The sequence below is a fragment of the Thalassophryne amazonica genome, chromosome 10 (genome assembly GCF_902500255.1).
Source record: "Thalassophryne amazonica chromosome 10, fThaAma1.1, whole genome shotgun sequence".
Lineage (NCBI taxonomy): Eukaryota > Metazoa > Chordata > Actinopteri > Batrachoidiformes > Batrachoididae > Thalassophryne > Thalassophryne amazonica.
In genome coordinates this window covers 9,858,043-9,929,710 of record NC_047112.1, presented here as the reverse complement: position 1 = coordinate 9,929,710, position 71,668 = coordinate 9,858,043, and the positions used below count along the sequence as shown (strand labels likewise).

The following is a 71,668-nucleotide window of genomic DNA, read 5'->3' as shown; positions in this document are numbered from 1 at the left end:
AATGGACATAGAGAGGACTTGTGACCTTGCCAGAAAGATGTGTCGGCATCGATTAATAGTCTCTGGTCCCCTCCCCTCCCGGGGTACCGATGAGGCGTTTAGTAGGCTGACATCATTAAATAGGTGGCTGGCGCAGTTTTGTAGACAGCAAGGCTTTAGCTTTATTGATAACTGGCCTTCATTCTGGGGCCGCCGTGGCCTGCTGATGCCGGACGGCCTCCACCCTACTGGGGAAGGCGCCGCCATCTTGTCTGCAAACATAGATAGAGCTCTACAGGGAGGGTAACATTAGGAATCTACAGCAGGCCACGGAGCAGGTGATTAGAGACCCTGCAAGGCTTATGACAAATGTGGGTGTGGAATCCATTAGCTTAGCGGGAAATTAGTGCAGAAAATCCACTATGGTGATAGTGCAGTTTATCTGCCAGGGAGGGAATTTCAACAAGTTGAGACTGTGGCCTGCTCCCGTACGTGTCCCATACCCATTACTATATTGGATCATGTTGAAATTGAGGATGGCCCAATGGTTGTTCCAGCAATATCAAAGATTTCATGTCTGCTACCTACAACGTGTGTGGAATGTCTCAAACCTAAACCTACTTCTAGGCATCTTATATATGCCACTCTGGAACCACCCCTAAACCCAAACAGCTCAACTGTCAACCCCACTGAGGTCCTTAGACTGTGTCTCATTAACATAAGATCACTGTACTCAAAATCATTGTTGATTAATGATTTAATTATTGATCATCACTTAGATATGATTGGGTTATGTGAAACCTGGCTTAAATCTACAGCTGTCCTCCCCTTAAATGACGCCTGCCCACCAGCATATACATTTAGTCACGTCCCTCGTGATGCGAAGCAAGGCGGGGGTGTAGCTCTTATTTATAAATCTAGGTTTAGCTTATTAGTGGTTGGGGGTCACAAATATAACTCGTTTGAGCATCTGATTCTCCACTCCGCTCAGGATATTACGCATTGCCAAGGTCAGAAGAATAAAAATCAGCCGTATTACTTTGTCACTGTATATAGGCCTTCTGGCCCATATTCTGAATTCTTAGATGAATTTGGTACATTCATTTCTAACTTGTCAACGAGAGCAGATAATATTCTGATCATTGGTGACTTTAACGTTCATATAAATAAGCCTTCTGATCCCCTCTGCAAATCATTTATGGAAATTGTGGATGCATTAGGATTTCAGCAATGCATTCGGGATTCAATGCACATTAGTGGAAATACCCTGGATCTGGTTCTTGCACGTGGTATTGCTGTCACGAATATTGACATCATGCCGCTTACATCAGTGGTCTCTGATCACTCACTTATTAAGTTTAGTTAGTTTCACTGCCGTGTTTAGTGAAACAACAACCTTATTTATCATTACGGCGATGCATCAACTCCTCAACTAAAACTGAACTAGAAGCTAGATTGCCTGATGTTTTAGCCTCACTTTTGACAAATACCCAGTCAGTAGACAGACTTGTGGATAGTTTAAACTCAGTGCTCAAAACTACACTCAACATGATTGCACCACCTGTGTTGAAACCGCGCTCCCCCAAATCACAGTCACCTTGGTTCAATGATTACCTGCATGACCTCAAGCATAAAGCAAGAGGTCTAGAACAGAAATGGCGTTGTTCAAAATTAGAAGTATTCCACCTTGCATGGCGTGATGCTATCTTAGACTATAAGCATGCACTATTGGCTACAAAGCGGACCTATTACTCTGATTTGATCAACAAAAACAAGCATAACTCAAAGTTCTTGTTCAACACGGTGGCAGCACTTATTCATGGACAACCACCTGTAGTTCTCTCTCCTTTTACAGCACAAGATTTCCTGGATTAATTTGAGAAGAAAATAGATAACATTAGGTTGAACATATCCCAGCATGCCTTAACCCAGCCACTACACCCTGCTGTTGAGGTGGGCGCCACTACTGAGGTATTACCTAGATTTACAGAATTTGATGGTATCTCTCTAGACATGCTGACGAAACTCATAACGTCGATTCTGTTTTTTCTCTGTTTAAGGTGCAGCTCCATCCAGAATGGGAGTTGTGTTTGTGTTGGCGATCCTCCTGTCCTGTGCACCAACAGCAATTCTTGTATATTCGTCCATGAATTGTTCTGTGAATTATTTCACCCCTTTGAGTCTGGTCTGCTTGAGGTTTCTTCCTCAGAGGGAGTTTTTCCTTACCACTGTTGCTGTGGGGGTTGGTAAGGTTAGACCTTACCTGTGTGAAGCGCCTTGAGGCAACTCTGTTGTGATTTGGCGCTATATAAAGGAAATAAATTGAAATTGATGAAAATAAATCCCATGATCCGAAAAAGCAACAATAATATAAAATAATGCTGAATTACTCTGTTTTACCTCCGTGCGGAGAAGGGAGGCCACGTGACAGCGTTTGTGGTGGAAATGCAAACCAAGCCAGACTTAACTGTTCCGACCCGTATCACAGTCTGCAATACTGACCCAAACCACTCGGTGGAAACGGGGCTGTCAGCATACGCTAGCAAAATCATCAAGGTGTGACAGCGCCTTAAAAGTGCACCTTGTGGCAACCTGAAAATATGCGAATGCTGTTTGACAGCATAAAACCATTATTAGATTACTGATTATGTTTGGAGCTTCATTTGTAAATTCCTTCTTGTATGATTGAAATAAACATAGAGGGTGTTAAACGGCTGCATGGATTAGTGTTCAGAAAAAAGCATAAAACCATTATTTGATTACACTGATGTTTGGGACTCTATCAGAAATTCAATTAATTTACACATTGAGTAAATATTGTTGTTGATGGCACTTTGTATGATTATGTGTGTACCTTAAAACAGTTGGACTGTTTCTGTAGGGGGCGACATGGATGCATTATTGGACTACAGCGACTGTCAAACCTCACATTGCACACTTGGAAACTATATGCTGTTTTATGACACACAGGCTACATCGCCCCCTATAGGTGTGTTATTCTCATGTTTTTCAGTGAAATGTGTCCAGTGAGAGCAAAAAGAAATCTTGAGGTTAAAAAAAAAATAGACATTTAAAAACATCTTTGCAATGTTTGGAAACATTGCAAAGATGTTTCCAAAGATGTTTGCAAAGATGAATCAGCCTTTAAAAAGTGAGTTTTTCTGTCTTTATCTGTAACGAACCAAACTGGAACCTCGTGGTGACGATAATGAGTTTAATTTCCCGAACAGTGTGAATCCACTGATCACAGTAATTAGAGAAATGATGTCACAGCAGGAGGAGTTATGAATGAGCCTCAGGCCCACAGTGATGTCATAAACGTGAGCTGCCGATTGGCTGACAGCCTCCTGATGAGGAGGAAGAGGATCATTCCTCACCACCAGCTGGCTGCAGATTTTCTGATTGGCTTCATTGATCAAAGTGGCGACAGACTGCAGATCAAAGCAGAAACATCACAAAAAATGTCCCCAGGTTTAAATGATAGATGTAAAACTAGAAGGGCACATGAAGCTAAACCCCGCCCCTAAATTAATTAATATACAGATTGTTTTTCCATCTACATTTAATCAACTCTTGCTACAAATGTTCACGTGAATTCTTCTCTTTCATTTTGAGATACTTTGTCCAGGTGAATGAGGCCAATCACCTGATCTCCGCCCTCCTCTGCTGATTGGTCTGTGCCCTGGCCCCGCCCCATATTCAGATCCAACCCAACATTCAAAGATGTCCCTTACAGCAAAGAAACTGTCTCATAAATTTTGTGAAAATCTGATTTTAGTAGCATCTCACATTTTTTAAGTAACATCTGCCACTTCACCTTTAAAAGAAAATGTCAGATACTGAATTATCCCAAGAGATAGCAAAGAGGAACAAACAGTACTTATAATCCGGCCTCAGTGTACCATAAACTACACAAAAAGTATGGTGGCCATCCAGGGTGCTACCTATGGCCAGGTAGGAGTAAAAATTTTAAAAATGCTCTAATGAAATTGAAAAGTATACTGCATTATTAGTCGGATCATAAAGATTCCAAAAAGGTATGTTTGGAGTATCTATGGTAAAATAAATAAAATGGTAAATGGATATAGCGCTTTTCCATCTGCATCAGATGCCTAAAGCGCTTTACAATTCTGCCTCACATTCACCCCAACATGAGGGTGCTGCCATACAAGGCGCTCACGACACACCGGGAGCAATAGTGGATTAAAGACCTTGCCCAAGGGCCATTAGTGATTTTCCAGTAAGGCTGGGGTTTGAACCGAGGATCTTCTGGTCTGAAGCCCAATACCTTAACCACTAGACCATCACATCCCTTCTGGTTTGTACAGAGGTCCAAAGGTTGCTCCAGTTTGGGTAAAAACCGACACAAATTACTGGTTGAGCAAATAGGATGAATAAATGGAATAGTTTTGACTGAATGCTTGACCTCCAAAGTAAAAGTCAAACAAGTTTGATGCCCATTGGATTTTATGACATGTTACCCCATAACATGAAATCTAAGCATGACAGATGATGCAAACTATTCCTTTTTAAAAACCTAATCAATTTTTTTTTTTAAGTAAAATCAGAGCAACTTTACCCTTGGACCTCTGTACAAACTAAAATGGTCACAAGTTATTGTGGTCGTGGCGTGATGCTATCTTAGACTATAAGCATGCGTTACTGGCTACAAAGCAGATCTGTTACTCTTGATTTGATCAACAAACAAGCATAATTCAAAGTTCTTGTTTGACTGCTATTGAGGTGGGCACCATTACTGAGGTATTACCTAGATTTACAGAATATTTTTTTTTTTTAATATTTATTTCATTCATTTAAAAGAAAAACAGAAAAGCAAAAAACAAAAGCACCACAATACCAGAATGAAAAGGAGCAGAAAGAAGAACAAGTCTTATGATTTCTGCCCCTTTTAACAATACAATCTTTCAATATACAGCATCATAGTCAACATTATTTAACAGATTGCATTTCTTTAACTTGTCACATACCACTGACCCATTTCATAATTATGACCATTAATTAATAGATTACATCACTGATAGGTTACATTTAAACTTAAGACACTCCAAACATTATTAAGTTTACTTTTTTTTTTTTTTTGTCAGCATGCCGAGTGAGATAGTATCTCACTCGGCATTCTGACAAAACTCATAATGTTAACAAAAAGCACAACCTGTTTATCTGATCCTATACCAACAAAACTGTTTAAGGACCTGTGGTCCACTCTTGGGCCGACTGTGCTGGAAATGATTAATCTCTCTTTAACTTCTGGATCTGTTCCTACATGTTTCAAATCTGCAGTGATTAAACCATTACTTAAGAAACCTAATCTAGACCCTAGTGTATTGAAAAACTATCGGCTGATATCAAATCTATCATTTTGCTCTAAAATTGTGGAAAAAGTGGTGTCACGGCAGCTCGTAGACTATCTTACTGAGAATAATCTCTTTGAGCCACTGCAGTCTGCTTTTAGAAAATATCATTCCACAGAGACGGCTCTCACTAAAGTGGTGAATGATCTTCTGCTTGCAATGAATTCAGACACCACTACGATTCTGGTGCTGTTAGATCTCAGTGCTGCATTTGATACAGTGGATCATCATATTCTACTTGATAGGCTGGAAAATCATTTTGGGATTACTGGGAGTGCCCTTGCATGGTTGACGTCATACTTGACCAGTCGTTCTCACTATGTTCTGTACAGTAACACTACCTCTAACCTTAGTGACATGAAATTTGGGGTTCCACAGGGGTCTGTCTTAGGCCCCTTGCTTTTCTCCCTTTATATAGCACCCCTTGGGCGCATATTGTGGCGCTTTGCGATTACCTTTCACTGCTATGCTGATGATACTCAGTCAATCAGCTTGGGACTCCGGCAAGGACGGTCTCATTTCCTCTCCTCTCCTCCTTTCTGTTCTCTATCTCTGCTCTGACCTTCAAAGTCTCAGCTTCACCAGACTGTGAATTCTTCAGATTAAGATTTGGATTAACCATGGAATTGATCAGATGGTCTCTCAATGCTATTGACACCATTTTTTTGACAAGGAAATCAGGGCGGGGGGACCCTGCGTGCCCTGATGGAACCTACCCAGCGGGATATGCTCTCGACACCTAAGAGAGACAGAGTGTGACATGCTTGACATGCTCCACTCTCTGTGGAAGACGTTTAGGATTTATTTCTATTCGCTTTTATGGTGGGAGGTTTGGCGCTGACTGGTTTGTGCGCTGCCCTGACCCACAGGAATATTAGCAAGACGGCTGCTTCCAGAATCTCGTCTCCTCATCTGTCCATCATGATTGAGTTGGACAATGCTGTGCAATCTCAGACTGCGTGAACTCTTGAACTCAAATGCAAAATGGATACCATCTTGAAGCATATACACTGCATTGCAAAGGAATGTGCTGCTGAGGACTGGAGAATATTCTTCATAAATTCGGACTCTCGGCGGTCAGAGGTGTAGTAAATGGAATTCTGTATCTCTCCGCCTAACATCAACATGGCAGCCTTATCGGCTCCTGAAGGTCAAATGCCCTGCTCCTCCCCCAGAAGGAGCTACGGCCTTGGTGAAGGAATTTGACCCCCCCCCCCCGGACTGCAACGTCAGACTTTATACACACACACAGACAGAAACTGCCAGAAACTTAACTCATCTGCACACAATGCATGTCTCCATCCCTATTACCCCCCCCCCCCCGTGTTTCTCCACTCCCCTCACCCTGACTTCCTCCCTGCCACCTCGAAGGCAGCTCGGTTTTTACTGCTGCAGCCTTCAACTCCCCAAGCTGGGCAGTGCGGGCCCCTCCTGCTGCAGCCTTCACCCACTTTTCCTCAATTTAGATGATGGACTGTTTCAAGTTTAGTGCACATAAACAATGTCAAATGTATGCGTTGTCTTTAATTCTGATGTGTGCCATTATTACAGTAAACAATAATTGTGGATTAATTGCTGTATTTTGTCTGAGGTAATTGGAGTGTAAATGTAATTTTGTTGTTGTTGCACTCGTGTAATGACAATGACAATAAATCTCATCTCATACATGCTGATAACTGCTGGTAATCTCGTTCACATAAAATCCTTAGAAGACTGCCTTACAGCAGTGAGAAGTTGGATGTCTAGAAAATTCCTACTTTTAAACTCTGGTAAAACTGAAATGATGGTTCTTGGTCCAGTGAGGCATCGGCATCAATTTGACCAGTTAATGCTCAGCCTAGACTCGTGTGTCATACATCACACTGACAAAGTGAGGAACCTTAGGGTAATTTTTGATCCTACATTGTCCTTTGACCTCCACATTAGAAATATTACTAGGACTGCTTTCTTCCACTTGCAAAATATAGTGAGGATTTGTTCCATCCTGTCTATGGCTGATGATGAGACCCTGATCCATGTGTTTATCTCTTCTAGATTGGACTACTGCAATGTTCTATTTTATGGTTTACCGCAGTCTAGCATTAGGGGTCTCCAATTGGTTCAAAATGATGCAACCAAACTTTTGACATGAAGCAGAAAGTTCGACCACATTACACCCATTTTGGCATCCCTTCACTGACTTCTTGTCCCAGTGAGATCAGATTTTAAGGTTCTGCTACTAGTCTATAAAATTGTTAGTGGACTGGCACCTCCCTACCTAGCTGACCTAATTAAACCTTACATACCGGCCCGGGCTTTACGTTCTCAGGGTGCAGGACTATTTAGGGTAAATAAGAAGGCTGCAGGTCATAGAGCTTTCTCTTATCGTGCCCCTGTTCTGTGGAATGATCTCCCTGTGTCAATAAAACAGATTCTGTGGAAACTTTCAAGTCCAGACTTAAGACGCACTTATTTTCCCTTTTGTAAGGCTAGCATACTGGCATAGTATAGTTCTATGCTTTCACTCTTTTAATGAATTTTATTAGTAAACAGAGATTGCTGCGGCCTCAACATTATCTAAATTCTGGGTCTTTTAGTGAAGCTTAGGGCTCCTGGCTGGCAATCACCTTAGTATTTCCTGTTTTTCTTGTTTAATACTGACAAATTGTACTATATTTTGTGTCTTTCTCATTCCCAATTCTATTTTTTCTCTCTGTTTAAGGTGCAGCTCCATTCAGAGATGGGTGTGGTATTTGTGCTGGAGACCCTCCTGTGTACCAACTGCATTTCCTGTATATTCACTTTGTGAATTGTTCTGTAATTTATGTCTGTAGCATGGCCCAAGCAGAGGGCCACTCCTTTGAGTCTGGTCTGCTTGAGGTTTCTTCCTCAGAGGGAGGTACCACTGTTGCTCTGGGGGTTGGTAAGGTTAGACCTTACTTGTGTGAAGTGCCTTGAGGCAACTCTGTTGTGATTTGGCGCTACATAAAAAAAAAAAAAAAAAAAAAGAAAGTTATTGCTGTTTGTAACCCATAATTTAAGATTTAGTCAGAGATAGGCCATAGGTATTAAAGGCACTGTGGTGGTTTGAATCATATTTATCTAATAGATTACAATTTGTTCATGTAAATGGGGAATCTTCTTCACGGACTAAGGTTAATTATGGAGTTCCACAAGGTTCTGTGCTAGGACCGATTTTATTCACTTTATACATGCTTCCCTTAGGCAGTATTATTAAATCAAATCAAATCAATTTTATTTATATAGCGCCAAATCACAATAAACAGTTGCCCCAAGGCGCTTTATATTGTAAGGCAAGGCCATACAATAATTACGGAAAAACCCCAACGGTCAAAACGACCCCCTGTGAGCAAGCACTTGGCAACAGTGGGAAGGAAAAACTCCCTTTTAACAGGAAGAAACCTCCAGCAGAACCAGGCTCAGGGAGGGGCAGTCTTCTGCTGGGACTGGTTGGGGCTGAGGGAGAGAACCAGGAAAAAGACATGCTGTGGAGGGGAGCAGAGATCAATCACTAATGCAGAGTGGTGCACACAGAGCAAAAAGAGAAAGAAACACTCAGTGCATCATGGGAACCCCCTAGCAGTCTAAGTCTATAGCAGCATAACTAAGGGATGGTTCAGGGTCACCTGATCCAGCCCTAACTATAAGCTTTAGCAAAAAGGAAAGTTTTAAGCCTAATCTTAAAAGTAGAGAGGGTGTCTGTCTCCCTGATCTGAATTGGGAGCTGGTTCCACAGGAGAGGAGCCTGAAAGCTGAAGGCTCTGCCTCCCATTCTACTCTTACAAACCCTAGGAACTACAAGTAAGCCTGCAGTCTGAGCGCGAAGCGCTCTATTGGGGTGATATGGTAATACGAGGTCCCTAAGATAAGATGGGACCTGATTATTCAAAACCTTATAAGTAAGAAGAAGAATTTTAAATTCTATTCTGGAATTAACAGGAAGCCAATATGGGTGAAATATGATAGTATGATGATGATATATGATGGTGATGGTGATAATGGTGATGATGATGATTATGAGGATGGCGATGATGACAGTGATAGTGATGATGAAGTTGACGGTGATAATGGTGATGGTGATGATGATAGTGATGGTGATGACGGTGATAATGGTGATGGTGATGATGATAGTGATGGTGATGACGGTGATAATGGTGATGATGATAGTGATGGTGATGACGTGATGATGAAGATGACAGCGATAATGGTGATGATGCTGATAATGGTGATGATAATGGTGATGACGTGACGATTATGATGATAGTGATGGTGATGATGAAGATGACAGCGATAATTGTGATGATGATGAGGAGGATGACGTGATAATGGTGATGATGTGACGACTATGATGATAATGATGGTGATGATATGAATTAGTTTTTCAGCATCACTCTGAGACAAGACCTTTCTAATTTTAGAGATATTGCGCAAATGCAAAAAAGCAGTCCTACATATTTATTTAATATGCACATTGAATGACATATCCTGATCAAAAATGACTCCCACATTTCTCACAGTATTACTAGAGGTCAGGGTAATGCCATCCAGAGTAAGGATCTGGTTAGACACCATGTTTCTAAGATTTGTGGGGCCAAGTACAATAACTTCAGTTTTATCTGAGTTTAAAAGCAGGAAATTAGAGGTCATCCATGTCTTTATGTCTGTAAGACAATCCTGCAGTTTAGCTAATTGGTATGTGTCCTCTGGCTTCATGGATAGATAAAGCTGGGTATCATCTGCGTAACAATGAAAATTTAAGCAATGCCGTCTAATAATACTGCCTAAGGGAAACATGTATAAAGTGAATAAATTGGTCCTAGCACAGAACCTTGTGGAACTCCATAATTAACCTTAGTCTGTGAAGAAGATTCCCCATTTACATGAACAAATTGTAATCTATTAGATAAATATGATTCAAACCACCGCAGCGCGGTGCCTTTAATACCTATGGCATGCTCTAATCTGTAATAAAATTTTATGGTCAACAGTATCACAAGCAGCACTGAGGTCTAACAGAACAAGCACAGAGATGAGTCCACTGTCTGAGGCCATAAGATCATTTGTAATCTTCACTAATGCTGTTTCTGTACTATGATGAATTCTAAAACCTGACTGAAACTCTTCAAATAGACCATTCCTCTGCAGATGATCAGTTAACTGTTTTACAACTACCCTTTCAAGAATTTTTGAGAGAAAAGGAAGGTTGGAGATTGGCCTATAAGCTAAGATAGCTGGGTCAAGTGATGGCTTTTTAAGTAATGGTTTAATTACTGCCACCTTAAAAGCCTGTGGTACATAGCCAACTAATAAAGACAGACTGATCATATTTAAGATCGAAGCATTAATTAATGGTAGGGCTTCCTTGAGCAGCCTCGGTAGGAATGGGGTCTAATAGACATGTTGATAGTTTGGAGGAAGTAACTAATGAAAATAACTCAGAACAATCGGAGAGAAAGAGTCTAACCAAATACCGGCATCACTGAAAGCAGCCAAAGAGAATGATATGTCTTTGGGATGGTTATGAGTAATTTTTTCTCTAATAGTTAAAATTTTATTAGCAAAGAAAGTCATGAAGTCATTACTAGTTAAAGTTGAAGGAATACTCGGCTCAATAGAGCTCTGACTCTGTCAGCCTGGCTACAGTGCTGAAAAGAAACCTGGGGTTGTTCTTATTTTCTTCAATTAGTGATGAGTAGTAAGATGTCCTAGCTTTACGGAGGGCTTTTTTATAGAGCAACAGACTCTTTTTCCAGGCTAAGTGAAGATCTTCTAAATTAGTGAGACGCCATTTCCTCTCCAACTGACCGGTTATCTGCTTTAAGCTGCAAGTTTGTGAGTTATACCATGGAGTCAGGCACTCCTGATATAAAGCGCTCTTTCAGAGGAGCTACAGCATCCAAAGTTGTCTTCAATGAGGATGTAAAACTATTGACGAGATACTCTGTCTCACTTACAGAGTTTAGGTAGCTACTCTGCACTGTGTTGGTATATGGCATTAGAGAACATAAAGAAAGAATCATATCCTTAAACCTAGTTACAGCGCTTTCTGAAAGACTTCTAGTGTAATGAAACTTATTCCCCACTGCTGGGTAGTCCATCAGAGTAAATGTAAATGTTATTAAGAAATGATCAGACAGAAGGGAGTTTTCAGGGAATACTGTTAAGTCTTCAATTTCCATACCATAAGTCAGAACAAGATCTAAGATATGATTAAAGTGGTGGGTGGACTCATTTACATTTTGAGCAAAGCCAATTGAGTCTAATAATAGATTAAATGCAGTGTTGAGGCTGTCATTCTCAGCATCTGTGTGGATGTTAAAAATTGCCCACTATAATTATCTTATCTGAGCTAAACACTAAGTCAGACAAAAGGTCTGAAAATTCACAGAGAAACTCACAGTAACGACCAGGTGGACGATAGATAATAAATAAAATTGGTTTTTGGGACTTCCAATTTGGATGGACAAGACTAAGAGTCAAGCTTTCAAATGAATTAAAGCTCTGTCTGGGTTTTTGATTCATTAATAAGCTGGAGTGGAAGATTGCTGCTAATCCTCCGCCTCGGCCCGTGCTACGGGCGTTCTGGCAGTTAGTGTGACTCGGGGGTGTTGACTCATTTAAACTAACATATTCATCCTGCTGTAACCAGGTTTCTGTAAGGCAGAATAAATCAATATGCTGATCAATTATTATATCATTTACTAACAGGGACTTAGAAGAGAGAGACCTAATGTTTAATAGACCATATTTAACTGTTTTAGTCTGTGGTGCAGTTGAAGGTGCTATATTATTTTTTCTTTTGGAATTTTTATACTTAGATTTTTGCTGGTTATTGGTGGTTTGAGAGCAGGCACCGTCTCTACGGGGATGGGGTAATGAGGGGATGGCAGGGGGAGAGAAGCTGCAGAGAGGTGTGTAAGACTATTAGAACACATTGCTTAAATTTTCATTGTTACGCAGATGATACCCAGCTTTATCTATCCATGAAGCCAGAGGACACACACCAATTAGTTAAACTGCAGGAATGTCTTTCAGACATAAAGACATGAATGACCTCTAAATTCCTGCTTTTAAATTCAGATAAAACTGAAGTTATTGTACTTGGCCCCACAAATCTTAGAAACATGGTGTCTGGTTAGACACCATGATCTCTGGATGGCATTACCCTGACCTCCAGTAATACTGTGAGAAATCTTGGAGTCATTTTTGATCAGGATATGTCCTTCAATGCACATATTAAGCAAATATGTAGGACTGCTTTTTTGCATTTGCGCAATATCTCTAAAATTAGAAAGGTCTTGTCTCAGAGTGATGCTGAAAAGCTAATTCATGCATTTATTTCCTCTAGGCTGGACTATTGTAATTCATTATTATCAGGTTGTCCTAAAAGTTCCCTGAAAAGCCTTCAGTTAATTCAAAATGCCTCAGTTAGAGTACTGACAGGGACTAGAAGGAGAGAGCATATCTCACCCATATTGGCCTCTCTTCATTGGCTCCCTGTTAATTCTAGAATAGAATTTAAAATTCTTCTTCTTACTTATAAGGTTTTGAATAATCAGGTCCCATCTTATCTTAGGGACCTCATAGTACCATATCACCCCAGTAGAGCGCTTCGCTGTCAGACTGCAGGCTTACTTGTAGTTCCTAGGGTTTGTAAGAGTAGAATGGGAGGCAGAGCCTTCAGCTTTCAGGCTCCTCTCCTCTGGAACCAGCTCCCAATTCAGATCAGGGAGACAGACACCCTCTCTACTTTTAAGATTAAGCTTAAAACTTTCCTTTTTGAAAAAGCTTATAGTTAGGGCTGGATCAGGTGACCCTGAACCATCCCTTAGTTATGCTGCTATAGACTGCTGGGGGGTTTCCCATGATGCACCCAGTGTTTCTTTTTATTCACCTCTTTTTGCTCTGTATGCACCACTCTGCTTTTAATCATTGGTGATTGATCTCTGCTCTCTTCCACAGCATGTCTTTTTCCTGATTCTCTCCCCTCAGCCCCAACCAGTCCCAGCAGAAGACTGCCCCTCCCTGAGTCTGGTTCTGCTGGAGGTTTCTTCCTGTTAAAAGGGAGTTTTTCCTTCCCACTGTCGCCAAGTGCTTGCTCACAGGGGGTCGTTTCGACCGTTGGAGTTTTTCTGTAATTATTGTATGGCTTTTGCCTTACAATATAAAGCGCCTTGGGGCGACTGTTTGTTGTGATTTGGCGATATATAAATAAAACTGATTTGATTTGAGACAGTCCAACCTGTACCCTTTTGGAATCTTAATGACCAGATAAATAATATGGTATACGTTTCAACCTCATTAGAGCATTTTTTGTTTAATTTTGACCCCTGGCCATGAGTCCCTGGATGGCCACCATAGATTGTGTTGATCATGGTACATGGAGGCTGGATTGTGTTTAGTCCCCTTCAGTGATATTGAAAACCTGCTTGGTCCATGGACTAAATATTGTTACAGATGTCCTCAGGATTTTCCCAAATGACTAACGACCATCTCAACACAAATCTAATCTGAAATCCAGTTTACCTTAAGATGATATTTGTCCACAAAAAGATACTTAATCTCTCCCCTGGTGAGTATACAAGCTCCACCTTTTTCTCCACCTCATATCTTGTATAATCTCTTAAAAGATAATCCCAACATTTAAAATGATGAAAATCTCTTGCATTTACACGTCTCACTGGTTCAAGTGTTATATTTCTGCACTTTGCATTCACTAAACCAGATTAATTAGAAAACTAAAGTCAAAGTTTCAAGTGCAAACATTTTGAACTTCCCAATTAAAGGGTAAAAACAGCATTGGGTTTTTTTTGTGCATTCTCGGTGTCTTCTTCGTTCGCTCACTTTAAGCAGACGTCTCTTGGGTTTTTTTGTCTCGGCTGATTTCTCTTCCTCTCAGGACTGAAGACATCTCACATGGTAAAGTGCTCCCGTCTCTCACATCTCTTCGTCTTCCACTTTTATCTTTCAGTTAAGATTTATGTTCACTCATGAGTGACGAAAAAAAAAAAAGAAATTCCATCTTGACATCCTCTTTTATCCTTCTTCAGGGGGGTATTGTAGCCTCTCGAGGCCCAGACCGAGTCTCCCTGTGTGTGTGGGGGGGGGGATCGGATCTTTCAGTGCAGCGTTGTGCCTTTAAATCTGACTTTTCTGTCAGGAAATAAAAGAATAATGTAATTTTTTTCTTTTCTTAATGAAATCACTCCCTTTGAGAAAAAAAAGTGTCTGAGCTCTGTCACCTTTTTTTGTTTAACCTTTTGAAAAGAATATAATGATTGAATTAGAATGAATGACTTTTCATTCTTCCTTTCCCCCGGGTTCCCTTGGGATCAGTAAAAATAATCAACGTTGGGGAAACGGGGGGGGGGGGGGGGATTGCATCCATCGGGTTTAATTCTATACTCTATTTAAATACATAGAGCAGGTAGCTGAGTGGATGAAGAGCCGCCCTGTCGCTATAGACATGGGTTCGAATCCTGCTCATGGAGCCCGTCTGTTTCCTTGGACAAGACTTAATCTACATCGTCTCAGTCCACCCAGCTGCAAATAGATTTCGGTTGGAGACGTAATCTGCTTCCAGGGACAATCGTAGACTCTTGTCTGCTTGACACTATGGAATCGGGAGATAAACACGCCCACCAACAGGCCTCTGGGCCTTTTTGCACTGATCTGGAGTACGTTATATAAACAAAACCCTCTTTTCTGATGTATCTGTTGGCATAACTTTCTTCCATCTGTAACACTGATAAGATCTTCTGTTGATGGTCTTCAGCCTACCACTGCATTCACAGTGATAAACGATTGAAGTCGTACCAGCAGCTCACACCCCCGTGGCATTGTTGATACTATGAATGTCATACACATGGCGAGATTTTAAGATCATTGCAATTACAGCTTTACAAAGAAAATAGTTTTTCTGCTAAATTAATGTTGAAATTTGCAATAAATTCAACTTTTTCCTGTACAAAAATTTTTTCTAAGGATTAAACAATACTCCGTCTTTGTGTGTTATCTGAGCTTTTCTGCCACGTGTGGGGAGGTCATGTGGGTGCACATTTACTGCAAGACCTGTTTAGTGCATGAATCCCTTCCTGAGAACCCAGTAGACTTTCACGATCTTTATAGAGACGGCAGTACTCACAACACAGCCGTTTTGCATTCAAGATGACTAGCGACTTTCCAGAAATGCCTCCATAAAACTCATTCAGAGGCTTAAAATGACCAAACAATGACCCTTGCTCGCAGTAAGCAGGTACAGAACATGATGAAATGGTAGAAATCCATTTGGGGCCTTATAACCTTATTTTCAGAGAGCTGGTTTCTCATTTAGGTGTAAAAACCCCGAAACAGAAACTGAAAGCTTCGAGGTCGTGTTTACTTCAATTAATGATTTTTTGTGTGTGTGTGTGTGTGTGTTTGTTTTCTCAGCATGACATGAATCTGTTATTTGTTTCCGAAGTGAAATGTTTGAGGAAACATTCCATAAAAGCAGCCAAGTTGTTGAAACCAGCTTAACAGCTCCAGCTAGTGTTAAGATAAGATCATTACACCCCCCAAAAATAAAATGGCAAGGAAATGACTGTCCAAAATAATAATTTATAATGCAATTTAAGCACAAATCAAATTAATTATTTGATAACCAAACCAGCATTTTACCTGCTTTGAGTACAATCTGAAACCATACTGACTTCAGGTCATTCATATTCTTGACAAACGCTTCAGTGCAAGAGTCTTTTTTATTGTGATTAACCGTTGACAACCAGCTGAAGAAAACAAACAAACAAAAATGTCCTCGAATCAGATCTTGTTGAAAGCTGCTACATCGACACTCTGGACCTGAAACACACAAAAAAAAGAGAAATCACTTCAGTTTTTAAGCTGCTGGCGCTTCAGGACCTGGAGGATCGCTCACGTTAAATGTTTAAAGACCTAATTTCTGATTAAATTAAGTTTTTCAGAATTCATATTTATTAATGACAGCCAAGAAATCAAACAGGGCTGTGAAATGAAAATTGTGAAATCCGAGGAAAATTTGCAGGGGGTCTGGGGGGGTGTAGCTCCCAGGGTCTAGGGCCCTGTGGGGCCCCAGAATTAAATTTTTATCTAATGATACTTTTTCAGCATCTCCTGGAAGGAAAAATCTCAAAATTAGTGGATATTTAAATGATCCTATATTCAACCTTTTATTTGACCTGTCAATGATGATGTTGAAATAACAAGTGTAAACCAAATTATGCATTAAATCAGAACAATTAAACGACATGAAATTTATGGAGACTGAAAAGACTGTTACAGCATTTCAAAAACCACAGCTAAAGCTTGGAGAATATTTGGAAAATCATGGTAAAATATCAATAACATACCTTATAGTAAAAAGTCATATATTCTTGTGTAAATTCATGCAGCCTAAATCAATTAAAAGCCACAATATCTTTTTTACAATGAAAGAAAATCTAGCTTAGTGAAAAAGTCATGATCTTGTCTAAAATCCTGTTTGAACAGCACAATATTTATTTTCCAGGGAAAAATTCTTACCGTGTTTCCTGAGAGAACACAGTTCACTTTTACAGTTTCTTTTATCTTTCAGGTGTGTTGATGAAGCCAGTGACAATTCCACGGATTCTAGTCCTTATAAGACTTTTGCAAACCATCTTTCTCGCCATCTTCTCTCTGTGCGACGTCGGTCTGTGAGACAGACATGCTGCACAAATCTTTTAAAAACTTGAAAGCTCTCAAAGTTTGTGATGTCCACATGCTAAGTTTAGCTTAAGCATCGCCCAGCAGCCACACAGCATCACCGCAGCAACCAACCAGTCCTGCTTTACGAAAACTTTCGTAACAGCTACGCTTTGAGTGGCATTTTTCCTCCATGAAACTCCGCGGATCCGAGGAAACTGATTTGTATCTGTAACACACAGATTAGTGTCCACCGACTTATAAAACTTACACGATGTCGTAAAAAAGAGAACGCTTTGCGATAAGCATTTTAAAAACTCAGTGATGTTCACGATTAAAGAGTACATCACTAACACTCCACCCCCATGATGAAATCTGTGGAATCCCATGGCGTTTTCACAGCCCTGATAAAAATCAGAAAATAACTGGCGTATACTGCTGTCTGAACTCTCTGCCGCCCCCTACAAGACAGTCTTGGGCAGCTCAAATGTCATGAGGTCAGGCGTACGCGTGACGTCTACATGACCATGACAGTAACATCGGCTTCGTGTTCAATTAAATTTATTTTCATTAATATAGTGTCAAATCACAACAAAGTTGCCTCGAGGTGTTTCACACAAGTCAGGTCTAACCTTCAGCTTCTTTTGGGTTTTTGTTTTTTTTTGTACTCACGTAATCTTCGAACTTGACGATCTCCTCCTCCAGCAGATCCGTTCCCACCTTGTCGTCTTCTACCACGCATGCGATTTGGAGCTTTCTGATACCATAGCCGACGGGAACCAGCTTGGACGTGCCCCATAAGAGGCCATCCGCCTGCACCGAGCGCACGCACTCCTCCAGCTTCACCATGTCCGTTTCATCGTCCCACTGACGGCGACAAAGAGAAGTTAGTTTCAGACTTACCGAGCCGTCGCCGCACAGACTGAATCACACCACTTACAGGTTTCACGTCCAGTAAGATGGAGGACTTGGCGATGAGGGCGGGTTTCTTGGATTTCCTCTCGGCGTACTCTTTTAACCTCTGCTCTTTCAGCTGTTCTGCCTCGGAGTCTTCATCGCTGCCAAATAAGTCGAAGTCGTCGTCCTCCTCCTCGTCCTCTTTAACAGCAGAGCTGGACGTTTGCTCGACCGTCGTGCCCTAAACAGAGCATTAAAGCATTCCTTTATGATGTCATTTACAACACGAAAACTGGGATTCTGCAGGCATGTGAAGAAGCTCACGTTTGTGCAGGGCGTTAACGGAGCCGCTGGAGTCGTCACCGCAGGACATTTCTCCAGAACTGCAACCCGACACTCCAGTTTGGAAAGTGCTGCCCTCAGATCGTCAACCACTGACGGCAAGAGACCAGAATCAGAGGACATTAAATATCCTGTCCAATAACACACAGTGCTTCGTGCTGATGTCACAAAGCTTCTGTCATGTGACACGCTTCCTCTCTGCACTTGACTTGGTGTCAGTCTGAGGGGACAGTTTGAAAGTGGGTGGGTCTTAACTAGCATTGAGATGTTACATTCTCACTTCCAAGCAGAACTGGTGTATTATGGGAAATGAGGCCTTTTGAAGTATGGTGGGAGGGGTCACCTGATCTCTAACATGATGTGTGATTGATTGAAATGAAAACACTCACTGTGATTGATTAAATATTTTACTTTCATTTCTGCTTTCATATCCAAAAGAAAATGGTTCAATTTGAACACTCATTTGTAGTTTAGAATTAAGATTCATTAACATCTTTTATATGAACAGTGTTGAGGTTTTTTTTTTCCTAGAATGTGGTCTGATTATATCAAGCGTTCACAGCAACAAGAACATTATTTTAGCACAGCCATGACAGAACTGTAAATGTTAGCAGTTTGTGAGCAGCTAGCACAGAGAAATCACAGTGGAAAGAAAGCAAGAAAAAAAAAAAAAACTAATTGTCGTCATAGTTTCCCAACAGCAGGTCAACATACATAATCAACAATTGTAGGAAAAAAGAAGAAGGAAGAAAAAAAAAATAAAATCCATGAGTTGGTCACCTCTGGTTTGTTTAAAAATACATACATCCATATATTCTCATGTGTTGCCTGTGGGGATCCATGGGTTCTAGAGTGGGCAGTGTTTCTAAAATAGGTAGACATTTTTCAAGGGTGGTAATAAATTAAGCAAAGCTTGTATAATGAGTTGGGATGGCATGTGAGTCTAGAATGTTTTAGAAACTTACACCTCAATTTTTAGAAGATCTCAACTGCTGCCTTTCACATGCATGATGGAAATTAGGAGCAGGTGTGGTTGAAATGAGCTTGTAAGTTTCTCATTTTCAGAGCTGAGGTCTGGTGGCCACCGGGGTCACTGCTGCTGCTTTGACTAACGCAGCTGATTAAGAAGGCACCAATTATTAGTTTTTATATAAAATGTATTAATTTGTTTGATTAACTGCTAAAATGAATATTTGTAATACAGTGGCTTATTTTATCCAAAGCGTTACAAAGATTAGAATCTGTAAGAAATGTTGCAAATAAAGAAATGTTCAAGTTTTTAACTACCTAAAAATAAACTACGATTTCCTGTATTTCAAGTGATCTTGACAGCGTTTTAGCTCATTAAAACAAACTGCCGGTTCCAGCTAGAAAGTAACGACACAGAAATCAAACATACATCCTTGATCATTTCTCACCTTTGTGCAGGTTCTGGTTCTCCAGTTCCAGACTCTTAATGCGAGAGACGAGTTCTCCGGGATCAGTCGCACAGCTGTTGGCACTCTGCACAGCAAAGACGCACAAACCGAGACCATTTACAGGCAAAATCCAGGATTACACTCAAAGAACATATAATTTAATAAACATCATCACTTCCGGGACCAGAGGAAGTGATAAAGTCAAAATCAGTTCAAACATGCATCAAACTCAAGCCAACAGAGCTCCCAACAGGTGGTGCAGTGTTGGGCAGCAGGGTCACACTTAAAATCATGTTCAACCCTCACTGTTAAAAATCACTTCAGATTAATTGCAGTTTTTAGTCAACAAAGTGATACGAAAGAGGCTTTGGGGGGAAAAAAAAAAAAAAAACCACACTAATCTCGTTAATTGAAGCAGTGGTCACTCACAGAACGTACTGAATTACATTTTTAATGATGTTTCACGCTTTATCTAACACCCCTAATATATCAATTTAATAAGGACTTTATTTTCTTTAAATAAATCAAATGGTCTACAACCCATCTGCATTCTGATGCTGCGTTCACATGCACAGTATAAAAACTGTGATACGGGTTCTTACAATGATGAACATGAACACACACCTATGCAAGAGATTTAGTAGATCTGTAAATTATTTATGTAACAGTCTTATTCCAAAAATGGAGTAAACTCATTTTTCACACCCCATAATGACAACATGAAAAATGTTTTTGAAAAATTTATTAAAAAACTAAGAAATCACAAGTGCATAAGTATTCACACCCTTTGCTCAGTAGTTTGTTGATGCACCTTTGGCAGCATTTACAGCCTCAAGTCTTCTTGAATATGATGCCACAAGCTTGGTGCACCTATCTTTGGACAGTTTGGTCCATTCCTCTTTGCAGCACCTCTCAAGCTCCATCAGGTTGGATGGGGAGCATCGGTGCACAGACATTTTCAGATCTCTAGAGAGATGTTCAATCAGATTCAGGTCTGGGCACTGGCTGGGCCGCTCAAGGACATTCACAGAGTTGTCATGAAGCCACTCCTTTGATATTTTGGCTGTGTGTTTAGGGTCATTGTCCTGCTGAAAGATGAACCGTCGCACCAGTCTGAGGTCAAGAGCACTCTGGAGCAGGTTTTCATCCAGGATGCCTCTGTACATTGCTGCATTCATCTTTCCCTCAATTCTGACTAGTCTCCCAGTTCCTGCTGCTGAAAAACATCCCCACAGCATGATGCTGCCACCACCATGCTTCACTGTACGGATGGTGCCTGGTTTCCTCCAAACATGATGCCTGACATTCACACCAAAGAGTTCAATCTTTGTCTCATCAGACCAGAGAATTTTGTATCTCATGGACTGAGAGTCCTTCAGGTGCCTTCTGACAAACTCCAGGTGGGCCGCCATGTGCCTTGTACTGAGTGGCTTCTGTCTGGCCACTCTACCATACAGGCCTGATTGGTGGATTGCTGCAGGGATGGTTGTCCTTCTGGAAGGTTCTATCTCCACAGAGGAATGCTGGATCACTGACAGAGTAACCATTCGGTTCTTGATCACATCCCTGACTAAGGTCCTTGTTCCCCGATCACTCAGTTTAGACAAGCAGCCAGCTCTAGGAAGAGTCCTGGTGGATCTGAACTTCTTCCATTTACAGATAATTGAGGCCACTGTACTCATTGGGACCTTCAAAGCAGCAGACATGTTTCTGTACCCTTCCCCAGATTTGTCTCGAGACAATCCTGTCTCTGAAGTCTACAGCCAATTCCTCTGACTGTCAACTGTGGGACCTTATATGTAGACAGGCGTGTGTCTTTCCAAATCATGTCCAATCAACTGAATTTACCCCAGGTGGACTTCAATTAAGCTGCAGAAACATCTGAAGGATGATGAGAGGAAACAGGAGGCACCTGAGCTCAATTTTGAGCTTCATGGCAGAGGCTGTGAATACTTAGGTACAAGTGATTTTTTTTTTTTTTAATATATATATATACGAGGGCTGTCCGTAAAGTATAGGTCCTTTTTATTTTTTTCAAAAACTATATGGATTTCATTCATATGTTTTTACGTCAGACATGCTTGAACCCTCGTGCGCATGCGTGAGTTTTTCCACGCCTGTCGGTGACGTCATTCGCCTGTGAGCACTCCTTGTGGGAGGAGTCGTCCAGCCCCTCGTCGGAATTCCTTTGTCTGAGAAGTTGCTGAGAGACTGGCGCTTTGTTTGATCAAAATTTTTTCTAAACCTGTGAGACACAGCGAAGTGGACATGGTTCGAAAAATTAAGCTGGTTTTCAGTGAAAATTTTAATAGCTGATTCTGCCGCTTTAAGGACTTTTCACGGTGCGAGACGTCGCGCAGCGCTCTCAGGCGGCGTCATCATCCTGTTTCAAGCTTAAAACCTCCACATTTCAGGCTCTATTGATCCAGGACGTCGTGAGAGAACAGAGACGTTTCAGAAGAAGTCGGTTTCAGCATTTTATCCGGATATTCCACTGTTAAAGGAGATTTTTTTAATGAAAGACATGCGGACGGGTCCACGCGTCGGGACACAGCCGACGCGGCGCGGCGGCACAGGAAAAACACCTCCGTGTTGATAACCATTTGTTAAAATCCAGTTGGCTTTTGATGGCTTTCAGTGGAGTGAGTATATGAGAAATTGTTTATCAGCTGGAGATGCTCCAACTTGTCCTTAAGGCTTCCAGCAGAGGTGTTTTTCCTGTGACGGAGCGTCGCGGCGGCTGCGAGCCGACGCTGCAATCCGCCCGCACGTCTTTCATTAAAAAAATCTCCTTTAACAGTGGAATATCCGGATAAAACGCTGAAACCGACTTCTTCTGAAACTTCTCTGTTCTCTCACGACGTCCTGGATCAATAGAGCCTGAAATGTGGAGGTTTTAAGCTTGAAACAGGCTGATGACGCTGCCTGAGAGCGCTGCACGACGTCTCGCACCGTGAAAAGTCCTTAAAGCGACAGTATCACCTCAAAATCTCTCATCAGCCATTAAAAGTTTCACTGAAAACCAGCTTAACTTTTCGAACCATGTCCACTTCGATGTGTCTCACAGGTTTAGAAAAAATTTTGATCAAACAAAGCGCCAGTCTCTCAGCAACTTCTCAGACAAAGGAATTCCGACGAGGGGCTGGACGACTCCTCCCACAAGGAGTGCTCACAGGCGAATGACGTCACCGACAGGCGTGGAAAAACTCACGCATGCGCACGAGAGTTCAAGCATGTCTGATGTAAAAACATATGAATGAAATCCATATAGTTTTTGAAAAAAATAAAAAGGACCTATACTTTACGGACAGCCCTCGTACATTTGCAAAAATCTAAAAAAAAAAAAAAAAAAAAAACAGTCATTATGGGGTGTGGTGTGTAGAATTTAGAGGGGAAAAAAAATAAATAATTCTTCCATTTTGGAATAAGGCTGTAATATAATATGTGGAAAAAAGCAAAGCACTGTGAATACTTTCTGGATGCACTATCTGGTTAATGTGGAACATATACTGTACTTTCTGGAGTATACAATGTGATTTTTGTTCTGTTTATTTATTTTACTAGTTTGGAAGGTCCTGTGACATACTCCAGTGCAAATTACACACACACACACACACAAAAAAAAAAAAAAAAAAAAATCACATGATTATTCTTCATAACAGTTATAATGATACTAAACAAAATAAATGCCAATAATAAAAGTACACCACAACAATGCACAAACCAAGAGGCTGATAATACAGAAAAAGGTGCAACTTAATACGCTGGTAGAGCTTATATTTGGGTTTGTCCTGTTCAAGGTTTTTTTTTTTTTCCTTTATATAAACAGATGCAAGTTACACTCCAGACAATATCAACTTTCCTCGCAATAAAAACGTGCCAATGTGGCGCCTGACCACATATATTATAACCAACACGAAAGTGTGCTCGCTATTTAAACAACACACTGGTGCTAGGTGTGGAAATGAAAACAGCAGCATCAGTTGCAAACTCGCTGCAGTAAAAGATCAGGCCAACTCAGGATCTTCTACAGGCAGACGACAGATGCAGAAACACACAAGCTGGTAGAAACGTGAATGGTGATTAGACACCGTTTGGGCTCTGCAGCACAGCACACTGAATCACAAAAAAATATCCAAAAGGAAAGGCGGAGTCTTTTTTTTTTTTTTTTTTTTTTTTTTTTTTTACAATTTGTTATTCTAAAAGTTATTTTCTTCAGCACCACTATAACTGTTCCTCAGTTTCCAAATAAAAGGATTTTCTGTTTTATATCACCGATACTATCAAAATTCTTGTCTGGAAAGAAAATTGTGAATTAATGTAACATCTACTCTTATAAGCAACAGGTTGGTCATCGTCATCATGCCCCAAGGTTCTTGAAATGGAGCAATATTGCCACCTGGTGGACATTTACCCTTAATACGGGTACAATAGAACTTCAACAAGAGCTCCAGTTAATAATTAGTGCAGTCGTGGAATTCTCTGTCCAACATACGAGGGGAGACTGAGAAATCTTGAGCCTGAGCCAGAAAATGTAGAGTGTGGTCCTCCAGCTTTTGCTTTCCAAAAATTCTCTAAAAAGGTTCTCTAACATTTCTGAACTTTGCAGCCATGGAGTCAAAATTTCACAGTCTTGAGAACCACACCCTTCTTTTTTTGAGCCAGGCTCAAGACTTCTCAATCTCCTCTGGTACCTGTAGAGTTGCCAGTGATAATATGCAACTTTGGGGTTCTTATTTAAATTCCTTGGAGGAGAGGAGGAGGACAAAAAATTGGAAGCTACTCCTTTACCGTGTTGCCAATTTAGTGACTTTTGACCTTCCCTTTTGCAATATACAAAAGGTAATTTACAGTGGTGGGCACAGCTAACCAAACAGTTAGCTTCAATAGCCACTAATCCACTAGGTTTTATAATGTTAAACTGATACACGGCATTAAAATTTAACTAACCCCTTTTAGTACTAACTCTGTACACTGTCGGCTACCGATAAGCCAGTTCCGGGTTTAACCCCTTAACGCCTGAATTTATATAGCTGTATATAAAAAAACAATTTTGTGTGTGTTTTTGCCATTAAGTAGATGGTAAATAATGTTGAGATTATTAATTTCACTTTTGCATAAAAAATAGTAAATAGTAATTTTGGTATTTTGGTAATGGCTTTATGTTATAATAATAATAATAATAATGGTATGTTGCAAATTTGCGACACAGGCATACTGGTCAATTTGGTATGTTGCATATTTGAGTCAAATGTTGTAGCATATATGCGAAGATAGGCGTTAAGGTGTTAAGCACTGCTGAGGCTTCTGAGTAAAAACAAAAGTGAGCACAAACCCCAAAACAACGAGCCAGAGCTCATCTTTATGCACTCTGCCCGCTGCTAACAGACACACATGCCAAAGGCATTATGGGAAAAATGAGTGTCCTTCACTGGTTGGTTGGTTGATTTATTTATTTGTAAAAGCCAACACACAAGTTACTGTAATGTGTGTGTTGGTTTTTAAATATAAATGTGTATGTGTAAATGTCTTTTTTCCATTTGTTAAAAAAAGGCTTTTGCAAAACTGAAAATTGTTTGTGAAGTGTATTCACAACACATGGTGATGAATGTTGGTTGATATTCACACTCCCATCCAGTAGATGGCAGTGTTCTACCCATTTTTTTTTGGGGGGGGGGGGTGATTGAAAGAGCCATTTGAATTTCCCATAATGCCTTTTGGCACGTGTGTCTGTTAAAGCTCAAACATTCAGAATTTAGCGTGTTACTTTAAAAGATGTGTGTGATATTTTCTTTGTAAAAATGTCAGAGTTGCCGTTAATGTCGATAAACTGTCCGGAATTGGTTGTTTATAAGTAAAACCATGAGTAAAAAGTGCTTTGCGTTTCATGTCTCCTGCCCACTGTCAGTCTTTTTGTATATGGAAAGTAAATGACTGTTTAACAGCAGCTGGCCCGCTCCGCTCTCTTCTGCTGGAGGAGACCTGAGCTCACAGCTGTCTGAGTATTGAGTAGTCCGCTGGTGGTTTTCAAAATTAACTGAAAAGCTAATACACTAGCAAAAAAGTTAGCTTCGCTAATTACCGGCTAGCAAAACTCTGCCCACCACTGGTAATTTAGAACAAGATTTCAACACAAAATAAATTTTAGAATTTTTTTTGAAAAAAATTAAAAAAATATCAAACGGGACAATAGTTAACTATATTGGAGAAAAACAAATGACAAAAAACTAGTGCCCGTACTCACCCCTGCGAGAGACTTCTGGATGTTCTCCCGGGCCCGAGCGATGTCCTGCAGAATGGTATTTGCCCCGACCTCCTAAACCAACGAGATAACCAACAAAGCCTGGTTCAACCTTTATTTTGTCAGAACATATTTTCTGTCCTTCAAATGATTTCATCAAGTCAAGAAATGGGGTACAGTCCAGCTTAGAACTGTGTCTGTTAAAGACGGGGAATTCCAGTGATTGATCATTCTCAAGTACAAATCAAAGCAATGTCCAAAAACAAGTTAATTAAAGGAGGGTCAGTTTGAAGCTAACAACAGAGTGAAGCTCTGAAGCGTGTGTCGATACCTGTGTTTGTTCTTGCGACGGTTTATTATTCATGTTCTCATAGAAACGTCTCTCTGCCTCATCATAACGGTGTTTGTCAAACCAGATCTTCTCGTGTGCCAGGACGTCCATTGTGCTGTGGAGAACATGGAGGAAGAACAAATGAACACGTGAAGCGGAAAACAACCACAGCCGTTCAGACTTAATGTGGCCTAATGTCTCATCTCCAGACAAATGGTTATTGTAATAATTGTAGAGAAAGTGACTATTATCTAATTAAGAACCCATAAACAGATTCCCATATGTATGAAAACAGCCATTAGTTACTAATTACTAACATTTATTACAACAGTTGTCGAGCTAGCTGTGTATTCACATGCAACTGCAATAATTATTGCAATAATAGCAGCAACCCTGCACTAGTTTAACGCCGTGTTAATGTTGACGCAATGCAAAATCGCCGACATTAGCGTGGTAGTTAAGATATAGCTGCATCTGATTGACACTTCTACAAGCACATATTGAAACAATCATGCTATACGTCAATGTAATGATATAGTAGATAAATTAGCAATTGTTCCGTAAAAATGTTCTTTTCATGGCGTTGTAGGAATACCACATAAGGAATGAGCCCACCTACAACTTCTCCTAGTTTCCAGTTAGCTACAAATATACCAAATGTCTGAATGCTGATGTGACCGCTGAGTAAGAGGTCATGGGTACGGTAACATCACGTTTGGATTACAATCCATTTTTGCCACTGCACTCGTGGTAGCTCCTAGGGACCGAACACCTTCAGCTGGTTTTTCTTTTAACATGTCACTTATCTGCAAAAACACTTTATTCACTAATCTTGAAGACCAAAACTAGGAAATTATACCATTTATCCCCAATGGACTCTAGGTTTTCATTCCACCCAATCATCTCAGAGGGTGATGTCACTGAAGATGGTTACTGCAGACTGGTTGATAAACCCACAAACAGAAGAGTCTATTGTGCCCCTTTGACCCCACCTACTCGCAAAAATTGGATTATTAAGATGTAACAGAAGACATTTTTCCTCTTTGACTCAAAGTTGTGATCACCACTGAAACCATCTGTCAATCATCAATGATTTTCGCTTCAGATAATTACGTTCAAACTGTATTGGAACACGTATACCAAATACCACAGCACCCAAGACCTGTTTGAAATTTACTTCAACGAGTCATGAAATCTGGAAAGATATTCTGTGCTAAAGATATTCAACTTCCGAACAAATCGTGATGTTATTTATGCCAGTTTTAGGAATTCAATTTCAATTCAATTTATTGAATTTATATAGCGCCAAATCACAACAAAGTTGCTTCACACAAGTACGGTCTAACCTTACCAACCAGAAAGGTGTGTTTTCACAGTACTGGCTACCTTGAATTTACAGAACTGCACAGTCACAGTAATATCATCTGCAGCTTCAAATGTCTTATCAGTAGCACCTTCACTCAATTTGTTTCTTTGTTTTGGGTGTGTGTTCATTGTGGCTCCATCAAATCACCGTTCATTTTGTTACTATACACGTGTGTGTACTGGTCACATTTGATGGTGCCGAGATAACAACGCACCGTACCAAAAATTGACCAAAACACCCAGACTGTCGCCCTCAGTGACAGCTTCCTGTCCCTCTCTTGTTAATTAATAAGAGATAATAACATATATTCATTTTCTCTCTCTAAACAACAACAACAACAAAACCCTCAATGACACCATAAGAAAAGATGCATGAAAAATAATGTGATAAAAGAAGTCTGGAAAAACCACATAAAGAGTTCATACAAACACATCAGTCACCAAGTAAAACTAAAGAAATAATAAGTAATAATAAATAATGAAACATGGGAAAAATACATTGGAACTGAAATGTTATCAAAACAGAAAATGACAAAAAAAAAAAAAAAATATATATATATATATATATATATATATATATATATATATATATATATATATATTTATTTATGAAAGAGTAACAGCTCCATCCTCCAGATGAGGTCATACTTGTCCCTGTGCAGGGCAGCAGAAGAAACAGATGAACCCTCCACGCTGGGGAGCTGAACATCCTGCACCACCACAGCTTCACCACAACTGTAACCATGGAAACGGCTCTCTGCAGCATCGTATTGCCACTTGTCTGGCCACACCCGCTCGCTGTCCGGGTGAAGAAAGTAGTAGACTGTTGCCTCTGGGGCATCCTCCTCTATCTCTGGGACTTCAGCCGGTTCCTCTTCCTCCTGGATGGGGTGTAAGGCATGGAAGACTTCGGCCTTTGTCTGCAGCACCACACGTTTTTCCACCGGCACCACCACCACTTCCTCTTCCTCCTCCTCCTCTTCTTCTTCTACAAGGCTCTGAGGGTGCTTATTGCTTCTGCTGGCCGAAGAGCAGCTGGGGCGTTTGGCAGAATTATTGCCATAAAGGTTTTGGTAGTATGCGGCCTCAGCGCGGTCATACACGGGCTTCTCCAGCCAAACATCACGAAGCATCTCCACTGGGATCAGAGGTAAGCCATTGATTGGCTCAGGAGCTGACTGCTGGATGATGGGAGTTGCAATCAGAGACTGGTAACCTTCATCAGGTGTTCTGGACATGATTGGATTATTTGGCCGGTCGGGGAGGTCCAGAGAGTTTGGAATTGAGGGTTGTAGGGATTCTTCAACAAAGTGGCATTCGGCTTGGTCAAAAGTCATCTTGTTCACCCAAACTTCTTGGACAACATGGTGGCAAGCCACCTGATCCCCATGTCGGCATGCCAGACCTGAAGATGAGGGAACCACAGGCATTGGAGCATTTGGATGAATTTGCTGGGTTGGAACGGGGGGGTTAGACTGGGTGGTCCCATTGGAAGAGGTTGCCAACCAGCAGTGGTAGAAGCTCTCAGCTTGCTCATACATGCCATGTTCAAACCACACATTGGAACATTCCGACTGCAGACCAATCAAATCAGTGTAGGGGTCGGGCGGCTGGTTGGACCTTTTGTCCCATTCCTCTTCATGCTCAGCCTTACTGTCGCTACTCCCTTCGTGGCAGCTGTCAGAATTGCACAGGCGTTTCTTACGTCGGCGACTTTTCCCACTGCGCTTAGCATCTCCATTCAAGCTGCCGCTCTCCGGGGAAGATGATGCCGTTCCTCCGTTTCTTTGGCCAGAGTCGGGCAGAGTTGCACCGCCAAATGCAGCACTGGCGGAACGCTCCACTTGACGACTTGGAGGGTGATCATTATCCGACTGAGACATCTTCTTTGATCCATTGCAGAAATAAAAGAGAAAAGGTACAGGCTCTTGGATTAGTTCGAGAGACACAGGATTAGGCACATACAGAAAGTGGTCTCAGAGCTTTAGCATTGTTTTTTCTTAAGGCCACAATGGTGTCAAAACTACCCAAGAAGAGTTCAACAATGATCAAGTCAGCAGACACTTTACAATTTTAACAAAGCTATGTTTTCATGGCCATGGGTTAAGGGCGATAATACACTAAAAGGTGTTCTGATATGAAAGAATTAAAGAACAAAATTGGTGGAAAAAACATTGAGCCTTTGGCCTTGTCTTTACATACTTCCAAATCCTTACATTCTTTACAGCGTTTATTTTTTGAATAAATAAGATGTGTAGCCTAGGAATTTTGATTCTGGAATATAGCGATAATCCTGGGCCATGAGGGGTGAGGGTATCTGGCACAATTAAAGCATTTGGGGGTATTTCTGTTACACATGTCACAAAGGTCTCAATCGAGCTGTGTCAGGCCTAAATTATTTTATGGCAAGCCATTTTCACCTGTGAAAGCATCAGAATTTTGGGACTTTGGAGATGCCTACCATTAAAGCTCAAACAAAGAAACATGTAAGAAGGTAGATTAAAACTGGTTATGCACTACAAGACCCCTTTAATGAATACGCTTATTTGAGCAAGAGATCAACCTGAATGAAAAACCTGATGTTTAATTAAGCCCTGGCTATGTTTACGGATAAGACTTAAACAAGCCTGCAGCGCAACAGTCTCCTACTTCACACAACAGAATCACATTTTAGATTTCTGTGATCATTATTTGTTTTTCATTGGGGGGGCTTTGCAGTGAGTTAATTCTATAAGAAAAATGCTTAACAGGTGTTTTGACTCAAGCAGAGCAGAAAAAATCCAGAGGTGTGCGTCATTTAAACAGCCTCAGTGCCACTGATTCAAGAGTGTCAAATGATTACTGATTTCCAAATGGATTTTTGGCATTAGTTTGTTATTTTTCATTGGCATTATTAAAAATATATTACTGCAGGGGAAGCACTGCTTTAAATTAAGTTTCAAAATTAAAAGAAACAAAAGATTCCAATTGGAGTGACAGTACCACCATCAGGACACCTTGATGTGTATCATCACTTACTTGTAGGAGAACATACGACACTATGAACACAGACCACAGTAACACAAGCAGCATGCAGCAAATTAGAACAAGCTCATGCAGACAAATGCCAACAGATAAAAGCAGTCAGAAATGTATGTGATGTCATAAGGCCACAATGCTACATGAGTAAGATCAAAAGATCCTGCTTCACAAAGAAAATTAAATGTTTAAGTCTATTTTGACAGATTTGGCTCACTCCTCAAATCTATTCAGCTCAAATCCAACCCCCCCTGTTTAAGCTCCTTTCAACTCCACTTTGGTGCACAGAAGCAAAATGACACAAAAAAGCATTACTGTACATATGTACAAAACTACATTTACAAATACTTTAACTTGAATGAAAAATATGCTTGGTTGAGAGGAGAATATAATCCTCACATTTTATGCAGAAAATGCCAGGTTTACTTATTTTACTATTACAGTTAGCTTAAAGACAACATTGTAGCCGAACACCATGAAGATAAAATGCCAAACAACATCCAGATAAATGCTATGGTAATATGAGTGTAAATACTATTGAGTCGTAAACAAGTTATAACACTAAGGATTACACTGTGCATAGGGCTGTCACAAGTAGGAATTTGTGGAGACGATTAATTGTCAGACAAATAATTGTGATTGTCGAATATATTGTCTATTTTTTTTTCTTTTTTTCCCCTTCTTTATATTCTACTATTGTAGTATAATTACACAACTCTGGAAGAACGTTTGGCTTCTGTGAGTGGAGAAACTGGGAACGTGCAACATTTTTATTTTTATCTTCATTTTACATACAGTCCCAACTTTTTCTGATTTGTGGTTGTTTCTGTTGCATTTCTGAAATTGTTTCTCCTCATCAGTCATGTTTTGTGCTTAAATACTGCATTAAGCTCAAGATTGAACAAATAAATACCTTTGGAAAGTAACAGCTGTTAAAGTTCAGAGTTCTCACCTGCTTTTTGTGATCTGTGTGTCTGAACATCACCACAGCTTCTCCATGTCAGGGTTTTTTGTTTTGTTTTTGGGGCTCAGTTCATTCATATATTCTCATTTTTTTAAATATGTTTTTAAAGATATTTGACCGTTTACTTTGTCTCATGATCTCATAAATTCAGCATACGACGCGCACATGGTGTGAACAGGACGGTAACGGCAGAATCACACCTTTAGAGAAAGTTCAGAGAGAAGTAAAAGCAGCTTCACGTTTTGGTTTTGTTAACATGTTCACTCGGGTTAAAATCCTCTCTCTGCTCCGTGCTCGCTGCGCACTGATGGTTCTCAGACTGTAACATGTCACGCCTGCATTCAGGAATCTCCCTCATGCACCCCCCCCACTCCCTCGCAGTCTGCAGCCTGTTGACTCCGCGCGCACACAGACACACACACCGACAGCTCCGCATTTTAGACAGCTTTTGAAGAAGACGAACACTGTTTTAATCGGCTGTTTTATCGAAACAGCAGGAGGGATCGCTCCTCAGCCACCATGTTATTGTCCTGCCTTAAGACGGGAGCGAGGCTGCAGCACAATGACATCAGATTCTGAATTGTTTTATGCTTTGTGGATAAAATAAATAATTCAAGGTAATCGTGAATATGAAAAATAATTGCGATTGACGAATATTGCAATAACTGTGACAGCCCTAACTGTGCATCCTATATAGAACTCTTATAGCGCAGCATTCTAATGCAAACTGTATTGGCATAAAAAATAAAACGACAAACAATGCAACACACCAACATGCAAATGAACAAACAGGTTTTTCCTGCACAGTTAAGCGAGTCGTGGCCTTCTGAAGATATTACAATACAGGAAACATGTTCCCTTATTGTTTCCTCGTTTATAGATGTTAGCATTAGTAACTAAATAAATAACCACAGGACGGTTTTGAGAAGTCCGATCCTGCTGCTAAATAAATAAATAAATAATGAACGAACTGTTGACTCACCTTCTCTGATCAAAGTGTTGAACTCAAATTAGTATCAACTTCAAATACTTGGCAAATTCCTGCCATCCAGTTATCCGTAAGCAATTAGAGGAATGAAGAAATAATAATTCAACTTACACAATTAAGCGAATGAAAAAGGGCAGCAAAGATCACAAGCCACATGGGTTTAAAGCTCAGAAGAAATACTTTGTTTTTTATGTTGCACACTTTGCCTCCACCCTGTGAAATAAACAATAATTTGCACGTCATTAAACCCACAAACATTTGATAGCAGCCTGGAGTCAAACAGCAAACATTTCCATACATTACACACAAATTAAATCATTAAAATATATTTTCACTCTTCGTCACCAAAGGCTCAGCAGATGCAGAACTGTTCAACTGCAGGTGTAACTGCATGTGTGTGCCCGTTTGTCTGTGTGAGCATGTGTGTCTTCGTGGAGTCCATGTGTGAAAGCTTCATAGACACTTTGGACGTTGGGTGTATATTGGCTGAAACAACTTTCTTGGAAAAAGTGTGTGTGAAATCTTGGCACAATTTGCGATAAAGGTCATACTTGGTACACAAGAATACCGTTTTGGGTTTTTTTTGCGTTTTTGGTTTCAGATGCTGTGCACTGCCAATATACAATAAAGACACTTTTGGACACTGGCAACTCACACAGACCAAACAAAATCCCGTACACAGAGGGGAAGGGACCACATCCTCCGGTAAGGATAAAGGAGGAGGTGTGTGTACAGAGATGTACAGACTGTCTACATGCACTGTTCGCCAGATATGGAGTTTTTACTGCTGAAATGCCATCCCTGTTATCTACCGAGGGAATTTACTGTTGAGTTTTTGGCCACTGTTTACATCCCCCGCGAGCCAACTCCTCTACAGTGCTCAGTGAACTCCATGATGTCATCAGCGCGTTACAGACTGGTCATCCAAATGCTGTTTTTACTACTGCCAGCAATTTTAACCAGTGCAGCCGACGGCTTCTACTTCCCAACTATTATCAATGTGTGGACATTCCCACCGGAGACAAGAACACACTGGACCACATTTACAATATCATGTGTGGTGCATACAAGGCTGCACTCTGCCCTTACTTTGGTCATCCAGAGCACGTCTCCTCTTCATGTACCCGGCCTACAGACAGAGACTAAAACAAACCTCGTCACCAAACAGATCAAACTCTGAACCCCAGACTCTGAGAGCATCCTGCAGGACTGTTTTGCTGGCCAACATTCAGAGCAGTATACCAGACACACTGGACCCCTTGCAATATGCATACTAGCCCAATGGGTCCACCTCAGACACCATCACTGCTGCACACCACTATTCCCTCTCTCACCTGGAAAACAAAGGCTCCTACATCAGGATACCCTTTACTGACTACAGCTTGAGAACAGAGTCCACAGGAGAGCTGCCTCCATGCTCAAAAATCCAACCCACCCACAACACGGACTGTTCACCGTCTACCCTCAGGCCAGATAGTTGACAGGAGTCACAACCATGGACAACCTTATCACTGTACATTTTGTACACACTTGCATTTTACACAACTGTGTTGCATATTCTATTGTAGGTATCAGACACTTTTGTCATTGTATTTTTTACCATTTACATATAACTCAGGACCCGTGTGGACAGCAAAGTAAGAATTTCATTGCACAGAGAAACATGTTTCTTCTTGTTATATATGACAATAAACACTTTGAATCTTGAATGGTGATCTCACTAAAACGTCTGACGCATACAGCGTTGGGCACATTTAAATTCTACTTTGAGCCAGCAAAGGGCAAAGTCTCTCCAACAAAGTACATGTAACAACTCCACAAGTTCAAGGACGGGCTCAGGAACAGATTTGAGTTAGAGTGAATATGTTAGCAACATATGCCATCATATTCAGCCTTTGGTTGTGTCATCCTTCCAAACATCAAGCGCAGTTCTGCTTGGGATTACTGAAATTGCTATGGCAAGTAGAATGTCAGAAATTCCGAATGCAGCAACACGCTGGTTTGTGTTTGATCATCAACAGACATGCAAACAGAAAAGTTAAAGTAGACCTGTATTGAAATAAATGTGGTTAGATCTCAAAGAAATAGCTGATATGTATTTATAAGACCCTTATGAATGCAGTAAAGTAAATCTGCAAGCCCAAATTTGTAATTCAGCGGAGAAATTTCGTTTAAAAATGACAAATTTGCAGCTAAAATTTGGCCCTCAGCGAAAACTGTTTGTACATCCGGGTCATTGCAGTGACGTCCGGCAGAAGACGGAGCTCTCCCGCCTTCAGTCCGATCCTGCATTGAAATTGATTTTATCTGTTAGTAATGTTACTGTTATATACATCCTGGTTTCAGCATCCAAAAGTAAATCAAATCAAATCAATTTTATTTATATAGCGCCAAATCACAACAAACAGTTGCCCCAAGGCGCTTTATATTGTAAGGCAAGGCCATACAATAATTACGGAAAAACCCCAACGGTCAAAACGACCCCCTGTGAGCAAGCACTTGGCAACAGTGGGAAGGAAAAACTCCCTTTTAACAGGAAGAAACCTCCAGCAGAACCAGGCTCAGGGAGGGGCAGTCTTCTGCTGGGACTGGTTGGGGCTGAGGGAGAGAACCAGGAAAAAGACATGCTGTGGAGGGGAGCAGAGATCAATCACTAATGATTAAATGCAGAGTGGTGCATACAGAGCAAAAAGAGAAAGAAACACTCAGTGCATCATGGGAATCCCCCAGCAGTCTAAGTCTATAGCAGCATAACTAAGGGATGGTTCAGGGTCACCCGATCCAGCCCTAACTATAAGCTTTAGCAAAAAGGAAAGTTTTAAGCCTAATCTTAAAAGTAGAGAGGGTGTCTATCTCCCTGATCTGAATTGGGAGCTGGTTCCACAGGAGAGGAGCCTGAAAGCTGAAGGCTCTGCCTCCCATTCTACTCTTACAAACCCTAGGAACTACAAGTAAGCCTGCAGTCTGAGAACGAAGCGCTCTATTGGGGTGATATGGTACTATGAGGTCCCTAAGATAAGATGGGACCTGATTATTCAAAACCTTATAAGTAAGAAGAAGAATTTTAAATTCTATTCTAGAATTAACAGGAAGCCAATGAAGAGAGGCCAATATGGGTGAGATATGCTCTCTCCTTCTAGTCCCTGTCAGTACTCTAGCTGCAGCATTTTGAATTAACTGAAGGCTTTTCAGGGAACTTTTAGGACAACCTGATAATAATGAATTACAATAGTCCAGCCTAGAGGAAATAAATGCATGAATTAGTTTTTCAGCATCACTCTGAGACAAGACCTTTCTAATTTTAGAGATATTGCGCAAATGCAAAAAAGCAGTCCTACATATTTGTTTAATATGCGCATTGAATGACATATCCTGATCAAGTAAGCTGCAATGAATGTGAGATACAGCTCTGCATGCTCAGATGAGTGGCGACATCGATAGCGGGCGACGTTCTTCCCCGACGCCTCACTCTCTGCCTCTGATGCGCTTACTGAGTCTGCGTGCTTGGTAAACACTGAAGTGGGCCATTCACATCGCCCCCGTGTCTGCTGTGCAGCCGGCACCACGTCCCTGTCTACTGAATGGAGGTGCAGCCAACTTGGCAGACGTCCAGAGACTACGCTCGCTGTTTTGATGTGGAGCGGCCAGTGACACCTGTTGCTGCAGGGACAGACTTTCCGCAGCGCCGCACGTCTCGGTAATCGGAGCCGCAGAGCTCCATGGCCGCTGAGAGAGGTTTATAGCTTTTTAATGACTTGGATTCTTTGCGGTCCCGCCTCCGTACCCAGCGACGGTAACACCGGAGGCGAAAGACAGTAGATTTTCAATGCGACACCACTCAGTCAAACGGGCATATGAAAAAGTCCTCCAAAATAATTTTCAAGCACAAATAAAAGAAATGTGTACTCACCAAACATGCCGCAAGACAATATGAAGTTTTAAAAAAAAAGCAGATCCTTCCGTATAAGACAAGAAAAAGGTGCAGATGCAAACTGACGTAAATCCACAAATTACAGTTGGCGCGCGCAATGCATGCTGGGATAGGGTCTTTTCCCTGACGTCTTGGCAGCGTCCCGGATGTGATGACAGTTTTGCGGAGGGCTAAACTTTAGCTGTAAATTTGTCATTTTTAAATGAAGATTTCTCAGTTGAATGACAGATCTGGGCATGCAGATTTACTTTACTACATTCAGAAGGATCTTATGTGTAAATATAAGTCATTTTTTGGTCAAGAAGCTATTAATTTTATTAGACCTCTAATAACATAACAAAAGTGCCATTTTGGCAGCAATATGCTGGATAGCACAAGATAGTTACAGAAACAATGCATTTTCTTGTAATTAAAAAATAGTTAAGTCCCTTTGGCTGCTCCCTTGTATGCACTCGGGGTTGCCACAGCAAATCCAAGGTGGCTCTGCATGTTGAATTAGCACAAGTTTTACATCGGATGCCCTTCCTGACACAACTCCACATTGCATGAAGAAATATGGCAGAGGTGGGATTTGAACAGGGAACCTTACACACTGAAACCAAGTGTACTAACCACTCGGTCACCACCCCTGCCTTGTAATTAAATATTATTTTAATCAAACACAATTTGGAAAATGACATCAAACAAAGTCGGACTTGAGAAACCTCTCGAATTAACAAGTTCATAGTACGACCTCTGGTGGCTATGTTTTTTTTTTCCTTCCTGCTAATTGGAAATGAGTTTCTAATTTCCATTTCCAGTGAAAGCAGCATTACTGTCAACCGGAAGTGACGCTGCAACCTACAACAACACATTAGACTCATTTTATTTTTTAAACACTATTACACAGTTTTGTTGATGGTATAAGATTACTGCATTTCTCCGTGTCATTTGATGAATAAAGTAATTATACATGACGTCATTAGCCGTCACCAACAAAAGGTGTCCTGCTAACATTAGCTCACTTAGCTTAGCCGTCGTTAATCGTTTAGATTAACACTTAGCAGCTGCAACTGGTACCGTCAGTAATAAGTTGGCGTTTTATCTTAAACACAGTTTGTTGTAAAATATGACAGCAGCAGGTTCGGTGTTGATTTGGTCATTAAAGTCATTCAGCCCGGTGTGCAGGCTGTTAGCCGTAAGCTAACTCTAGCTAGCCTCGCTGCGTCTGAAGCTTTAACATCAATCAAAACAAACTTTACATGAATCTAAACAGCAAAATCCGGCAGCGGCTCAACAATATCACTAATAGTTAATAATAACTTACTGCTCAGCTTGTCGTCTTGTCTTTTTGGAAGCCGGAGCAGGTCGGCAGAACAAAATGCGTTTCTGTCGCCGTGAGTGACGGAGGAGGAAAAGGAGGAGGTGAAGGAGGCGGCTGGGGAAGGGGAGGCACTAGTGTCACCTACGTATATTATAAATGTTGCCAATCTGATAAAATGCGTCGTTTATATCACCCAGAAACTCGTAAGAGCATCAGATAATTTGCGGTGTACAGTGGCCGTGAAGTGCAAACCACAGCATTCAATGAACCACGAACATATGTCAAAGTGCATCCCAAATTTCAGCAGGGCAATCTGAGTAAATGGCACAAGGAAAGCGAAATACGTAATAAAAAAAAATGAAAACGCTGTAACCCGTTTATATATGTAAAAAAAAAAAACACCCTGTAAGGCGTTTATGATCGCACCACCGTCAAGATAATCCAATGATTTTCACGCTTTCTTCAGTTCAGTTCATTCGAGATTAAAATATGAACAATTATAAACTGTACACACTTGTCTGTGACTTTTTCTGTTTTAAATAAAATATAAGCAGACAAACGTGATGTTGGTGATGGTTGTTTTGGTTTACAAGAAATAAAATTCAGCTTTTACACTGTAAAAAAAAAAAAATAAATCCAGTTGTTTTTACAGAAAAATTCTGTCAGCTGTAGTTTCCAGGGGAATTCTGTCAAAATTACAATAAACATGTAAATGGTTTGCACATATTATTATACATATATTATTCGGGAGGAGCTCGGAGTTGAGCCGCTGCTCATCCACGTCGAAAGGAGTCAGTTGTGGCTCGGGCATCTTGGACGCCTCGCTGGAGAGGTGTTCCGGGCACGTCCCACTGGGAGGAGGCCCCGGGGAAGACCCAGGACACACTGGAGGGACTACGTCTCTCGGCTGGCTTGGGAACGCCTTGGGGTTCCCCCGGAGGAGCTGGGGGAGGTGTGTGTGGATCGGGAGGTCTGGGCGGCTTTGCTTGAGCTGCTGCCCCCGCGACCCGACTCCGGATAAAGCGGAAGAAAATGGATGGATGGATGGATGGATGGACGGTTTGCACATATACATATTTATGTAAATTTTACAGTTTAAACCTGTAATTAAAAAATATTCATCTGTAATTTTTACAGTCTTTTTTACATTTACATGATTTCACTCAGGGTAACCACAGCAGATGCAAAGACGGTTTGCATGTTGATTTGGCACAAGCTGTACACCAGATGCCCTTCCTGCTGCAACGTCACATTACACAGTGAAATGTGGCAGGGGTGGGGTTCGAACCAGGAACCTTTGTTACTGAAACCAAGTGCACTGAACACTTGGCCACCACCCCTGATATCTGTCTGTATCTTATAGATTAATAAGCACAGTAGCTTTGTGGTTAACGCATGTTGCCTCAGAGCAAGCAGGTCATTGCTTCGATGCACCTGTGGCCTTTGTGTGGAGTTTGCATGTTCTCCCCGTGTTTGTGTGGGTTTCCTCCGAGTTCTCCGATTTCCTCCCACATTTAAAGACATGCAAGTTAGGTGAATTGGAAACTTTATACATGTTCAGGTCTCCCTTGCAAAAGAGATCATGATCTCAGTGGGGCTAACCTGGTTAAATAAAGGTTAAATTAAAATTGCACCCTACCATCAGATATTTCAACTTCATATATACCTTAGCTCATCCACAATTCCTACAGTAAATTTGAGGAAGTTTTGTCTTTATTTAGTAGAGTTGCATAGGGGATACATTTTCTGGCAGCCACCATCTGTCAGCCTGCCAGAATTTGTATGCCCTATCTTTATAGCTGGTATTAGATATTCCAGTAAATGCTCATTAGTTTATTCCATCATCAAAAAAAAAAAAAAAAAAAAAAAAAGCCTGTTTTCGTGCTACTGTCATGAACCCATAGATTACTGTACTTTTCGTAATGTCACCACAAGCTGGCATGAGACTGTGATACAGGGAGGGGCTCACATTGCCCACCTCCATCCTATCCTTTACTTTGAAAATGCTTTTATGCTTTGTGTTTTTGTCAATATGAATGTCACCCTCTCTTAAAGCAATACATTATGTTGGTGCAATTCCAGCTATAAATTATAGGGGATACAAATTCTGGCAAGCCGACAGATGGTGGCTGCCAAAAAATGTATCCTCTATGCAACTCCACTAAAGACAAAACTTCCTCAAATTTACTGTAGTAACTGTGGATAAGCTAAAGTATAAATGAAGATAAAACACCTGATGGTAGGTTGCAATTCCAGCTATAAAGATAGGGGATACAAATTCTGGCAGGCTGACAGATGGTGGCTGCCAAAAAAAAAGTATCCCCTATGCAATTCCACTAAATAAACACAAAATGCCCTCAAATTTACTGTAGGAATTGTAGATGAGCTAAGATATATATGAAGATAAAACACCTGACCCTTACCAACAATAGTACTGATAAGTATATAAAAAGTAAACGATGTATACTTGAAACATACTTGCATGTACTACTTTTTGGTAAGGGGATGGTAGGGTGCAATTCCAGCTATAAAGACAGAGAATGCAAATTCTGGCAGGCTGACAGGTGGTGGCTGCCAGAAAATGGATCCTTCCTGAAATTTACTTTAGTTACTGTGGATGAGCTAAAGTATAAATGAAGATAAAACACCTTGTCCCAGAGTGCGCTGAGGTCCAGCTTGTAAACAAAAGGTCTCCTGACTTGGTTTGCACAGAAGTACTCACATGATGTTATAGTGGTCGCGTAGTTATAGTTGTAAACACGGTTAAAATAAGTTAAAAGTCAAACATTCTTTAAGAAAAAAAAAAGATAAAACACGCATTTGGCCTGCAATATTCTGTACTCATAATTCAAAGAGCGCACGTGCAGTACTCAGACTGCATGATATAACCCCGTCATCATAGCAACATCAAGTGGCCAAATGCATGTTTGACTTGCACATAAAAAGTGAAGGTAAAACATGTCCATAAGTTTGTATCAGTCCAGTTAGTATAAGAACACTCAACATTTATTTAAAGAATACATATCTCATGGACAACAATAATTTCTTTCACTTTAAAAGGCATTTACACGGTTTTATTCACATTTTACATTATATACTGAGCCAATCAATTAACTAGATTTTTGACACTTTTGTTTTAAAAAAAAAACAAAAAAAAAAAACAGGCTATTCTAAGTGCTGGAACTTAGAAATCGCAAATGTTTATTTCCTACCATAAAAGTTACAAAATAATAAAAGTAAAATGTTAACACAACACTTTATGAAAACTTTGCATTAATGATCATCAGTATTTTTCTTGGGGAAGCACAGTGTCTTAGTGGTTAGCACTGTTGCCTCACAGCAAGGTGGTCATGGGCTCGATTCCCACCTGGGGCCTTTCTGTGTGGAGTTTGCATGTTCTCCCCGTGTTTGTGTGGGTTTCCTCCGGGTGCTCCGGCTTCCGCCCACCATCCAAAGACATGCAGGTTAGGTGGACTGGAAACTTTAAATTGACCATGGGAGTGTTTGTCTGTATGTGGCCCTGCGACAGACTAGTGACCTGTCCAGGATGAATCCTGCCTCACGCCCCATGACTGCTGGAATAGGCTCCAGCTCCCCCCCCCCCCCCCCCCCCGGGACCGTTAATTGGAGTAAACAGTTGAAAATGAGTGAATATGTTTCTGGGCTTTGTGTTACACTAAGACATGAGTACGGTCAGAATTAGATGATTCCATTATGAATATCTTAATTTGTCCAACAACAAAAAAATTATTTCAGCCATACCTAATTATTATGATTACTCCAACTATGAGCATAATTGCATAAACATAATAGTCTGGTGCCCCCCCCAACTTCTTGTCTTGAGCAAAACTAACCGGATCGCTCTCTTATCGCAAAAGCTGCAATTTAAAAGTAGAAAAATAAATAAAAAACAGTCATGATCTGCCTTTGTGTTTCTTTTGTTTTTTTTTTTAAAACAGCGTCAGTTCCTGGATCCTGCCGCCGATGAGGCCCGGCCAAGCTCCCTAGCTCTCTCGGTGGCGGCCTCCACGGCGCTCATGGCCGAGGCACGCACGCCGCCCTGTTCCAGCGCATGCAGCCCGTAGATGGTCGTTCCGCCTGGAGTGCAGACCTCAGATCGAAGCTGAGCGGGATGCTTACCGGAGTCACGTAACAGACGGCCGGCGCCCTGCAACACCACAGTAAGATCATGTTTTTAGCGACACCAAAACCACTGAATCACACATGCTGTAAAACTGACCAGAACAGTTTGGGATGCGATGCTATGGGCGAGAGCACTCGGCATGCCCATCTTGACGGCACCGTCTGCTAGAGCTTCAGCAAACAGATACACCTGCAGAATGGAGTGGAAACAAAAAACCAAGTCAGAGTTCTAACTTTACTGTTTAGAAAGTTCATTCATTTTCTACACCTGCTTATTACAATTTAGGGTTGGGGGGGAAGCTGGAGCAGTCATAGGACAAAGGATGGGGTCCACCATGGACAAGATGCTAGTCTTATCACAGGGCCACATAGACAGAAAAACACTCCCACGATCAATTTCAAGTTTCCAATTCACTGAACCTGCATGTCTTTGGATGTGGGAGGAAGCCGGGGCCCCTGGAGGGAACCCACGCAGACACGGGGAGAACATGCAAACACCACACAGCAAGGCTGGGAAGTAAACCCATGACCTTCTTGCTGTGAGGCAACAGCACGAAGCCACCGTGCCGTCCTGTTTAGAAAGTTGACAAATACCGGTTTACCTGCAGAGTCTTCAGGAAGTGGCCATATTTACCAGAATCTGATGACAGAGATTTCTCACCGTGCTGCACGCAGCGCAGAACATGCTGACTTCAAATCAGACAGTTCAGCACCACACAGAGTTCAATCAACGCCTTCATGTTGGACATTATTCAACCAAACCAGTAAAGACATTCCGTTTAAATTAAGGTAAAATTAGAGGTTTCGAAAAGGCCTTTCACCTCACCAAATCCAGCCATTAAAAGCTTTGCATCACCAGATGAAGTTATTAAGTTAAGTTGTGGGTCACCAAATTTAAGTTCCAAAGCCTTTGTGTCATCAAATTAAGTCACTAAAGCTTTGCATGAACATTTTTTAGAAACTCTTTACGGTCTTGTTTTGCTTATTTTTTCACATTACTGAAATAAAGTCGCAGTGGGGTTTTTTTCTCCCCACCTTCGTCAAAGAACTTTCATCTTCACCAGGATTCTGTACATGAGCAGAATGACTCAAAAGACTATCAGCCACCGAGCTAAGCAGGAAGACTAACCCCATCAGGGAAGGGCAACCAGAGCTACAAATGTGCAGTACTCTTCATAATCTAAACACTAAAGTACTGAGTAGTAGTGGTGAAGGTTTGTGCGTTCTGTGAGTGCCGATCCAGTCATCAAGTTCAGACACAATCAGACCCTGTCCTGGGAAGATCTGGTAGCTCTATTCTGGTTTCAGAAGCTACAGTAGTGTTCAGAAGAATGAAATTGGGCTATTAGTAAAAAAAAGTAGAAAAGGGGGTGTTGACAATAATAGTAGTGTGGCATTCAGTCACTGAGTTCGTCAATTTTGTGGAACAAACAGGTGTGAATCAGGTGTCCCCTATGTAAGGATGAAGCCACCACCTGTTGAACATGCTTTTCTCTTTGAAAGCCTGAGGAAAATGGGACGTTCAAGACATTGTTCAGAAGAACAGCGTAGTTTGATTAAAAAGTTGATTGAGAGGGGAAACATACGCAGGTGCAAAAAATTATAGGCTGTTCAACTACAATGATCTCCAGTGCTTCAAAATGGACAAAAAAACCCAGAGACGGGTGGAAGAAAACGGAAAACAACCATCAAAATGGATAGAAGAACAACCAGAATGGCAAAGGCTCACCCATTGATCAGCTCCAGGATGATCAAAGACAGTATGGAGTTACCTGTAAGTGCTGTAACAGAAGACGCCTGTGTGACAATTTATTTGCAAGAATCCCCCACAAAGTCCCTCTGTTAAATAAAAGACGTGCAGAAGAGGTTACAATTTGCCAAAGAACACATCAACTGGCCTAAAGAGAAATGGAGGAATATTTTGTGGACTGATGAGAGTAAAATTGTTCTTTTTGGGTCCAAGGGTCCAAGTCTGTGAGATGACCCCCAAACTCTGAATTCAAGCCACAGTTCACAGTGAAGACAGTGAAGCATGATGGTGCAAGCATCATGATATGGGCATGTTTCTCCTACTATGGTGTTGGGCCTATATATCGCATACCAGGTATCATGGATCAGTTTGGATATGTCAAAATACTTGAAGGTCATGTTGCTTTATGCTGAAGAGGACATGCCCTTGAAATGGGTGTTTCAACAAGACAATGACCCCAAGCACACTAGTAAACGAGCAAAATCTTGGTTCCAAACCAACAAAATTAATGTTTATTAATGTTTAATACTAGTTTAGTGATTAACATGATTGATTAAAAAAAAGCAGTTTGAACACAATAGTTTTGAGTTTGTAGCATCAACAGCAGATGCTACTATTATTGTGAACACCCCCTTTTCTACTTTTTCTTACTAATAGCCCAATTTCATAACCTTAATAGTCTGCATATCATGAATGCTTTGTCTTGTTGGATTTGTGAGAATCTACTGGTACCTTGTTTCCCATGTAACAATAAGAAATATACTCAATACCTGGATTAATCTTTTTAGTCACATTTCACTACTATTATTCTGAACACTACTGTACATGACGATAACCAAATCATTTCTCACAAAAGCAACGCCGCTCCCGCTCAATCCAGTGTGGATGTCAATCCAGGTCTCAGGTCCCTCCTCCACCAAACCACAGTGAAGCAACAAGGAGCGAAGGAGGGCACCGTCCTCCGGTTTAGCCTGGGATCCCCTCGTGAAGAGCAGAGCTCCTTCCTGAAGCACGCACGGCAGGTTCGGCATCAGCCTCATGACGATGGAATTCTCCGGCAGGAGCTTGTAAAATATAACAAAAGAAAAATTAATTAAAAGAGGAATTGAGCCTGAGACTTTTCAGATTTGTTACGTACAACTCAAAACACAAACCTGTTCCAGCGTCGCTAGCGTCACTCCTGCTGCAACAGAGACAATTATGTGTCTTTTAGTGACGTGGTGGGAGATCTCATTGAGGACAGGCGGAACCAGGTGGGGTTTGACCGCCAGAAAGACCATGTCGGTACTACAAACCACCTCAGTGTTGGAGTGCGTGATGGCGATCCCAAGATCCTGACCAGTGAGCGGAAGACATTTTACCGATATGTCCAGACACTCTGCAAACTGATGCATTCTTGACACCGAGCTAACAGGAAGCAAAAACTCCAAAGACATACCTGGAAACGTCTCAGGTTCCTGGAGGATGGCGCACTCACTTTAACATTTCCAGGAAGAACACTTCCTGTAACATAAACACAGTAACTAAGAAATTTTTTTTTCCCACCAGTAAAACATTCTTGAGTTGCATCAGCAGATGTTTGGTGACTCACCAGACAAGATGCCTGTTGCTATGCCGAACGCTATGTTCCCTGCACCGATGAAACCAATCCTCAGCTGCGAGTCCATGTCAGGGTCCAGTTTGATCTGGAAATCGAGGACACATGGGAGTGAAAATGGTGAGCAACAGCACACCATCAAAGGCAACAAAGCTAACAAACGAAAGGTGAACAAAATGGTCTGAATTTTCTGTTACTTTCCTGTTTATTTATAATGTATTTATCAAAACATTTGGGTAATTTAATTGTTAATAATTAATTACTGAATGTACTTTGAAACATTTTTTTTTTTTTACTTCTTGAATTAAAGCTGAAACTCTGCAAACATCTTCATTCCTTCAGCCCTCATAACACCTGCTGGATGGTTGAGGAGGAGCATCAAGTCAGTATGTGCATGAGCATGCAAGATATTTGTTAAACAACTTCTTTTGGATGCTCTCGTTCGGGGTCACCAGAGCAGATCATCTGTCTCAGTCTCATCCTGTCCTCTGTCACACCAACCACCTGCATGTCCCCCCTCAGTACTTTCATAAACTTCCTCTTTGGCCTCCCTCTTCTCCTCCTGCCTGATGGTTCCATCCTCAGCATCCTTGTCCCTATATACCCTGGGTCCGTCTTCTGCACGTCCAAATCATCTCAATCTCACCTGTCTGACCTTATCACCACCTTGAAAGCATCTAATATTCCTACTGCACATCTCACCGCTGTCACACTATCCTCACATACTTCTCTGCCACTCCAGATTTCCTCATACAATACCACAACTCTTCTCTGGGCACAGTGTCATAAGCTTTCTCTAATTCCACAAACATTACTGATGTGTCCTAATTCTGCATGTGCAACTGTAAATCAGTAATATTTATAAGTAAAGCATAAATACTGAAAAATGATTACTAAACTACAGATAACACCCACTAAGCTAGCTTGGCACATGATGCTGGGAAAGTTGCCAAGTGAAAGTAGCTAAGGCCGGGGAAACACAATGGCACAAAAGCAAAATGCTCCATGGGCTAGACGCTTGTGTACCCTTGTGTGCTGCTATGCTGCTGGAACCTCAATTTACCTGAGGGAGTCTTCCCAAAGGGATTAATAAAGTTCTATCTAATCTAGAGTCTAAGCCTGAAGAGTTTCATGGAACATAGACCTTATAAGGGTGCACACTCTGAACTGGGACAGTCTAAGAAACTCCTGGCCTTCTCTATATTTGTCCATCAGCTCTCTCAGTCCAAATATTTCAGTTTTCAGAGCCTCGCTTTGCCTACTCTGATCAACTATGTAGTTACTGCAGCTGTTATTTTCTTAAAATAAGATAGCACACACACTTCTCCACTACTCAGGCATCCTCTCACTTTCTCAGAGTTTATTAGACAATCTGGACAAAAATTCCCCTGCCATCTCTCCTTAATATTTCCATGCCCCCATTGGTATGTCATCTGGAACAACTACTTGTACCTTTCCACTTTTCATAATTGTCTTCACTTCATCCTTACTAATCTGCTGCACTTTCTGATTTTTTTTTTTTTTACATCAATCAGTAGCAGCCTTCTCGCCCTCATTTTCTTCATTGGTTAGCGCCTCAAAATACTCCCTCCACCTTCTCAATACTCTCCTCACTTGTCAACTCATTTTCACCTGCATCCTTTATCACCCTAACCTGTTGTACATCATTTTTAGCTTGCTCCTGCTGTCTGACCAATCAGTACAAACTCTTTTCTCCTTCTTTAATGTTCAACTTCAAGTACACTTCGCTATACTTTCTTAGCTTTTGCCACATCTCGTACTTGTCTACTTTCATCATCTCTCAGACTATCCTAATTCTTTTTTGCCAACCTCTCATGATACTTTGTCTTCCTTCTTATTTTCCAATAAATTGATTTTGACTGTTTTTGAAAATTGACTTAATTTGTATTCTTGTGCTGACTGAGAAATTCCCCAGGAAGCTCTGAGAATCAGAGTTGTTTAACTTCTTTGGAAGTCCATAGACGTCAACCTGACTCCAGGAGGGCCACCAGGTGATTTCACTGATTAACATTACTTTGAGCAACGGGATGAGTTGATCAACCTGCACCCTCTTGGCCCTTCTGGAGTCAGGTTGACACCTTGGGAAGTCAAATATTTATCCCTTAAAAACATCTGAGAGATGAAGTGATCATAACCAAAATCACAAGCTGGTTTCTGACTTTGTCCACAGTGAGTCCCACGTCCAAATCCAGGTTCTGGGGGCCGTTATCCGGACATGACCGGGACCAGGGCAGCGTGGACGCTTCTCCATCAGAGTCCTCCGTCACTTCATCCTTCCTGTCTGAATCCAACCCGGTTTCGACCAGAGGAGCCAGTCTGGACTCCATGATCTCCACCATGGTCTTCTCATAGCGCCACCAGCCCTGGATCCTGGACTCCGGCTGCCTCTTACACCTGTAGTAGGCACTTTTGAGCAGCTTCCAGCGGATCTTTAACTGGTCCACGGATCTGTGGTAACCGGCCGCCGTCATCCGCCGGTGCGCCACTTTGAACACCTTGTTATTCCGGACTTTCCTGCCGTCCAGGCATTTCTCGATGTCCAGCTCCTTGAGGATCTCCAGAAACAGCTCGGTCTCCTTCACGTCCCAGTTGTGCTTCTTCGCCCCGCCGTCGTCCATCACCGTCTGCCGGACGTTTAGCCCACCACAAACTCACGCGGCTAGCATGCTAACAGCTAGCATGCTAACAGCTAGCACGCATCGTTAGCTTCCAGCGGAGTTCGCCGCACCGCAACAAATTCAAAGAATCGCCGTTAGGGTCATAAAAAAGTAACCGGGCTGGGGGTTCTGCCTGAACTATAACCGCGGCGAGAAAATAATCCACAGATTATAAACACAAAGCACACATTTCATGTGGACTGGACAACCAGAAAATAACACGGAGTTGTCGCGTGAATAGATATAGAGGAGAAACAACGATAAATAAATGTTGTTTTAAAGATATTATTTCACCTGTTGGCTTTCAGATTTGCTAATGTAATTAAAAAAAAAAAAAAAAAGAAGAAGAAACGGATGACACAGCGCAAAACCTGCTGATTCAACCACAAACCTGCTGCGAAAGAAGACGAGTGTTGCCGAGACTTGGTGTCGAAGCTTTTCGAAACTTTCACGATACTGAACACTGATTTGTATATATAGGTTTATATAATAATGATGATATTAAAAAAAAAAGAAACATCTCTTACAAATAATGTACTTAGCGAACTTGCGCGGAAAGGATATTGGAAATAAAATTAAAAATAAAATTAAAACCACCAACTTTAGGGGGATAAATAAAAGTGTGCACTTTATGCTTGTATTTTTTATTTTTTTAAATGATCTTACTCAATAAACTTAAAAAGGTACATAAAAACGTTAGATTTTTTTATGTAGTTTTATACACATTATTACATTGATGTGTGCTGTCATATACAAGCTATATTTTTTCCATACGAATAAAATAATGACCTTAATAACATTTTGAATTATTGCAGGCTGTTGTAGTTTTAAATGCATATAAAAACTACAAAACTGAAGCTGTCACTTTGGGCGTGGAATAATGAGTGACAGCTTCAGAAAGAAAATTGTAATTTTTTTCAGCTGTGTGAGTTCAGACGAGTTCTTTTGTCCGGTAACGAGGCTTCCTCGAAACAAAACAGGTACAGTTTTATTTTATTTTTTAGATAATGTGCAACTTGCTTTCATACCCGTGACGTCATAGCGTCCTGTTAATATATTGAAATTATTATTATTATTATTATTATTATTTTACATTTTTTCCCCGTGATCAATAATGTCTTATTTTAAATGAATAGGAGGAGTTGTAGGAGTCGGTGAGCGTAGGTTTAACGGGCTGCAGCTGTCTGATAGACATGTCTGGACAAATCCTCATTAACATTTACTTGACTGCGTTTGTGTTTATTGCATGTGATAATATAACATACGTTGTTGCGAGAGATTTCAATGTGCATTTTTTATGCAAACTTGTGTTTTACGTTCTACAAGTATGCAAGAATTGTGCACATCAGTTTTTGTGCAGCAACAGAATTATTGCACCAAGTAAGTGCTCTTTATTTAAACAGCACATTGTTTTTAGCAGCTGTGGGTTATTACTCCTGTAAATTAAAGCTTGCATCTTTAAATCTGATTACAATACAAACTAACTGAATTTAATGACACTTCTGCAGCATAATGAAGAACAAGCGGCACTCTGAGTGCAAACTTCTGTCTGTCAGTGCTTTGTTCATTTGTGCTTAACTCCAGGTGAGGGCGCTGTCTCACCAAAATACAAATAAGAACCTCAGCATTGGCCATGAGTCGTGTCTTGATCGGGTTGATGATCTGCAGCTGGCCTGTGGTCAGTGGCCTGTTTGAGTGGCTGAGGCGGACACATCCGGAACCAGTGCCGCCACCGCAGTACCCACCAGTGTCTCCGGTGGCTCTGGCGAAGAACGCCCAGTTTGAAATGACTACCACTGATGAGAAGTTTTTGGCTGAAGTGAAGGAGATAGAGCTCAGCCCATTGGACAGCTGCCACTATAAGGTAACCGGAAGCTCACTGGTTCATATTTTAACACCCTCAGGGGTTAGATTTCAGGCAAAAAAAAATGGACACAAACTGTTAGAACAGGACGTGGAGAGCTCACTGCTGGGGTCAAACAGTACTTGAGTTCTCCATTTGGATTAAAATTGTGAAGTTTATAGCTGGCGAACAGTAAAGTCCCTGTCAGGAAAAGGATGCAGTTGGCTTTGAAGCTGTTGATAGAGGTGGGCGGATCGATCCTAATATCGATAATATCGATACCAACGCTGGTATTGATATTGAACAATGCTCGTGTAAAAAGATCGATACTCAAGCTTTTTTTTTTCTCTCCCACACGCACTGACTGCTGTGCATGCAGATTCATCAAAGTTTACTCTCTGTCTATAAGAGCAGCGCTGCTCTTGTATTGTGGTTTGTCAGCCCTCTACCTCAGGAGATTTTGTTTTAAGTTGTGTTGAGTGATATTTTTTAAACAAAAATGTTGATTATGATAATAAATTATTTTGTTGTCACGTACAATGTTTGGCGAAATTCTATCCTAGGTCTTTTTGCTCCTTTGGAGCTATGAAACTTAAATATGAAAAAGTATCAGTATCGATATCGGCGATACTGGGCCTGTATTTACTTGGTATCGGACCAATACCAAAATTCCTGGTATCGCCCACCTCTAGCCGTTGAAGCATCATACAGGTGCTTCACCTCTTCAAAATAAGATGCAAGTGGCACTCAGTTATTAGTCCTTTCGGCTGAGGAATGGCATCAGGATTCACACACAGTGTGCCATCCTGTGGTTTTCTGGAAAAACAGAATTTTTTTAAAAATTTTTACCTCCACCAACTTGGGCAGAGCCTGTAACCCACAATTTTTCATATATGGTTATGAAATTTTTTACAGAGGATTCATATCCTGATAAGCAAGAACTGATTAACATGTTATTAAAATCTGACCTTTTTTTTTCAGTAACGAGTAATCGAACATGTTAATATTTCCAAATCATTAATCAGATTAAAGTTACTTCTCCAAGTCACTGTGCGTTACTATGAGTTTCGTATCTGTTATGCAGTATAACTCAGGGGTGCTGATCACAGCGATAGTGTGGGTCGATTGCAGCATTAAAACTGTCCCGTGGGCAGGGGGAAGTCAGGGATTCCACTAATTTGCCCACTTTACCCACTTTTACTAAGTTACAGAGTAACACATTGCTAGGCAAGAAAAATAAAAATACCAAAAAAAGTAATTTTCACTTTATATTGCAGGAAACAGGTCAATAGCTTTTTTTTTTTTTTCTAATTTTGCATAAAGATTCTTTAAGAGGCTGCCTGTTGACCAAACATTAAAAAAAAATAATACATTCTTCTTGCCCAAAGGCCCCCCAAAAGGGCCAAAAATTTCATTTTTTTTTTTTTTTTATACACTTGTTGAAAAACTACTGTACTACTTGTAGCTTCCTTTAATCAAAGTCTAACTACACAAAGATTTACACAGACTTTGAACCATTAATGTCACTTTCCCCATGTTTGGTCATAATTACCATATTTTATACAGACATAATACATATTTTTACATCTAACTAACTTTTTGTTGTTTTGGAGGAGGTTGGGGGGGGGCAGGTGTGACTTACACTCCTGTGACGAGGAAAAAAAAAATTTACAGACTACAAATGTTTGACATGGTTTGGGACGCGGCGAAACTTTGGCTTCACTCGGCAGCGTCATTTCCTCACGTTTGCTCACGGCGTCTGTCTGCTTGCAGGTGGTCTCCCGTCTGAAGTCGAGTTGCGACCGTCTCTCAGAGGAGCAGCTGGCGAAGCTCGGTGTGACCTTGCTGAACTGCCAGGCAGAGGTCGAAGGTCGGAGGACCTACCCATGTACTGACGAAATGGTAATTTGAGTTCTAAAGTTAGAGCGGGCATTGTTACGTCGATGTGGTCCACGGGTCCAAACCTCTGTATATTATTTGATGGTGTATATTACAACCCCAAACTGATTTTTAAAGTTCACAAATAAACGTAGTACTTTTAAATAGTGAACAAACCAGATCCCGTTTTGTTCAATTTACAAAAATAAAACCTCATTCTGTTGACACACACCATTAATCACCGTTAATTGTACTGTTGTCTGTAAATTTGTTGAATTAAAAAATCAACAAGTAACGGTAATTGACCATAATTAAATGGTTTTTTTAAATTGTCTCACTTGTTTAACATTACTTCACCTATGTTTCTGTGTACGCTCTCAGTTGTCCAGGTGGTTTCCATAGTAGAGAAGCTTGAATCTTCGACTGGACTGGGTTGCTTGACGCGAGGACGTTTCGCTTCAAATCGTAGAAGAAGAATTATTCTTCTCTACAAGAGTCAAGACAGAAGTCAGACCACCAGAGCAAAAATTTTAGATGAGGAAGCTTCTGCGATTTGAAGCGAAACGTCCTCGCGTCAAGCAACCCAGTCCAGTCGAAGATTCAAGCTTCTCTACTATTACGTCACCTACTTTAGTGCAACATATAGCCGACCATAAATATAAAAACAACTTCAACATGCTCTCCTTAGTACTAGGACTAGTGGGAAGTGCCCTAGTATTACTGGATATGCTAAATGTGGTTAACGCTTTAAAGCGGCTAGTTGTTAGTCTCGCACACGCTGCGTTGACGTAACAGTGTCCCGTATAATTTGTGGTAAACTCCAAATCTGCTAAATTCTGGTAAACTGAAACAGCTGTTCGCTGCCATCATTAGTTATTTGACTTTTTTCCAGACTATTAAAGAGTGCACAACAGATATGGACTCCGACACGTGGAACGCGTACCACATCGTTAGCAACAGGGCGCTCTCTGTGTGCTATGCCGCCCGCCAGCAGCTCTTCCGGCGTCGCGCCGAGCACACGGTCAACACTCTGATTTCCACAGCAGCCAGCCAGCTGGATGCAATGAAGGAGCTGAAGGTAGGGTTTGATCTTCATCTGCACTTTCATGTGTATCCTCAGGACCCAAAGTCCTGACTTGGCTGTGGTTGTGGTGGTTTGTGACAGGAAGGGCAGCTGGAGCTGAGAGAACTAACTGCAGACTCCATGAACAAGCTGCTTGCGGGGCACAGTGCCCTGCAGACCCAGCAGGGAAAACTGTTTGAGGGCCAGGAGCTCATGGATAGTTCACTGAAGGCCAATTTGGAGCACCTGGGCCAGGAGAAGGCCCTCATCGCCTCTGGACAGCAGCTGGTAGGAGAGCTCATTCAGGACATCACAAAGAAAATGGGTGAGAACTTTCTTTTCATCATTGTGGGGTGTCTGGTTCCTTGTTAGAAACTATTTGGTCCTTCTGTGATGATGATGAGGAGTAAAATATTCTCAGGACTCCACCAGGTTTGAGCCATGTCTGATTTTTTTTTTTGGGGGGGGGGGGGGGGGGGGGTATGGACAGGATCCGGCGAGTGATGGCGTGTCTGTTGTTGTGATCGTCAGGGCATTCCTCAAACTTTATATATATATATATATATATATATGATCTGGTTCTGTTGGTTCTCACAACAAACCCGCCGGTGCACAGTTCAGTGAAGCACTTTGGATGAGGATCACTTTGTGGTAGTCTTCTGGAAACTGGTGGTGCCCCTCTTTAAATCTGAAGTAGGTTGGCTCCTCAAGTGAAGTAATTTAAGGAGCTTGTGGTCTTAATCACAAATAAGGGGAAATGTGGAACGAGCTCAAGGTTTTGTCAGCAGACCCAAGATGGTTATGTGGAGCTCAGCCAATATATTGGTTGGCTGATGAGCCTTTTGTAAAAATATCAATATTGATGTTATTTTTGCCAATATAAAATTTTCTATTTTACAGAATAAACAATGTACAGAAACACTGGCTGTTGGAAATGGTGTCACTATGTCGTTTGTCCAGTAGAGGGTAATCCAGTGGCATTGCAATGCTGTCAAGCATGGCTGGGACCCCTTCACCCCTTGGTCACGTTAGCTACAAGAGACGGGCAAAACGAGCAGCTGCTGTTCATTGTCAGTAAGAGTGGGTGTTTTACAGCAACAAGAGACAATTGGTTGCCAAGCCGCCAGCTAGGTAGGGCCAAAATAGCTGAGAAGACAGTTTTATGCAAATGGTGAACGATGCAGCATGGCAACTACCAATCCAAATCAGGGCAGCATGATGTATTTTGCTCCATATCAGTAACACAGGATGGTATAATACGTTCCCAGATGGCTGTATGTCTGTATAAATTTAATATGTTTGGCATTTTTCACTTATATTTTGTAAGAGTTACTGAGAAATAAACCATTTTTATATATCTGTGTCACAATTATTATAATTTTCTTAACTCAAGTCTGTATCTTACCAGCCCCCAAAAATGCAAATTGTTGAGGCTCTAGTTCCATAGTGTGGAACTGGCCACTGACCGCGGTACCAGCACATCCTCCCATATCTGACTTGACCCAAATCATGGAAGTTGTTTCAGTCACAGACAAGACTGTGAAGCTCCCAGTCGTCCAGGAGCCTATCAACTCTCATTAACCAAAATGAGGTGTGTTTGTCTGGTAGTTGGACCCAATCTTCAAGGCCGATTGAGTTCCAACATCCCAGAAAGAACTCAAAGTAGAAGTTCTGGTTTGTGCCAGGAGCCAATTGAGTATCTTAGGAAACCTCCCTCTGTCAGTTTGTGGAGCCCGTCTAGTTCTCTGTAGATACAGAACACACTGTGGAGGGATTGTCTATCCGGTCTTGTCTGGGAACATTCCTGAGGAGTGTAGGTGAGTAGAGGGTCAATCAGCTGTTAAATCAACACAGACCCGGACTAGTTCCAGGAAATATAAGGATGGGTGTCTTCTGTGCCTTCTCTTGCAGAAAATGTGAGCGAGCATCTACAGAGCCACAGCTCGGAGGTGCAGGACAGCCACAGCGCCATCGTCAAAGACCTCGCTGACGTCCGACACCAAGCTCAGGACATCTACCAGAGAATTGGTAATCACTAGTGCATCACAACTGTAAATCGATCAAAGCGCCATTTAACCTATAGCTTGTGTCAGTGGTGTGTGTGTGTGCGACCAGACCACAGCATGTCCGAGTTCCTGCAGTACCAAGACCAGACCACGCAGTACTACGCTGACCTGATGAGGAAGCTGGAGCGCATGAACAACACGCTGGGAGTTGCGTTACGCTATCTGGATAACATGCAGAGCCGCATAGAGGAGCGGCTTCACGTGATCCAGGCCTGGCTCGGCTCAGCGGGTGAGACTTCACAGCGGAGCCCTGTTTGTGTCGTGGCGGGCAACCTGCTGGGTGTTACTGTACCGGTTCAAACTTTGTGAATGTCTTCCTACCTGCTTCGAGTGAGGAAGTAGTTTTAAGTAGCAACAAATCACACAAATTACTAGGAGGCTAACTGAAGTGCTGCTACTGCTAGCTGCAACATTTGTACATTGCATCTGGGTGTGGCGTCAACTCCAAGAGGCTAACTGAAGCACTGCTACTGAGCAAAAAAATAAATAGAAGAATTTGGTGTCACTTGTTTTGTTGTTTTCTTAGTAGAACAAACTAGAACAGAACTTGGGCTCAGTTTCCATTCTTACCACAAATTAACTGGCTCAAGTCCCACCTGATCAAACAGACTATAGTAATTTTATTATTTTTAATAATACCAGATGTTTAACACATGATGTGGATTTTTGGCACTGAAGATGTACTGCCTGCAGTGCCTCCTAGTGGTGCTAGAAGGTAAACCTGTTCAGGACAGACCGGTTTTGCAGGCTGACTTGGCACGCAACTCCAGATGTGTGTTTAGACTAGGCCATGGTTGGCTTTGAACCAGTGACCTCTTGTTTTGGGAAGCAAGCATGCTAACCACACGCACATTTATGCTAACCACGCGCACCTTTATGCTGCCCTGGCAAAATGTCTGGCTCCACCCCTTTATGCAGATATACTGCATAGACTGTGCCAATTTCTTTGTTTGTTATTTCAGTACTCATTAAAACTGGAAATTTGTTCTTGAAAATAGCTGTTGAGTTAATTTGTGGGATTGTGGGTGTTCAGGACGAAGTTAGTGTTTTCATGGGTGGTGGGGCGGAGGTGGTGGCCACGTTAGTGTGCGCGGGGGGGGGGGGGGGGGGGGGGGGCACGCAGGGGGTTTCGCCCGGGGAGTAAATCCCTCTAGGACCCCCACTGTTCCTTTGTAAACCAAAATGGACAAACACAGAATCAATTTGTGCACCTTGAAGGCATCACAGCAGAGAAAATGAAGATGACAAAGTTAAATGTTCAAGATGTCAGAACGATTTCACAGAAAAGAAAGAAACATCACTGACATTGATTCCCCGTAACTCATGTTCCGCCTCTCCAGGTTTGAGCCTTGCAGCCATGTGGACGTGTCTCCTTCACACAGGATACTTTGTCATGTGTGCCATCCTGCTCACCTTCTTGCATTGTCCTGGTTTCTCCAGAGCCGCGCTGCTCCTCGCTGTCCCTCTGAACGCAGCAGCTGAGGTCAACCAGCAGCCGGCGCTAGATCTGAGCAGCCTGACTCTGCTGCTGCTCACCCTGACCCTGGGTACAAACCATTCACTTCTTTGGGGGCATTGGACTTCCTGTGTGCCTTTCCATGAATGAATCTCCCTCATGTCGCCTGCAGGTCATTGGGTTGTGACTCAGCTGTGGACGTGCTTGCAGATCAGCCCAAAGCTGGCGGTGCTGCTGCCGCCGCCGTGTGAAATTGTGGCACCAGAGAAGCTGCCCGTTGTCTCGTCCACACCACGGAGGTGAGACGCCAAGTCCTCCTGCAGGGCTGGAAACCAAGTATCTGTAACTGGTTAGTGACTGGACCTACAAGTAACTCTGTGAATGAAACGCCATCTTTTCTGGCTCCGCCCCTTCACAAAGATCACTTCAAAAGGTTACTGCAACTATTCAGTCCACCGTTATCCAAAACTGTCCCTCCACTGACCTTTTCTGTAAATCCACCTCAAACGTGACTAGTTCTGTGTCCCCTCAGCAGGTTTTTTTGAGATGTGCGTCGTTATTTTAAGTTGACTAAAAAAAAAAAAAAAAATCTGAGTGGGTTATCTGATGTCTTCCAGAGAAGAAGAAGATGGCTGCAGAGAATCCAGCGAACTACTGGATCATGACAGTTTCATATCAGGTATTACATATAAACCTTAAGACCTCAAGTACGGTGGCCGTGAGAGGCTAAACACTTCCAAATCAACACAGTAGCAAATGCAAAAAACAGATGCCTGCATCAATTGAGAAACAGAAATTCACACGACACGTTGTAAAGCGCCATGAAGTACCAACGATGACCCAACCATGTACCAGTAAAGATAATAAAGCTCTAGGATGCACTCGGGATTTCTCCACCACTGCTTTATATACTAGTTCACATCTTCGTTGTGACGGTAGTTGACTAGTTTATTTAACCGACATGTAAGAAAGACACACAGTGGAGTTCAGTGCCGCTGCACACAACTTACACATAACTGTTGCGTGGTCATGTTTTCTATAGTGTTTCAATATGTACGAATGTTTTGACCATTTAGCCTTTAGCTAAATGTTGGTGCCCACTGCTACAGTAGCTGCACTTTTGTCCACAACTAGTTGATTGCTGCCTAGAGTGCAGTCTTATGACAGTCAACTAGTTGCGCCTCTTTTTGTGTTGCATGTACTTCTGTTGTGCTGTGGTTATTGCAGCTCATCTGTTTTTGTATGTTGTGCGAATTTGCCGCAGACAGTGGCTTTCAGTGTAGAAACGCCACTGGCTGCAGATATGTAATTGTGTGCTGTAGGCTATTTGTTTGCATTTCCAATTTGCAAGACTTCTTTTTTTTTTTTTTTTTTTGGTGCAACTCCCTGTTTAATCAATGCAGCGTTGTATGCATTTGAGTGTTGTGGCATCTCTTGGCCACCGTACTTGTGTCCCATCTTCAGTTTGTTTAGACTTGCGTACTTGTGTGTTTGCTCACAGGTGACGTGGAGCCTCTGCTCGGGCCACGGTTTATACCAACAATCAGCAAACCCGATCACTCCACTCCCTGGACGGTAACGTCCCGGCGGCATGCACGGTGCCACAATATTAAGAGAACAGTGTCCACACCGGAACGCCACAAACTCACTGAATGTGGTCTTATTTTCTTCAGGCTCTGCTTGATGAAACCCCACCCAGGAACCCCAGAGGAGCGACAGACTGGTGTGATGTTTGGAATGATTCCCGAAGTGCAAGTCCGTCCCTGTCGGTACTCAGTAACCGGTCAGTATTTGATCCAATGTGGCCTTTAAGGACATGTGCTCCAAACCCCACATACTCATCGTCTTGCATAATATAGAAGTGCACCTGCATGCACAATCAATGCTGCAGGACCAGTCAGTCCACCTGAGGTAGTAATCCAGGCTGCTTGTTGGAGCGTCAGAAAATAATTTTAGTTAACGCCCATAAAGACGGCGGCCTGTCGTCTGTCATCTTCACCAGTTACTCAGAGACTTACTGAACCTGGAGCTGCTCCCGCAGAACCCCACCAGCCGTTCAGCCAACCGGGACTTGAGAAACTCCAGATCTTTAATCTGATTCTGGTGAAATGAGTCCATCTGGTTTAGTTAGTTATCACCTGTAAGACCAGTAGGGGGCGAAGCAGGAATGGATTCAATCAATACGGTGAACAAAATCCATCCGATGTTCACCAAATTTGAACCGTATAACCTACATAAGTATCACATAGGAGTTTGAATTTGACCATAATCTGGTTTCACCATGACCTTCTAAGGACCGCCCACTTTACAGACCAGATTATTTTACTATTCCATGATAGCTGTAGAGTTTGACAATTGGCTCTCTTCCGTATCCTAACCTTGGTCTGTATAAATTATAAACCTTCCAGCTTTAAGATTTGAAAGCAAACCCGCCGATATTGTTTACCCAAATCTTGCCGCGGTAGCGCAGCAACACTGCCGGCTGTTTTTATTTACAACTACAGCATCTAAACACAAAAGACGAGCTTCAGTGAATGTCTCCTCAGTTATCAACCAAAGTGATCAAGCAAACGCTCAATGCCACTAGCAGCACTTCCGTTGTCAACGTCGATATTAGAGTTTGTCACACTTTTATTTAAAAGAGCCTTTTAAAATGTTTGATTTTATCTGTGTGGTTATGTTTTGAATATATTTTATTGTTCTTGACCCTGTACAGTTTGTTTTTAGTCTCTGCTCTGTAGCACTTTGAGATTCCATGGAATGTAAAGTGCATTACAAATAAAATGTATTATTATTATTATCACTGATGGAAGAGCTGGTAGGCGTGTGACAGATTGGTGGAAATGCCACATCTGGACATTTTCCCATGATGCTGTGTGTGGTTTGGCCTAATTGACAGACGGAACATCAAACTGAAACTGGTCTGTTGAATAACCAGCAGGGGGTGCTGTCTGCACAAACAGTCTTACCCAACTGACATTGACAAGCAGTTGATTTTGTCACTTGATGGGCGTTCCCAGTTTCTGCGTGGTAAGAGATCTTGTAAATCACTTCGCAGGTGTTATGTGGTTACAAAAACAGAGTTTTTAGATGTCAAAGTGTTTTTTCTCACTAATATTTGCTAAATATGAGCAACATTAGATTTATTCAGAAATGCAGCTGTTTCAGCGCGTATTCGACCGTCTTGGATTATTTTGTTTGAGCCAAAGACCAGCTGACGTCACGCTGCGTTTTCACTCCGATTGGCGGTTGCTGTGCCACGTTGTTCAGCATTTGCATAAAATAGACTGGCGGTATACGCGACTGTTGTCTCGCCGCTGCAACACGCCCACTGCGAAAATGAACGGCAAGTCGTCGCTTGCTGACTCTTGTCGCTAATGTGACTGTTGGGTTATTTTATTTGGGTCAGTTTTATTTATTGCTTTCTTGACAAAATCCTTGTACTTGTATTAATTCTTTTAAATTGTATTTGTTGTTGGTCTGCTGATGTTGGAACCTGCGCTTGTGAAGCAACTTGCGGTAACTTTATCGCAATTTGGTGTTCTATAAAAATAGTATAATTTGAGTCACATTGAGTACATTTTTCCACTTTTAAAATCTTTGCATGTTTTATGTTGGATGAGTTTTATCGGAGTCGTGTTGTCTTCCACGCGGCAGCTCAGCATCAGGACGCCAGCTGTGCAGCGCCGTCACGAAGATCGGGAAGCCCTGCAAGAAGAGAGCCACAGCGGGGCAGGAGTACTGCAGAGTGCACGAAGGCGGCCACACCTCCTACATGGACTGACTTCCTGTTAGCACTGTGACATCACACCAGACTCCACCTTCCTGTGGTTTGTAGTATTTTGAGCGGCTGGCGTATTCCGCTGTCAACCCCAGTGCATTGGGCTCAGTGTTCAGCCTCAATTTTTAACTTTTTTTTTCTTCCTGTTTGTTTTTCATGTAAAACAACTTTTAAAAGCTCTTATTCCTTTTACCTTCTCACTTGAAAGTTAATAAAAAAATTTTAACCTTTTGTGTGTTCACACAAATGCAGTATGCAGTATTTAAATGCAGTATGATGGAACTACTTTACAAAACCTACAACTAGACCTTTATCTCAGATTCCTTTAGGTTCAAATGGCCTTGAAATAAACTACTTAAAATATCACGATTCCACCATCCATCCTCAACCGTCACTATCCCTGGTTCTCAAGACCAGGCACCTAAGTGGTTCTACTCTTTTCTACTCTATTTTACTCTTCCTTTTTAGACATACCTTTGTAGTATACTGGCATAGTTCCACCTTAGAATTGGAATAAAATATATAACATTCCTTACTGAATTTTCATGACGATTGAAAGGTTTTTGAGGTTGCATTTTTGTGGTCCACCTCCTTTAGGCTTTTAGCAGCAATTGAAAACATTTTAATTCTGGGAAAACAAAAACAAAATGTATCTTCTAAACTAACTTGGTATTCACTGCAGATCCTTGAATGCCTTTTGGGAATCTAAGGTGTCCAATCTGCCTCGTTCTTCCACGTTTTGTTTTGGTGCTCACTGCTGGGAAATCTGTCAGTTTTCTTTTCAAATATTTCATTTGTGCATTGTTACACAGAAGTAGTCACCACCTACTTTAAGAACTCGTTAATCAGTTCTGCTTTAAGTAGAAGGGGGAAAAAAAAGCCCACTGGATGTATTGCACGTGCAGGGTATTTTAATTATGGGGGTGCTGCAAAACCCAGTTCTGGTTTCAGTCACAGAATTGGAGCGAGCTGATCTGAGGATTGTTATGCTGCTTCCGCAAGATATAGTTTAGGACTACAGGGGCAGAGCCTGATGGAGGTTTGCTTATGTGTAAAATAGTGATCATATTTTAAATATGGGGTGAAACATGGCAACACGACATTCAATCATGAATTCAGTGAAAATGTATGCAAGCCTTTATTGTATCGTGTGCCGACGGCCCGTTTGAACAGATGCACACAAGCAGAAGGTTTACAGTGGGTCTTCATATGGAGCCCCAAAACCCAAATACCAACCAAAAAATAGAATTCCAGAAACTGATTATACTGTGTGCACAACTATTAGATGTTTTCTTGAGGATTTAATTCATTGATGAACAAATTCAGTGCTGTCAGCAAATCCAAAATGTTCAACCCCCCAAACCTGAATGTTTTAGGAAGGGAAATTGAGTTTTGGCTTCCTCTGGAATGTGTGTGGGCGTGCGCACAATTACACAACTAAATGAAAACCTGTTCATGAGAGAAAGGCAGAACTAAGAATGAACACCAGATATTTCAAATGTGTTCAGTGATCATTATATCCATCTGTCTTTTCAGTAGCTGCCGTGATCCATCCATCTGTCCATCCACAGTGTCAGTTTCTTGGTCTGTCAGGTTTTGGTGCAGTTGGGACCACGGCCTCCCAAACTCTGTTCATTAGCTGTAATTTCTCTCACGTTTAAAAGGGGCCCACCAGGTCACGGTAGTGTTCAAGTCAAGTGAGGACGGTTCCTGTGTTTTTATTCCATCCCCTCTGAGGCCTCTGCTGGTGAACCCATGGGGTGCTGTGCGGCATAAAAATCATACCTGCCTTCTACTGTAGACACACATTTAATTCTTCAAGTCTTTGGTAGTTAATTTGCAGCTTTTCTTATCCACAGATTTCTTGTGACCCAGTTGAGAATTTGCAACAAAACATTTGATCGTTTGTTGTTGGCAGTTTCCTCGCTTGCGAGGATAGTGGGAAGGCCTTTTTTTAGTTCATTTTCTACAAGCCCTCTGGTGGCTCAAAAGTCCGATGTGGGATGCACAAGACCTGTTACACTTGGGGCAAATGAACACTTGAGTAGACTGGGCTTGTGCTGCTGCCCGCTCTTTCTGTCTTTGACGCTTCTGGCGTGAGGCCTCACTTCTTTCTGCCTCAAACTTCAGGCTGGCGGATTTGATGCTGGAAAGCCAGCTGAGTCTATCTGTAGCTAGATGCTGCCATGACTGATGCTGAATGCCTGCAAGGGAGAGCTGTTTCTTCAGCTGGTCCTTATAGTGCTTTTTGGGGGCCCCTTGGTTTCGTCTCCCTTCCTTGAGCTCACCAAAGAGAATTAATTTCGGCATGCATGTATCATCCATCCTGGCTACGTGGCCTGCACGAAGCTGTTGCTTGAGTTTAATAGACTCCATGCTGTGCAATTTGGCTGTGGTAAGGATGTCCTCATTTGAGACGTAGTCCTGCCACTTGATCCCGAAGATGTTTCGGAGACAACGCTGATGAAAGCGTTCCAGTAATCTGATCTGCTGGTGATACAGAACCCAGGTTTCAGCTCCATACAGGAGGGTAGGGACCACAATGGCTCTGTAGACCTGCACATTTGTGGAAAGGCGCAGTGCATGATTCTGCCAGACTTTCTTTGAGAGTCGACCAAAAGAACGGCTGGCCTTGGCAAGGCGACTGTCTAGGTCCTTGGCAACAGATGCGTCGTTTGAGATAACACTACCGAGATACGTGAAGTGCTCTACTGCATTCAGGCTGGTACCCTCGATGTTGATTTGGGGTGGGGTATATGCTGTATGGGGGACCGGTTGATATAGCACTTCTGTCTTTTATTTATTTTATTATTATTATTATTTTTTATTTATTTATTTATTTCATTCGTTTAAAAGAAAAAAAAACAAACAGAAAAGCAGAAATAAAGCATCTCCATTACCAGAATGAAAAGGAGCAGAGAGAAGAACAAGTCTTATATTTTCTGCCCCATATTACAATACAATCTTTCAATATCCAGCGTCATTTTTCGACATTATTTAACAGATTGTTTACATTTTTAAACTTAAAACATGTTAAACATTATTAACAAATTACGTTATTTTACTTCCTTACAGCCCACTGACTTATTTCATAGTTTCATACTTACTTAATACATCTAGTTTAATACGTTTTTAAAATAATTTAAGCAACCTTAATTCTTTAATTTCTTTGTTGAGATTGTTCCATAATTTTACACCATTTACTGCAATACTCCTTTCCTTTACTTTGGTTCTGTATCTTGGTTTTCTAAAGACTTCTATTCCTTTCAGTTTATAACTACTTACTCTTTTCTCAAACATATTCTGAATGTTTGTTGGTATAGCATTTTTATTAGCTTGGTACATTGTTTGTAATATTTTCAAATCAACCAAATCACGAAATTTAAGTACTTTGTACTTAACGAACAATGGATTAGATGGATCTCTAAAACCACTGTTGCTAATCACCCTTAAAGCCCTTTTCTGCAGAATAAACAAAGGTTGTATATAAGTTGTATATGTTGATCCCCAGATTTCTACACAATAAGTTAAATATGGGAAAATCAATGAATTGTACAATGTTAATAAACCATAACTATTTAATGAATATTTTACTTTATGCAAAACAGCAATGGCTTTCGCTATTTTTCCTTTTATGTAATTTATGTGTGACTTCCATGTAAGATCTTCATCAATCATGACTCCTAAAAATTTTGTTTCTTTTACCCTTTGTATATCCATTCCATCTATTTGCAATGACACATTTTTTTTTTTTTGCTCTGTCATTAAACAATATGAAATTTGTCTTATTAATATTTAGTAACAGTCGGTTTATATCAAACCAATGTTTAACCTTTTCCAGTTCTGTATTTATCACTTGTGCTACTTCCTGTATATCTGATCCAGAGTAAAACAGCGTTGTATCATCAGCAAATAAAATGCTACCAAGCACATTAGATACATTCACAAAATCATTGATATACAAAATAAACAGTTTGGGTCCAAGTACCGATCCTTGTGGTACTCCATAAGCAATATTACACAATTCTGATTTGATATTATTTATCTGAACAAACTGTTTTCTGTTTTCTAAGTAGCTTTTTACCCACTGATGTGCAATACCTCTTATTCCATATTGTTGTAACTTGTGAAGCAATCTTGAGTGGTCAATAACATCAAAAGCCTTTTTCAAGTCAATAAAAATACTTACAAAATAATCCTTATTTTCTATTGTTGTTGATATTTTCTCTATTAATTCCATAATTGCCATAGCTGTCAAATGTTTTGTTCTGAATCCATACTGAGCATTATTTAAAATATGATGTTTCTCAATGAATTTATCCAACCTTGTCATAAAAACTTTTTCCATAATTTTAGAAAACTGTGGAAGCAATGATACTGGCCTGTAATTAGAGAAATTATGTTTGTCTCCATTTTTATATAATGGGACTACCTTGGCAATTTTCATTTCATCTGGAAAAATCCCTGTTGACAGAGACAGATTGCAAATATAAGTGAATGGTTCAATAACAGTTTCTATTATACTTTTTACAGTCATCATGTCTAAATCTTCATGGTCAGTTGATCTTTTGCTTACACAGTTTTTTTTACAATATTTCTTATTTCATCTTTTTCCACATTGTCCAGGAAAATACTATTGACCGTATTTACAAGTGTATGTAATGTATCTTCTACTATTGGTTTATTTCCCACCAGACTTGATCCTACATTTGAAAAATAATCATTAAACCCATTTGCCACTTCTTTTATGTCATATATCTCTTTATTTTCTTTGACAAAGTAATTTGGAAAAGTTACTTTCGCTCTATCACTTTCAATCACACTTTTTATAATTCCCCATGTTGCCCTCATATTATCTTTACTCTTATTTAATTGTTCACTATAATAATTTTTTTTTGGTTTCCTAATTATTTTCAATAGTTTATTTTTATATTTTTTGTATCTGTGTTCTGTTTCCTTTGTTTGCATTTTTAAAAAGCACCTGTATAAATAGTTTTTCTTTGCACAAGCATTTTTTATTCCCTTTGTCAACCATGGTTTATTTACTCTTTTCTTACTACTTTGTATTAATTTACAGTTTTTATTATATGATTTCATCAATATTTTCATAAATGAATTATATGCTACATTAACATCACTGACATAAACTTCTTCCCAATTTTGATTTTTAAGATCATATTTTAATGCCTCTAAGGCTTTTACTGACTTATCTCTTTTAAAGTTTATAACAGTTTTTTTCTTGTACCTCTTTTTATATTTAAATATTGAAAAGACTGGTAAGTGATCACTAACATCTGTCATCAAGATCCCATTCCTGATAATTTCATCTGTTCTATTTGTAAATATATTGTCGATTACCGTTGCACTTTGCGGTGGCACTCTTTCTCAGGCTGATGGTGAGGCCGAAGGCTCTTGCTGCTTCAGCAAAACAGTTGACAATGTGCTGCAAGGCTTGCTCCGTATGGGCGACGAGGGCGCAGTCATCTGCGAAGAGCAGCTCCATGATTAGCTGTTCTGTGATCTTAGTGTAGGACAGAAGGCCCGCAAATTAAACAGACTTCCGTCGGTTCTGAAGCGGATATAGATGCCGTCTGTCAAGTCTTCTTTGGCCTCACGAAACATCATGCTGAAGAAGATGGAGAACAGAGTGGGCGCGAGGATGCAACCTTGTTTGACGCCATTTGAGATGGGGAAGCTGCCGGACAGAGTACCGTTGTACTTCACTTGTCCCATCTGGCCTTCATGCAGCTGGCGGATGATGGTGAGGAGTTTTGGAGGGCAGCCAAGGCGTGCAAGAATCTTCCACAAACCCTCATGACTGACCATGTCAAAAGCCTTGGCTAGGTCTATGAAGGCTGCATAAAGGGCCATGTTCTGTTCTCTGCACTTCTCCTGGATCTGTCTCAGGACGAAGATCATGTCGGTGGCTCCCCTGTTGGCCCGAAATCTGCACTGACTCTCGGGAGTATTTTCATGCACTATGGTAGGGGTAAGCCTGTTGAGCAGCACTCAAGCCAAAATCTTACCTGTTATTGAGACTGATGCCCCGGTAATTAGAACAGTCGGACTTGTCGCCCTTGTTCTTGTACAGGGAGACAATGACCGCATCCCGAAGGTTATGTGGAACCATTTCCTTTTCCCAGCAACTGGAGAATAGAATCTGAAGCTTGTCGAGGACTGCCTCACCTCCATTTTGCTACACCTCTGCTGGGATGCCATCTATGCCAGGAGACTTCCCTGGATTCAGCTGCGTGGTGGCCTTTCGGATCTCCTCAAGTGTTGGGGGGTCATCAAGTTCCCATTTCACCTCCACCTGGGGAATCTTCTCGATAGATGACTCTTGCACAGTGCGCTTGTCACTGAAGAGGTTTTCAAAGTGTTCTGACCAACGCTGCATAATGTTTCCTTGTCCGTCAGAAGGGTGGAGCCGTCTGAGGAGTGCAGGGGTGCTTGCACTTGATGTGCTGGCCCATGGATGGTCTTAAGGGCTTCATAAAAGGAGCGCATGTCTCCAGCATCAGCATGCTGTTGTGTCTTCTCCGCAAAAGCTAGCCACCAGTCGTTCTGCAGTATGTGGAGCTTGCTTTGCAGTGTGGAGCAGGCATTTCTGTAAGCTGTCTTGGCAGAGTGGTCATCAGGTTTAGCTAAAAGAGTCTTGTGGCATGCACGTTTCTTTTCTAGTAGTTCCTGGATCTGTGCATCAGACTCATCAAACCAGTCTTTATTTTCCCTGGCTGAGAAGCCCACTACTTCTGCTGCCGTCTCCTGAAGGATGGTCTTTAATCTCATCCACTGTTGTTCAGAGTTGTCAGGCAGGCCTTCTTCTCCACCCAGTCTCTCTTCTAGTTTGGCCTGGAACTCCATTTTTGTGTCTGTCTTGCAGCTTGTGGACTTGTAGCTTCTTAAACTGTGGGCCTTTCTTCTTAGGAGGGGCCTTGAAAGTGAAAGCAATCTTGGAACGGACCAAGCGATGATCCGTATAGCAATCCGCGCTAGGCATCACCCTGGTATGTAGTACGTCTCTTCTATCACGCTGTCGCGTCAGAACGTAGTCCAGAAGGTGCCAGTGTTTGGAGCGTGGGTGTCTCCAGGTTGCTTTGAATCTCTCTTTCTGTTGGAACAGGCTGTTGATCGTCAAGTCATGTGCAGAGCAGAAGTCCAGCAGCAGGCGGCCATTGTCGTTACAGTTGCCTATGCCATGTTTCCCTAGCATGTCCTTCCATACATCAGTTGTGGCCCACTCTGGCGTTGAAATCTCCCATGATGAGGAGCTTGTCCTGGGTGTCGACGCGCTGTAGAAGGTTGTGCAGATCGCTATAGAAAGCCTCCTTAACTCCGATGTCGGCCTGCATGGTTGGGGCATACACACTAACAATAGTGGCAAAATCCTTGTTGTTGATGGGGAGCCGGAGTGACATGAGTCGGTCAGAATGTCCAACTGGCAAACTGTGTAACCTATGTGCTATGGTGCTCTTAATCATGAACCCGACCCCTGAGAGTCGACGATCTTCTTTAGCCTTCCCTGACCAGAACAGTGTGTAGCCTGTACCTTCCTCGGTGAGTGACCCTTGGTCTGCAAAGTGCACCTCGCTGAGTGCAGCAATGTCTATGTCAAGCCTTGCTAGCTCTTTGGCGACTAAGGCTGAGCGTCTTTGAGGACGATCGCTATTGTCTGAGTCCATCATTGTGCGTACATTCCAGCACACGATTTTCATGTTCTTTGTTTTTCTTTTCGCACCGCGTGTAGTGATGCCCGTTGGCAGCGGTGAGCCAACCGGGTCTAGTGAGACAAGCCATGTTTAGATGACCTTTTCTCTATGTGGAGCAAGCAGGGCTATCCCTAAACAGGGCTGCTTGGTTACCCAGGGCCCTGCCGGATGATGCTGTTGTCTCGGGTCAGCAATCAAACGATCATAGCTCCTGAGCCGCCTGCATGCAGGATCGAGACTGCAGCTCCCAGTGGCATCATGCACCTGTTGTTTCCGCCTCTTCCCATCGCTGCAGGGCTTTCCTTCCACCTGTGCTCGTTGCTTAAAGTGGGGATCAGCTCGCGCACACCAATTCCACTCTTTAGGCAAGGTGGCACTCCACAGTGGCACAGACAAGCTGAGACGGCTGTGGCGACCACCAGGCTGTAGGTTTTACATCAGAGTGACCTTCTCCTAGCCTCTGGCTAAAGACCTTCCTCGGAGGCACGGGGGCAGTAACCCAGGCTGGGGGTTTAACATCAGGGTTTTCCTTCCCCTAGGTGGACCGCCTTAACAGGGCTAATGAGTCCCATCTACCCACTGCTATAGCCCAGTCAGCTGGGAGGCTCATGATGGCGGGAGTGCCTAGATCCCGTATAGGTCATGGACCTACCACTGCCATACTTGAATAAACAATATCTGTGTTGTAAAACAACAAAAACAGAAAGCCAACCTAATCAAAACCAAAGTGAGTGCAGCTCCAGGAAAACCTACCTGAAACAATCTAAAACTGACTGAAAATAAATCTGACTCAATCTAAACCGAAAACAATTCATCTAGCGCAACATAACTATAGCTTGTAAGCTAACAAAGGGAATATCAAATCAAATCAAATTTATTTATTTATATAGCGCCAAGTCACAACAAACAGTCGCACCAAGGTGCTTTATATTGTAAGGCAAGAGCCATACAACAATTACAGAAAAACAGAAAAAGTTGCCATTTGAAATGACTTTAGTTTTGTGTCATGTCTGTGATCTGCTTTATTTCGACAAAATTAAACAACTGAATGAACATCCTCTGAGGCCGGTGATTCCATAATTTTTGCCAGGGGTTGTAGACACATTTAAATCTTCAAGTCTTTGGTATTTAATTTGCAGCTTTTCTTATCCACAGATTTCTTGTGACCCAGTTGACAAGTTGCAACAAAACATTTGATCGTTTGTGATCACACCTCAATAGCTTGGCTATTTCAAAAGCGTTTCATCCCTCTGAAAGACCATTTACCATTTCTGACTTTTCAGTGTTGATTAAATCTTTTTTGGCCCATTCCTTGATATAGGACATTAATCTCTTTAGGCCACCCCACCCCAAACTTCATAACACTTGAGAATACTTAAATCCAATAAGCAGTCAGGTTTATATAAGATGGAATTGGAAAATAGGCACAGAAATGATGAGGTCAGAATACTCACTCGTCTAATAATTGTGCACGCAGTGTAAGAGGATGGCTGGATCAGATCCACAACTGAAACATCTTAAACGTAGCGAGAACACCAGTATGCAGCTTAAAAAAATGAAAATAGCGGCTTTAATTCTAAAATCCCACTTTGTACACCTCAGTTCAAACGTTCAATCTCACCCTGAAAAACCGTAATTACTCCACCTGGTCAAAACAAACACCATTTGTGTATTGGATTTATCGGATACACTAAAAATCACACACACACACAAGTGATCAGATTGGGTTTTTACATATATAAAAATCACAATTCCAACAGAGGATCCAGCCACACTGATACCTGACCTGTAGAGAATCTCAAGTTCAAGGGTGTAATAGTAATCTAAAAACCCTCCACAGTGACGGTACAGTAGTGTTCAGAATAACAGTAGTGCTATGTGACTAAATCAGATCAAATCGATTTTATTTATATAGCACCAAATCACAACAACAGTTGCCCCAAGGCGCTTTATATTGTAAGGCAAGAGTCATACGATAATCACAGAAAAACCCCAAGGGTCAAAACGACCCCCTGTGAGCAAGCACTTGGCGACAGTGGGAAGGAAAAACTCCCTTTTAACAGGAAGAAACCTCCAGCAGAACCAGGCTCAGGGAGGGGCAGTCTTCTGCTGGGACTGGTTGGGGCTGAGGGGAGAGAATCAGGAAAAAGACATGCTGTGGAAGAGAGCAGAGATCAGTCACTAATGATTAAATGCAGAGTGGTGCATACAGAGCAAAATGAGAAAGAAACACTCAGTGCATCATGGGAACCCCCCAGCAGTCTAAGTCTATAGCAGCATAACTAAGGGATGGTTCAGGGTCACCTGATCCAGCCCTAAATATAAGCATCAGCAAAAAGGAAAGTTTTAAGCCTAATCTTAAAAGTAGAGAGGGTGTCTGTCTCCCTGATCCGAATTGGGAGCTGGTTCCACAGGAGAGGAGCCTGAAAGCTGAAGGCTCTGCCTCCCATTCTAGTCTTAAAAACCCTAGGAACTACAAGTAAGCCTGCAGTCTGAGAGCGAAGCGCTCTATTGGGGTGATATGGTACATTTTGAATTAACTGAAGGCTTTTCAGGGAACTTTTAGGACAACCTGATAATAATGAATTACAATAGTCCAGCCTAGAGGAAATAAATGCATGAATTAGTTTTTCAGCATCACTCTGAGACAAGACCTTTCTACTTTAGAGATATTGTGCAAATGCAAAAAAGCAGTCCTACATATTTGTTTAATATGCGCATTGAATGACATATCCTGATCAAAAATGACTCCAAGATTTCTCACAGTATTACGAGATGTCAGGGTAATGCCATCCAGAGTAAGGATCTGGTTAGACACCATGTTTCTAAGATTTGTGGGGCCAAGTACAATAACTTCAGTTTTATCTGAGTTTAAAAGCAGGAAATTAGAGGTCATCCATGTCTTTATGTCTGTAAGACAATCCTGCAGTTTAGCTAATTGGTGTGTGTCCTCTGGTTTCATGGATAGATAAAGCCGGGTATCATCTGCATAACAATGAAAATTTAAGCAATGCCGTCTAATAATACTGCCTAAGGGAAACGTATAAAGTGAATAAAATTGGTCCTAGCACAGAACCTTGTGGAACTCCATAATTAACCTTAGTCTGTGAAGAAGATTCCCCATTTACATGAACAAATTGTAATCTATTAGATAAATATGATTCAAACCATCGCAGCGCAGTGCCGTTAATACCTATGGCATGCTCTAATCTCTGTAATAAAATTTTATGGTCAACAGTATCAAAAGCAGCACTGAGGTCTAACAGAACAAGCACAGAGATGAGTCCACTGTCTGAGGCCATAAGAAGATCATTTGTAACCTTCACTAATGCTGTTTCTGTACTATGATAAATTCTGAAACCTGACTGAAACTCTTCAAATAGACCATTCCTCTGCAGATGATCAGTTAGCTGTTTTACAACTACCCTTTCAAGAATTTTTGAGAGAAAAGGAAGGTTAGAGATTGGCCTATAATTAGCTAAGATAGCTGGGTCAAGTGATGGCTTTTTAATAATGGTTTAATTACTGCCACCTTAAAAGCCTGTGGTACATAGCCAACTAATAAAGATAGATTGATCATATTTAAGATCGAAGCATTAATTAATGGTAGGGCTTCCTTGAGCATCCTGGTAGGAATGGGGTCTAATAGACATGTTGATGGTTTGGAGGAAGTGACTAATGAAAATAACTCAGATAGACCAATCGGAGAGAAAGAGTCTAACCAAATACCAGCATCACTGAAAGCAGCCAAAGATAACGATATGTCTTTGGGATGGTTATGAGTAATTTTTTCTTAGCAAAGAAAGTCATGAAGTAATTACTAGTTAAAGTTAAAGGAATACTCGGCTCAGTAGATCTCTGACTCTTTGTCAGTCT

At 41.5% G+C, this 71,668-nt stretch overlaps 3 protein-coding genes across 5 annotated transcripts; 1 reads left to right on the top strand and 2 right to left on the bottom strand.

Annotated features, from left to right (window-relative positions):
• Positions 1–16,071: 16,071 nt before the first annotated feature.
• eef1db (eukaryotic translation elongation factor 1 delta b (guanine nucleotide exchange protein)) lies at positions 16,072–38,016 on the bottom strand. 2 transcript variants are annotated; one of them, XM_034179418.1, is made up of 10 exons: positions 37,832–38,016; positions 32,589–32,647; positions 28,273–29,510; positions 26,260–26,374; positions 25,932–26,003; positions 19,688–19,772; positions 18,252–18,361; positions 17,971–18,168; positions 17,703–17,897; positions 16,072–16,190 (listed from the first exon to the last, which is right to left on the bottom strand). In XM_034179418.1, the coding sequence occupies exons 3-10, from the start codon at positions 29,505–29,507 to the stop codon at positions 16,152–16,154; spliced, it is 2,049 nt and encodes a 682-aa protein (XP_034035309.1). In that variant the 5' UTR covers positions 29,508–29,510; positions 32,589–32,647; positions 37,832–38,016; the 3' UTR covers positions 16,072–16,151. The 2 variants fall into 2 exon arrangements, with proteins under 2 accessions (XP_034035309.1, XP_034035310.1); XM_034179419.1 differs by lacking the exons at positions 28,273–29,510; positions 32,589–32,647 and having other exon boundaries at positions 37,832–37,976.
• Positions 38,017–40,859: 2,843 nt separating this feature from the next.
• pycr3 (pyrroline-5-carboxylate reductase 3) lies at positions 40,860–48,519 on the bottom strand. Of its 2 annotated transcripts, none has more exons than XM_034179417.1 (7): positions 48,388–48,519; positions 45,313–45,406; positions 45,160–45,224; positions 44,876–45,055; positions 44,573–44,785; positions 42,069–42,161; positions 40,860–41,996 (listed from the first exon to the last, which is right to left on the bottom strand). In XM_034179417.1, the coding sequence occupies exons 2-7, from the start codon at positions 45,386–45,388 to the stop codon at positions 41,790–41,792; spliced, it is 834 nt and encodes a 277-aa protein (XP_034035308.1). In that variant the 5' UTR covers positions 45,389–45,406; positions 48,388–48,519; the 3' UTR covers positions 40,860–41,789. The 2 variants fall into 2 exon arrangements, with proteins under 2 accessions (XP_034035308.1, XP_034035307.1); XM_034179416.1 differs by lacking the exon at positions 48,388–48,519 and adding an exon at positions 47,499–48,345 and having other exon boundaries at positions 40,863–41,996.
• Positions 48,520–48,909: 390 nt separating this feature from the next.
• Positions 48,910–60,175, top strand: bmb (brambleberry). The gene is made up of 13 exons (XM_034179415.1): positions 48,910–48,976; positions 49,581–49,860; positions 51,613–51,741; positions 52,610–52,795; positions 52,883–53,105; positions 54,692–54,808; positions 54,896–55,075; positions 56,187–56,393; positions 56,475–56,601; positions 56,920–56,981; positions 57,804–57,877; positions 57,976–58,085; positions 59,960–60,175. Exons 2-13 carry the CDS (start codon positions 49,630–49,632, stop codon positions 60,084–60,086), a joined length of 1,773 nt encoding a protein of 590 aa, XP_034035306.1. The 5' UTR covers positions 48,910–48,976; positions 49,581–49,629; the 3' UTR covers positions 60,087–60,175.
• The last annotated feature ends 11,493 nt before the right edge of the window (positions 60,176–71,668 follow it).

Excerpts from the sequence above, each read along its gene's own strand:
- bmb (XM_034179415.1), top strand. The coding sequence starts at position 49,630 with ATGAGTCGTGTCTTGATCGGGTTGATGATCTGCAGCTGGCCTGTGGTC. Across the intron at positions 55,076-56,186 it reads GGCCTGGCTCGGCTCAGCGG|GTTTGAGCCTTGCAGCCATG; the intron begins GTGAGACTTCAC and ends CCGCCTCTCCAG. Across the intron at positions 56,982-57,803 it reads TCATGACAGTTTCATATCAG|GTGACGTGGAGCCTCTGCTC; the intron begins GTATTACATATA and ends GTTTGCTCACAG.
- eef1db (XM_034179418.1), bottom strand. The coding sequence starts at position 29,507 with ATGTCTCAGTCGGATAATGATCACCCTCCAAGTCGTCAAGTGGAGCGT. Across the intron at positions 26,375-28,272 it reads GCTGCCCTGCACAGGGACAA|CACAATGGACGTCCTGGCAC; the intron begins GTATGACCTCAT and ends TGTTCTCCACAG. Across the intron at positions 26,004-26,259 it reads CGTCGCAAGAACAAACACAG|GAGGTCGGGGCAAATACCAT; the intron begins GTATCGACACAC and ends TCGTTGGTTTAG.
- pycr3 (XM_034179416.1), bottom strand. The coding sequence starts at position 47,957 with ATGGACGACGGCGGGGCGAAGAAGCACAACTGGGACGTGAAGGAGACC. Across the intron at positions 45,225-45,312 it reads AGCAACAGGCATCTTGTCTG|GAAGTGTTCTTCCTGGAAAT; the intron begins GTGAGTCACCAA and ends TTTATGTTACAG. Across the intron at positions 44,786-44,875 it reads CGCTAGCGACGCTGGAACAG|CTCCTGCCGGAGAATTCCAT; the intron begins GTTTGTGTTTTG and ends ATATTTTACAAG.